The sequence below is a fragment of the Scomber scombrus genome, chromosome 4, assembly GCF_963691925.1.
Source record: "Scomber scombrus chromosome 4, fScoSco1.1, whole genome shotgun sequence".
Classification (NCBI taxonomy): domain Eukaryota; kingdom Metazoa; phylum Chordata; class Actinopteri; order Scombriformes; family Scombridae; genus Scomber; species Scomber scombrus.
In genome coordinates this window covers 12511209-12581662 of record NC_084973.1, presented here as the reverse complement: position 1 = coordinate 12581662, position 70454 = coordinate 12511209, and the positions used below count along the sequence as shown (strand labels likewise).

At 39.6% G+C, this 70454-nt stretch overlaps 6 protein-coding genes and 1 non-coding gene across 10 annotated transcripts in view; 3 read left to right on the top strand and 4 right to left on the bottom strand.

Annotated features, from left to right (window-relative positions):
• LOC133978472 (multiple C2 and transmembrane domain-containing protein 1-like) overlaps positions 1 to 15127 on the bottom strand; it is a 149126-nt gene extending 133999 nt beyond the window's left edge. For both annotated transcript variants that reach the window (XM_062416716.1, XM_062416715.1), the window contains exon 1: positions 14606 to 15127. In XM_062416716.1, the coding sequence (XP_062272700.1) occupies positions 14606 to 15127 (522 nt within the window). The remainder of the gene's footprint in view (positions 1 to 14605) is intronic.
• Positions 15128 to 19095: 3968 nt separating this feature from the next.
• On the top strand, positions 19096 to 31925 carry fam81b (family with sequence similarity 81 member B). Its single transcript, XM_062417190.1, has 9 exons — positions 19096 to 19176; positions 20271 to 20323; positions 20860 to 21067; positions 22133 to 22251; positions 25862 to 25991; positions 27160 to 27266; positions 29391 to 29526; positions 30145 to 30346; positions 31792 to 31925. The coding sequence occupies exons 1-9, from the start codon at positions 19096 to 19098 to the stop codon at positions 31923 to 31925; spliced, it is 1170 nt and encodes a 389-aa protein (XP_062273174.1).
• A 532-nt stretch (positions 31926 to 32457) lies between these two features.
• trnaf-gaa (transfer RNA phenylalanine (anticodon GAA)) lies at positions 32458 to 32530 on the bottom strand. The gene has a single exon. It is a non-coding gene; the product is annotated as a tRNA-Phe (tRNA).
• Positions 32531 to 33831: 1301 nt separating this feature from the next.
• On the top strand, positions 33832 to 38280 carry LOC133978850 (uncharacterized). Its single transcript, XM_062417189.1, has 4 exons — positions 33832 to 33870; positions 34630 to 35348; positions 36512 to 36540; positions 37570 to 38280. The coding sequence occupies exons 2-4, from the start codon at positions 34689 to 34691 to the stop codon at positions 38255 to 38257; spliced, it is 1377 nt and encodes a 458-aa protein (XP_062273173.1). The 5' UTR covers positions 33832 to 33870; positions 34630 to 34688; the 3' UTR covers positions 38258 to 38280.
• A 523-nt stretch (positions 38281 to 38803) lies between these two features.
• On the bottom strand, positions 38804 to 55408 carry skic3 (SKI3 subunit of superkiller complex). 2 transcript variants are annotated; one of them, XM_062416711.1, is made up of 41 exons: positions 55383 to 55408; positions 54872 to 54972; positions 54637 to 54780; positions 54268 to 54359; positions 54086 to 54161; positions 53850 to 53996; positions 53534 to 53632; positions 53306 to 53414; positions 52983 to 53123; positions 52721 to 52819; positions 52347 to 52471; positions 50901 to 50987; positions 50601 to 50704; positions 50364 to 50490; positions 49983 to 50162; positions 49708 to 49832; positions 49241 to 49491; positions 49014 to 49116; positions 48697 to 48879; positions 48306 to 48453; positions 48141 to 48219; positions 47324 to 47385; positions 47178 to 47234; positions 47017 to 47085; positions 46235 to 46309; positions 45845 to 45986; positions 45639 to 45732; positions 45393 to 45470; positions 45137 to 45261; positions 44928 to 45051; positions 44124 to 44348; positions 43851 to 43923; positions 43656 to 43709; positions 43132 to 43243; positions 42729 to 42857; positions 42507 to 42631; positions 42177 to 42344; positions 40921 to 41073; positions 40084 to 40214; positions 39165 to 39294; positions 38804 to 38943 (listed from the first exon to the last, which is right to left on the bottom strand). In XM_062416711.1, exons 2-41 carry the CDS (start codon positions 54962 to 54964, stop codon positions 38866 to 38868), a joined length of 4716 nt encoding a protein of 1571 aa, XP_062272695.1. In that variant the 5' UTR covers positions 54965 to 54972; positions 55383 to 55408; the 3' UTR covers positions 38804 to 38865. The 2 variants fall into 2 exon arrangements, with proteins under 2 accessions (XP_062272695.1, XP_062272697.1); XM_062416713.1 differs by lacking the exons at positions 53850 to 53996; positions 54086 to 54161; positions 54268 to 54359; ... (1 more) ...; positions 54872 to 54972; positions 55383 to 55408 and having other exon boundaries at positions 53306 to 53445; positions 53534 to 53625.
• A 525-nt stretch (positions 55409 to 55933) lies between these two features.
• On the bottom strand, positions 55934 to 59663 carry arsk (arylsulfatase family, member K). The gene is made up of 8 exons (XM_062416722.1): positions 59490 to 59663; positions 59186 to 59315; positions 58876 to 59035; positions 58322 to 58604; positions 58049 to 58220; positions 57037 to 57261; positions 56591 to 56806; positions 55934 to 56481 (listed from the first exon to the last, which is right to left on the bottom strand). Exons 1-8 carry the CDS (start codon positions 59592 to 59594, stop codon positions 56207 to 56209), a joined length of 1566 nt encoding a protein of 521 aa, XP_062272706.1. The 5' UTR covers positions 59595 to 59663; the 3' UTR covers positions 55934 to 56206.
• A 1582-nt stretch (positions 59664 to 61245) lies between these two features.
• arrdc3a (arrestin domain containing 3a) lies at positions 61246 to 67167 on the top strand. 2 transcript variants are annotated; one of them, XM_062416724.1, is made up of 8 exons: positions 61246 to 61763; positions 63749 to 63830; positions 63958 to 64105; positions 64511 to 64613; positions 64763 to 65019; positions 65588 to 65744; positions 65859 to 66001; positions 66124 to 67167. In XM_062416724.1, exons 1-8 carry the CDS (start codon positions 61484 to 61486, stop codon positions 66190 to 66192), a joined length of 1239 nt encoding a protein of 412 aa, XP_062272708.1. In that variant the 5' UTR covers positions 61246 to 61483; the 3' UTR covers positions 66193 to 67167. The 2 variants fall into 2 exon arrangements, with proteins under 2 accessions (XP_062272708.1, XP_062272710.1); XM_062416726.1 differs by having other exon boundaries at positions 61656 to 61763; positions 63678 to 63830.
• Positions 67168 to 70454: the final 3287 nt, after the last annotated feature.

Below are 70454 nucleotides of genomic sequence, written 5' to 3'. Positions count from 1 at the left end.
CTTTTTAATCCTCTTACATCTTATAAATGGCAAAGATTTGAAAATGAGGACTGATTAACTCTCAAAACATGTATCCTTTTGCCATGCTTTATAAAACACCCATGATTTCATTAAATGTCAATACTGTGTTATATTTAGTGAATAAAACACTGCATAAAAACTACTGTCTCCAGCTTTAATAGATAAAAAATATGCCATATCTCCGTCTCTGCAGTGTGTTGTTGCTGCAGTGTGCATCAGTGTGATTTATGATTTGTTCAGTGGTGGGAAATGACAGTGGCATGTCTTGGTCTATGAACTGTATAAATGTGCCTGTAGCCAAATTACCTCCCCTCCTCATCCTACTCCCACCTCCTAACACTTGTTGCATTAAGGTCTTATGTTCTTCAAAAAGAAATCTGAAGTTGTGAGATACAGTCAGTAGTTCACAGTTCAGCTGCCAAAAATGTATGGCAGAGATACAGACTGAATGTTTCCAGACGCCTACATAAACTTTCATCCATTAGGGAAAAAAAATATCTCAACACATGCATTTGAAACGATCCCAACTTCAGAAAATGTAATTTTAAGTAAATTATTCATCTCTTTGGTGTTAAAATCTTGGTTGCAAAGCAAGTAAAGAATCTTGAAGGTGTCAGACTATTAGGATTAGTCTAACAGACACAGATGCAGATCTCTCTAATCAGTTGATAGAAAAGCATTGCTAATTTAATTGACTTTTTAAAATGGATTGTTTTCTAATACATAGACTGAGGCCAAAAAGAGACAGCCACAAGCTCTTGACAGTGGAGAGGAAACACTGCAGTGAAGCTGCCAGAGCCTGGCTGCTGGCACTCAGGATACAGTCCAAGATGTGAGATTAGGCTCAGCACCACACTGAGACTGGACTCTGGTGTTATTGAGAAAACTCTAATTTTAGCACTAATCCAACAATATCACCAATAAGAGCATCTACTAATGTAAGCACAGCTACTTGTATGCATGGCAAATATTTATATGCAGTTATATGCATACATTTTGAATACAAATAAACCTGCAAAAGGTTCTTCTAATTGTGGACCTGTTTCTCACCACATTACTCGACACAATTAAACTCATAAAGCAGCTGATACTCTTTTTATTTTTTTTTTAAATAAATAAATAAAAAGATTATTATGACCAAGGTACATACTCTGAAAACATTTTACAGTTGAAAACTGTCAGTGTTCTCTGGTGGGCAAACTATGTACCGTTGACACTCTATAAATTATCTCAAACCTTTTTTGGCATTTCTATATACACAAGATATCTGTAATAAGCTTACCAGCTGAAAACAAAATCATCCTGGCCAATTTACCTGTCTAGCTTTATAACAAATCATAATATTATGTAATGTTTTTTCCTGCTTGTCTTTAAATGTATCTCACTGAAGAAGAAAGAATGAACTACCCAAAGGAAGAGTATATATGGCTGCATGTAACAGTCTGTTTGGATACAAACTGGTTAGCGAAACCAGATAAAACCAGATAACAAGACAACAACCCCATGTCATTAAAAACACAACAGTCATACTTTTAAATGTATGAGAATTAATTCATCTCACACTTTTGTAGACTAGAGTAAATATGATTTATGCATTAATAATGCCTAATAACAATAACCTTTTTAAACTATTGTACAAGTGCCTTTTAATCTCAGAGAGAGATTGCAGAGTGGGTAGAAAGAAGTGCAATGTGTGCAGAAAGTGGCCTTGGTTTGATATTAATGGAGGCTAAGCATCCCTAAGCCAAACGCCTCTAATCATATCCTGCCAGTTTCCTCACTCTCCAGAGATCCACATCACCTTTGTACCAGCAGGTGGCACCAAGTCCCTTCTATGCTGGAGTCAAATTTGGTAGTACTAAGGCCTGTAAAGGCAGGTCATGTTGATACAAACCATCATGTCATGATTTCTCTCTGAGATATGACAGACATTTATTTCATGCTGTCAGTTCCTCGACTAACAGGCTGAGCTGGCCATCAGCACCCTGCAGCAGCCTGCAGCATCTCATAACGAAGGCTGCTCTTCTTCTCTGCTGTGGTTAACACGGCACAACACTGACATTATGTGCCAAAAAGGATGTTGGTTTCACAGTCAGAAAATAAACCCACCCAAGGAAGGAAGACTTCACAGAGACACCCAAAGAAACAATATGTATGAAGTGACGAATTTGAGTTTTGGAGATTAAATAACAGCTCTGAGAATTTAATTTATGTAAGTGTGTAAATTGTTATTAATCTAATCAGTGAATTAAGAGCATGCTTTACAGACATGAAATGCACAAAATTAACATTAAAACAACAAGCGGCCATAAGCACAGCTGCGACATTGTTGTTTCCAAATAGATTTTCTAAATGTATCCATGCAAGAGTATCTGTATTCAAAAACATATAGCAAGTCAATGCCCGATTTTGGTTGGAGCACCACTTAAAAGCTTAATGATGTACTAAAGTGTCACTGACCAGTTACAAAGCACACTGTTACTGTGAAGACCCACTGATTTGGATTTGAGATTAATGACAGATTTTGCCTGCATCGTGTCTGCTGTCTGACCTGCTGTTCCTAATTTATTTCCTGTATTTATCAGACCCTTTTGATTTTTGGATTTTCGATTTGATGAAAAACCTCACAGAAAAAAAAAAGCTTATATTTCTAGGTCCAACTCAATTTAATTATTACATCATTGGGCACTGAGCCTAAATGTCCCTCAAGCACAAAAATACGCACTGCTACACTGACGCAAACGCACTCAATAGGTTTTGTGATGAGCCACTGACAAGTGAAAACCGCAGCAAGGTGAGAAACGTCTTAATTCAATCTAATCTCTCACTGTGAGTCATAAGTTGTTAACTGGTTCAAGTTGTGTCATTGTGTGCCTTATAAAAGGACAGGTGGTCGAGCTAACATGCACAATGATTTAAATAAACAAAACAGGCCTTCATGTGAAAAATGATCCATATTGAGCTCTACTCAGCCATAACGGGGTGCATCCTTCCACACCGATGTTTCAGGGCAGCAGCAGTCATGTCTGCAGATGGCAAGCCAGTGGGCAAAGTATCCAAAAGCTGCTTAAATTGAGTTAGTCTGAAACTCTTTGGTCACCTTTGAACGAAAATTGAATTTGTCACATTGTCTAATATGCTGTTTTTCACCTGCAGGTCTCATGCCAGTTACAAAAAAGGGGGGGTTAGGAGGGGTTTCATCAGGGAGTAGTTACAAACATAATCCATTTTTTCAGGTCTGACTAGTCAGAGAAAGAAATAAAGTCCACCGACTGCTAATCATCTAATCATGTCCTGTTCTGCGAATGTGTACCCAGTTTTCTTGTGCTATTCTCTTTACCATAAGCAGTCATTTATTGTGGTATTTGTTTCTGCGAGTACTGTTGATGATTTGGGAATTGCTCATTTTAAGTTGCTCTTGGCATTACTTAAGTGCTTGAAATGTAAAGGCTGAGAATCAGTACAAAGTAAAGCTCCTAAATGTAGAATTAAAAATACATTTAGTTTAACCTTGAGCAAAATAAAGCACACTTAACTGTGGAATCATACAGACTTTAACATAAAACACTTAATGAATCCAGTAGACGGTTAATGGATATTCCATAATCTAATGAGGATGCTATTTCAAACACACACACACACACACACGCATACGCATACACACACACACACACACACACACAGACACACACACACACACTGACACACACACACACACACACTGAATGAAATGAAAGGATGAAGCTATTCAGTAGCTAGATGAGTGAACAAACAAACTTTAAACACTCAGACATTACCACTATGCATATTCAGAGAAAAACAAACACAAATGACCTAATTAATTAAACAAACAAAGACATTAAGAGCAAATTGTTAAGATAATAATGTTGTTACGTCCAGGAGTTAATCCATGTTGAAGTTATAGTCTTAAAAAACAATTAGCAGCCAGATCTTAAGATGGCAATTTGTCTTGGCACATTTCTTATGACCAGTTTTTCACAGCAAATTGAGCTGCAATAAAAATTGGCAGTCAGCTATAACTCTAAATCAGTCCTAGACTGGAGCAGCTCAGGTCCACTTTCTTCTGCAACCACCACATTCACTGAATGCTGTGCAGACATTACTGAAACCATGCGGTGGGGTTTAAATAAATGGCACCTCTTTATAATGGTATCAACAAGTTTCTTCCTCTTTCCCTCTCTCTCTCTCTCTCTCTCACTGACTGTGTGGATCAATACGGTGGCTTTGCAAGTATTTACAATGACTTCCCAGGAAATCACATAGACACATAAAAATGTTCCCTTGAGTGCAAATGGCTGATGACAAAAACATTAAAGCATAAAACACTCCACTGTCCTGGTTCTGTTATTTATGTTTACAACTTCAGTAAGTGACAGTACGCAACTGTTACATCAATTTACTATTTTGCCATAAATCTATCTCAATAAATTGATTGAACAGCTTTGTGGCAAAAGAAAAACAAAGTAGCCGTTCTGACAAAAAAGAATCTAGGCAGAAATTGTATATGACATAAGGCATCATGCCACATTTTATCTGATGCAATCACTCAGCCACAGATACGCACACTTTAATACGAGACACAGTACAGGATTGTCAGGACATTTTGTGTCTGGCAGCTAAATACACTAATGTGAAACCCAAATGCAGTATCAGGGTGACAATAAATAAATCAGCTCATTTAAGTCTTGAATTGGGATGAGAGGCACACATGACCACTTAATATGCAGAACATCCAACGTACAGCCGAGCTCCTATATTGATCTTAATGGCCTACAGGAACAATTAGGCCTCAGTGACTATTGGGACAGCTTCATCTATGCTGCAGGGAAGCTCATTTGCAAATATTCAATATGCACTCACCACTAAGGAAGTGGGGTCTACATTGAGTTGCAAATGATCTATGTTTGATTAGCATGTGGAGTAGAGAAAACGTCCCATAGCCTTTGGTCACTACGTGTTGTTTTGTCCACAGAGGAAGGCCACAACCCACCTGTGCCATGTCACTGTTGTCTGTCTGCCTGGGATTTGTCCTTGCTTTCATCTTGTGCAACCAACCCACTGTTATAGCTCAGCTGCTGGGTTGTTAATTTGCAAGAGCGCTGGGGTTGCAGGTCAGAGAAGGATACAATAAGTAGCAGACACAAAGGCTTTGTTTGGGGCTCTTAAACAACACTATTACGCTGTCGCTCATCATGGCCTTTCTTTCAAATAACACAAACACTTATCTGTATCCTGATATTCAACAAATAACACATAGCAGGTTAGTGTTGGACGTCATCTGTAATTTGACCAGCCTCCCTACTCATGCACACACATACACACATCATCTTCCTACATTGAGCCACCGCTTTGTTCTGACTCGATCTAGTGATAATTGTTCTATGTGGGAGGGCGGCATTAAGAGTTAGAAAGCTAATTCCCGAGCTCCATCTATTGATTTAAAGGCTGCCTGACCCATCTGCTACCAGCTCTCTCATTACTCTGACGATCATGTCTGCCACCACTTCTGGCCTTTGTAAATATGCCGTATTTACCAGTATGCTTCATCAGTGCATGTGACTGTAATAAGTAAGAAGAGGAGGAGGAGGAGAAAGAGGAGGACAGTGTTGTGACAGTGATAACAGAACTATAAATCAGTCTCGTTTTTGCTCTGAGTGGAAATCAGGAAGGTGGGCTGGTCCTCGTGAGTCATTTAGCAGTTTCTACTGTCATGCTTAAGCTTGTTTGCAACACCGGGCACTCAGATGAGTATAAGTCTGTTCATGCATGTATATGTTAGCTGCAGCTGCTTAAAAGGAAACTGGACCCTATTTCCCTATCTTTTTGTGTCTAAGCAACTAATGGGGACAACAATTTTTGAAATTGGTCCAGTATTGAGCGAGAGCGCTGCAGCCAACAGCCACGAAATGTGCTACAATGTAATGCCCTGTCCATGTACATCTACAAAAAGTTCTTGTCTGTGCCACTGACAGGATCAGATTATTATAAGTGTCTGTCAACATTATGGAAAGGCCCCGACAGAAAAATAAACATTGTTCTTTCTACCATTTGCTTGATGCGGTCTGTTTGTTATTGTGCCTCACCGAGTCTCGCTCAAGGAAAAGTCTCATTTAGAAATCTCGGAAGAGTAGACTTTACATAAAACTAAGCTGCAAACTCCTCCCGGCACTCCTTTCTCCAACTCTGTCATGGCTGAATATTAGCTGAGAACAACAGATGAGTGCCGGGAGGAGTTTAGGTGTAGAAAGTGTTTTTCTTTTTTTCTTTGTAGGGTTCTTTCGATAATGTTGCCAGACACTTATATTAATAATGTGAGCCTGTCAGTGGCAAAAAACAAACACTTTCAGTGAACGTCCATTGACAGTGTGCTATTGCCCCAAAGGAATACACTGCAGAATATTTCATGGCCACCAGCTGCAGCGCTCTCTCTCAGTACTGGACCAATTTCCAAAATTGTTGTCCCCATTAGTCACTTCAACACAAAAAGATGGGAAAATGGGGTCCCGGTTGAAATATACTCAAGTTTCCCTTTACCAGAGTGTATGTGAATGAGAATGTGTAATGGGGCCTGCTGAGACTGGAAAAAGCAAAGCTGGTGGGTAACACAATGTCACAGTGAAGAGATCCCATCTAGCAGTACACACAAGGTTCTTCTGACAGACTGAGATATATTTTGGATTTGACCTCAGAGAGCTTTTATAAATGGAAGAGTGTTGTTATCAGAGAGACTAAGACTAGGATCAGATGAGAGATGTGAGATAGATCAGGGACACAGTGCAGGTAAGGTTATCCATCAAGGACTTACTGGGAGGTGATGGGAGGAAGGAAAAGAAGACTCACTGAGGGCAAGGACCGACAGAAACACAGTTTGTGACCTTGCTGGAGGAACACTTCAGACAACATGCTGCAAGACTGACAGAATGAGATGAGCTGAACCAAAATAGAGTAAGACGTTACTTTTGATGAAGTAAAAGTTAATCTGTAATCCACCAAAAAATTAATTTGCCATAATTTTTTTAAATGTGTCCATTCCAGCCTCTACACCGTGACAGTCTGCAACTTTTCCATGTTTCACATCATTTTAAACTAAATGTCTTGTCTTTTTTTTCCACTTTTGCTCAAAATGAGCGTTTGGAAGACAAACATTTTAACTGATTATTTTTTGTTATCATTAGTCACAGTCATAGTTGAATTTGATAGCTTTCGCAATATAATAAGCATGCTCTGTAGGAGTGTTCAGTGTATGTTTATGTGAATTTTATAAGATAATAATTTCCCACAAACATCCAGAGGTGACTGAGGTGACATCCAGAGCTCTATGACAGTGATTAATGACCATTAATCTATTCATGTATTAAAAGTCCATGAATAAAAAGTGAGCTGCTGATTATGGTTTAATGCCTTCGAAAACCTTAAAGATTATTCCAGTGAGTTCAACGCAGTGAAGGATACTTATTTTACATTTTTGGGGAAAACAGGGAACTTTTATCAGATTCTCTGAGTTGAAGTATCAGAATCCGTATCAAGGGAGGAGAAGTCGGATGAAGTATGCAGGTCACTATTTCAATGCACAGCTAAAAGGCAGATAATGCTCACATTTATGAATACAGACACTTAAGGTTTTTGATGCACCTAAGCTGCATGTTGCTGGATGCTGGCAGCTGTTGTGAAAAAGGTGAAGTAAGAGAACTGGACATCAGCTTCAGTCCTTCAGGAAACACTGCAAACAACTTAGCTACCATACTACCTCCTTCAGTTTAAATTAAATCTACATTTACTGCTGAACCTTGCACTCGTCTACAGGTAAAACCACTCGATTCCTCTATCACACGTACTTCACAGGTTCCCATGGCAGAAAAAGGGCACACTCCTCAGTGTGGGAAGCAGACACCCGCCACTAACAGACACTTAATCACTGAGTGTGAGCCAAAAATCTATCAGCATCCCCAAATGGTGCCAGTCATACTTCACATCTCCAATGTGTTTTTTCCCAAAGTTCCTGTTGCCCAGACGGCTGCGAGGTCAGCATCAATCATGTGCTTGTCAGTGTCTGTTACAACTGACAGTCTGTAATGAATCCCTAATTTCAGCTGCCATCAGGACACTTCCAGAACAAGGCCACAGGCTGTTTCAAGTGGCCATGATGCGACTCTAGCAACACAAATCAGATCTCAGTCACAAAAAAAAATACTTTTTTCCTGCAGCATAAAAACACTGCTTATTTCACAGTCATTGCCATATCAAAGTGGACAGTCTCTAAAACCACCCAAAAGTTATGTGATATGCAAAATGTATGGAGCTGCTGTATAAGTGTTTCATCAGTTGTCCCACTTCTCTGGCTATGTCAGTATGGTATTGCAGAGGTCAATTAGCAAAGGTCATTTTCTGTGAAAGAGTTAGAGGCAGGGTGTATGTGCAGAGATTCAACTAATGAGCAGGAATGTGATGTGAGAATGCAGGAGATCAAGGACAAGTTTTGGGAGCAGTGTGATAAGGTAGAATGAGGTGACGAGCAAGCTGGGGTTGTGGTATATAATGTTTACTTGGGTGTGTTTCCATAAGTCACAAGGCTGTGAATTGTCTTCTTTGGCATGAGCTAGACACAGTATAGATATAGTTTCTACAACATCAGCCAAAATCTAACTTTTCCTTTTGAGAATTTTAGGTTTTAGTCAGAAAACATCAGAAAATCAATTAAGCCCAGCAGCTGAAAGCAATCAACAAGCTACAGCAACAAAGAGTAGACTCCGAAAGTGTCTGCCTTGCTTCTTTCAACAATTTGTCAATATTATGAATAATAATTTAATTGAAGGTTTAGAGATTTAACACAAATCCTTATTCTGCCATTACAAAATATTTACCAATATGTATTATAATTGGTTTACTAACTACAAGCCTTCAGTCAGTGGTTTACATGGATTAGACTCTTGTCCTGCCCATGTACATAAAAAAACAGGTGTATTCTCTTCAGGCACTGCCATACACTTTATCTATGAGCCAGTTACATGCATGGGAATACCCTCCATGCATCTTTTACATCTGATATATTTAGCATTAGATTGTGGGTGTATAGCCTCTGTGACACAAAAACCTACTTCTCTGGTTCATAAGTGTTGAATATTTTAAAGTACTCCATATGAGCTGAGCATAAGGGAGGATGGAGGAAGGAGGGGGGAGACCTGAATTGGTACTGTAAACAGAGGGCTGAATCTCTTCTTAAAAGAAAAAAAAAGTTGCTGCCTGTTTTGTTTGTCTTTCATCTGAATAGACATAAATAGGTTACATGCCCTATACTAAAACCAGTGGAGGAATAAGTAGTATTGAGATCCTTTAGTTAAGTGAAAGCAGTAATACCACACTGTGAAAATACTCAATTACAAGACCTACATTGGAAATATTACTTAAATAAAAGTAAAGTATTATGAACTGAAAGTACTACTATGCAGAAAATGAGTGTGATACTATTATATTTTATATTATTGGCCTTTTATTAAAGATATTGTGTAAGCAGTATTTTACTGTAGTTACTATAGTTAAGATGGGGCTAATCTTAACTATTAAGCATACTGTTCAGTTCAATTTAACAATGATTCATATTACATAAGATCATCCTGTTTTGTTTGTAAAACATGAATCTAGAAAGTAACTAGTAACTCTAGCTGTGAAACAAATGAAATGAGGTAAAAAGTTCTGTAAAATGTGTTTGATGGAATATAAAGTATATTAAGTACAAAGCAGCATAAAATGGAAATACTCCAGTGAAGTACAAGTGCCCCAAATTTCTACTTGGGTCAATATAGCCTACTTGGTTACATTGCACCACTGACTAAAACTAATGTGAACACATGGGGGAAAGCACTATAACAGCGCTGATACAAAGGCGTTATTTAGTTCACGTCTGTGGTCAAGCATGGAGATAAAGTATTAGACATTGAAATTGATTGGAGCTTAGAAGAAACCGCTTGATCCCACTTGAGTCCACTTCAGCAGCCCATTAGTCTGGATGCAGCCCTGCCAGGTTAATACAGCCAAAACTCAACACCATGGACAGCGACATTTCCGTCCAGTGAAACATGGGAAAGCAGGCAGCTTAAAATGTGAGGAGTGTATAAATCATTGCACAGCTACATGTTACTCTAATGCCAAAGAGTTAACTACTCACCAATAATCAAAGTCAGCGTTGCGCTAACCGGACATACGGTGTGTGAAACATGGGTCGTCGATGTTTGGCGGAGAAGTCTGAAGAGGAACCGAAAGTAGCTGTTCCCCCTGGCCAGTAAGATAAAGAAGTAACGGTGAGGTATATAATATTCATCTGTTTTGACTTAATCTTCTCCTTCTGCCTTTGTGTAGCAGCTTTATGTGGTTGTATCTGGCTCTGTCTGTTGCCCCCAAACAGTCCAAATAGGTGTTAGCAGCAGTTGCAGAAGTTCATGAGATGCTAACAGTTCACCTGTCATTTTCCCTCGCTTTTTTGGACCCGGATGTTGTCCAGGTGCAGCTGTTTCTGGCTGTCCAACTGGTAGTGTTTTTTTCTTTTGTTAAATTCGGCTTGGTTTGTTTTTGTTTGTTTTGTTTTTTTTATTTTCCGTAATCTGGGGGGCTAACTGTCACAAATATGATCGCATGGACAAAAACTACTGCGCCACCTGACGCTCAGCTACGTTTATACGTCACCGCGTCACATTTGGCTCCAATTGATTTCTACGTGATTTTGTTTGTTTGGGGGGTGAGGGAGGGACGATTTTAGGTCCCTCTCCCTAATAAATTCAGAGTTAAAATGTAGGCTATAGTCCTTCAGTGTATAGTACACAACTAGCAAACTGAGTGATCAGAGTAAACTGGGCATGATAATGGCTTGATTGCTTTAGCCTACAGGTTGATAGAGTAACATGTTTTGTTAACAAGGCCAAACACATCTGAGTTGCAATAGTCTACAGTCATATATTAGTTACTGTGATTTTCAATAATAACATAGCCTACTGTTTATTGTGATTTTCTGGTGTGTTGTACTGTGATTTCTACAGCATGTTGATTACTGTGTTTTTAGACTTAATACACAATGTGATAGGTCCTACTGTGTAAACATATTCATAAATTATGGACTATGGATTTCACGGCCATATTTAGTGGAAGGAAAACAATCAGAGGGAATCCCCATGGGGAGGAGAAACCTGAATGACACCAAACATGGTAGACTGAGTGGCAAGAAATGAGTGCAAGTACAGGTCTAGATGGCTCACTGGACGAAAAACTAAACCACAGTCTAAAGATTTGATAAAGGTAACTCACAAGGGATACGGTAAATTGCGTCCCACTCTGTTAACACAATGCCCCACGTAGGTAACATAGATAAACACATGTATTACCTCACTGGCATTTAGGACCTGCAACTACAAACTATAAAATAAAGCTGTCTCCACTCAATGCTATTTTATAGTGATTTTTTACAGGACACAAAGCTTCAAGAAAAGGTCAGTCAGATAATGATTGAAGGGAAACTCTGCTGAAGACTGAGGGTTAGAAGGTTAACCACAGCAGAGAATGACTACTACAGAGCAGCTGTATGGAGGGAATGAAATCAAGAAGGTTTAGCTCAATGAATATGAAATATGCATTTAACAAAGAGTGTATGAGACGAGTGTGTGAAAAGCGTATTGAAATGTAAGTAAAACCAAAAGAGAACTCATTCAAATATGAAATGGAAAAAGAGACCAAAAGAGGAGAAGCAAAAAAACAGATTCAAACATAGATATTGTTACAACCACGCCTTTCTGCCCACAATGGCTCAACTGGCCACTTCCTGCAGGAGCTGGCAGGGAGGGTCACTGAGGTATTGTGGTGACACCTGGCTAGGCCTCTACCAAGGCTACAAATATCAGTTTTATTATTTCGCTCTCTCTCCAAGTTTCACATCTCTCCACGTTTTGAGTTTGTTTTTTGTTGTTTTTCTGCATTCAACAGTAGCATACATTTTTCTCACACATCCATATACTCCATTTGCTACTGGTGCAGTTACTCTCCACACTTCATGCCTATGTTGTTTGATTTCCAATAAAACATTTAATTGGATATAATGTGGACTTTGTATATTGATTCATAATGTAAGCACTGTGTATTTTAAACCTACCTATGCCTTTTTTAGATGCAACAAAACTCTTGCCATTTTACTGAGATGCATCCAGGTAAAGCCAACACCCCTTATTCATTTTACAGTGTTACAGTTATTGTACATTTGATGTGTAAAAAAGGGTTAGTAGTACAAAAGAAGCTGCAACTTAATATCAAGATGACTCTAACCATTCTCTGTTTCAGCAGGTGCTTTCCCCTGTTGCATGTTTTTAATGTGGCCTTCACACACACACACACACACACACACACACGCACACACACACACACACAACAACATACACATGCACTGATACACATAAACATATTCAAATCCAACTGCATTGCATTGTGAGCAGCTAGATTAAATTTGTTTATTATTTCCTCCAACGAATCAATAATGAAATGACTCCCAGAACTTGGCATCAATCTCCTCCGTCATTTACCTTCCAAATATTTATTCTTTGTTAATTTATAAAATTGTGGCTTGGAGCTCTATGCTCTCATTTTAGTAATGAGGAGTGATATACACTCACCTGATACTGGATTGGTGGTTGACTATAATATTTCATTATGGTGTAGTTATACAGTATGCGTATATCAGTATACAGCCACAGAAATGCACATTCACCAATAGACATTTTTTAGGTAGATTATCTGCCTGCGTGTTGTGATTTTGAACATTTTATCGACTTCCTTCCCACATATTTGAACCCTCCCACACACACACACACACACACACACACACACAGAGAGAGAGAGAGAGAGAGGAATTACTCTCCTTTCATTTTAATTGTCTCTTATCTCAATTCACATCATCTATTATCTTATTTGAACTAATCTTATCTCTCCATCACCTTTATTTCTTCTCATAGCCCAACACCTTATCTCCTCTTTCCCATTTTATTCGTCTGAACTCATTATATAATTCAGAAAGATACTACTGATCTGTGATTGTACTTGCATATAATCAAGCTAACAACAACTCTCTTATCACATTCCCACAGCCTGAGAGGATGAAGCTTTGTTACTGTAAATTAGTGGTTGCCACTGCTCTCTTCTTTCCAGGCATGCGGTAAATCCAACAAATGAGCAACACTTGGATAAACATGGCAACCACAGAAGGTATTTAATGGCTCACACTGAATGCTAAAAGTGTATTTGGCAAAGTGAGATATCAGTGTATTATGTAGCTAAATGAACTGGTGAAATTCTGTGATGAAGTTGCAAGATATATTTCAATGAAGTCGTTAATACTTGTTTTCTTTTACCTCTTCAGCTGATTGCAGTGCACTTCTCCCAGAGATCTAATGGATAAGAGATCTTTGGCACCAAGCCTACTGGCAAGAAGTATACTTGTATGCTAAATCACAGCTAGACATCATTCTGGATGATGCTCAGAGCAGTTTAAGACCACTTCAAGAGTGGTGAGGGGAAAAAAAACCTTTACAATAACTGCTGCAACTGAAAGAGAACTCATTAGGCATTCACAAATACAATATGTATTTTCAATATTATTTAATAATTGACAGTACTATCAAATATCAGGACAGTCTGTCTGAAATGGCATAACCCACTCTGAGATTAGTGGATGGGATTATCACCAGGGGACCAGTTGTGGGTCTAGACATGATCATGAAGTGAAAGCATTACCCATCATACAGCCTTTTCCATATAACTGAACCAGGGTTTTCTCCTAACCCATGGCATGTCATTACCTAGCCTGTTGTTCGTAGCTTTTTCCTGAGGCATACTGACTCAGCACGTTGGGCGGTGAGGGAATATAGATGCCATCAATCTCCAATACTGCTGGTTGTGTTCCTGTTATCCTGTTGCCAACTGGCCACTTTTAATGAAAAGGAAAGACATGACGGACCCTTGAGCATGTGCCTGTTGCAGCGTCTGTCCACAGGCAAGGGCACTGTGACAGATGGACTGTGACGCTATAGGGACAATCCCTTAACTGGAAGAAAAGGATGTGAGCAGGCAAAATGAGGCTGTTAATGAGAGTGTGTAGTCTGTGTTAAAATCCTACCAGACACACAGACATTGATTTAAAATAACCTTACAGAGCCTGGATATATGGCATGGGATGACTGTGATGGTAATATGGTGGAATGATATCAAACCAAGCAGCTTGTGCTGTAATCTTGGCACTGGTGATGATCACATAGGCATACACCGTAACTGGTTGTAGTCACCTGGCCCATTCAGCCATACAAGCGACGGGACAGAGTAAAGAACGCAGTGCATTGGCAAATCAATGTGTGTCACATGATGTGAGAAGCCAGCACGTTGCAGCAGCAGCATCACGAAACTTGTCTGTTTTATTCAATTTTCCAGAGCAATGTAGCCCAGCCCACCTCCTTATGGATTTTAATTGTTGCAATAGCTTTGCTTGGTGTTAACAGATAATCTATCAGATGAGTGTTTTACCACATGCGTCTCTACTCACAGAATCACTTGCGTTTTTACGCAGCTGCTCTTCCTCTCCCATCACCGCGGCCGGGTCCACCACCAGTTTCTCGAAGCACGCAGAGCCGAGAGAGGAGCTCTTCTGCTGGTACATTATCAGCTGGGAAACGGGGAGTTTTGGGCTTCCGTGCGCCGTCAGCTCGGGCTTGCTCCCCGTGGCCCCAGAAGCTGCGCCAAGTGTCTGCCCGTCGCTGCTGGTGCCCGCAACCGAGTCACTTCCAAGTGACTTGTCTGCATCAAAAGGCGCCGGGGGAGAGCAACACAGATTCGGCTGAGACGATGAAAACACCCGGTCCAGCTGTTTCTTTTTCCTCTTAAACATCCATAACCCCGATTCCTTTTTGCTGCCCTCCGCGCCACCGGCACCACGACGCTCCGATCCCAGTTTCGGACTGAGCCATGGCTTGGTTTTCTCCTGGAAATTCTTCCACATTCTCCGCTGATAGGACAGAGACTCTTGCCCCTTAGCAGCGCCTTCATCCTTAGGTGATTTTTGCTCCATGGTGCCGGTGCAGCAGCCAGCCAGCCTGAGCACACTCCGTATAGTGAACGGATGTCACAGTTGTGCTGCTGCAGCACGGGAGCACTTCCACTGATGATCACTTTAGGGCGCCAAGAAGGAGACGCACACTGTGATGATGAAGACTCCCAACGAACCTTGTAGAAGGTTGCCTGTGCAGGCAGTACTGTAAATTGATGTCACACACTGTGCTGCACGCTTTTTAAATGACAAGTTATAGCTTCATCTATTGGAAAACCAATTTTAAAGTTGGAGCTCAGTGTTGACTTAAGCTGGGATACCTAAAAATGTTTGCTAGACGGTAGCTGAATGTCTGTGCGTCTCTGCTCTGTCCACTGTGCTTAACCAGGGTTTGGTCAAACTTCCCCATATGTTCAAATGAAGGACGAACGAAGCACCGCGCCTCCCTCTGGCCAACCATGTAATTTGACTGGATAATCTCTATGCAAGTGATTGCATAATGCAACCCCACAATGCCTCATGGAGAGGTTTATAGTACAATTGTGGAACCCCTGCCACCCCCTTTTGAATGTATCCCTTTATAGTGTGATATATGTGTGCATGGTGAACAACAGCCTCCAGACTCACTTTTCTAGAGCAGTGACCTTGGTCAATCTAAAGATGACTGGCAATAAATATAACATTTTAAAAATCCTTTAGAGATTTTTAAATGTGTTCTGTTTTGTGTAATGTGGATGATCCTGCTCTGTTGGCATATTTGGATGAGTTGTTCCTGTCAAATAGGTCCAGCTTCAGTGAATGTTATCAGCCACATGCAGCAGCATACAGGCCTTTTCTCTTTTTGGAAGCTGCGCTGCTGCGATTTGTATAACTCATTACATCTTCCCTTCTGGCCCTTGCTTCAGTACTGGCCTGTTCCATCCCCCCTGGTTAACACTGTACCCACATTTATATAAACAAACAAACAGAGACAATTATTAAAATAATGAATACCTCTCTCCATTTAACTCTTAGTTGCACACATGTACACACACACATGGTCGTAGTCTGACCTTTACACTGCAGACAATGTCAGTGAAATTTGAGCAGGTAAAATATAAAAAGGGATGTTATAAACTTATTAATTTCTGCCGACTAAACAGGGGAAATTTTAATCTAAGGCATTTTAGTAGGCCTTATATCTTGCCTGCATGGGCATTTATTATTATTTAACACATTAATCTGACCTCTGCATCACTTGTAGAAGTGATGATGAAGGTGTGAGTGGCCTTCTGTTGGGGGCTCTTAGCTTTGACCTCTAATAATGAGAAAATGATAATCAGCCTTTAGTGGCTGAGAGTTGTTGATATCAACATTGACTTACAGTTTTGTATATGGAAGAGGACATAATATAACAACTGTAACATTGTTAGTGACGTGTAGACAAAGCAATGAGTAATCTTTATCAATCTATCTATATTAAGAACTGATGAGAAGCCAGTGAGGAGTCTGAATTTTGTTGTAGCTTGGGATCACTTGATCTCATCCATCTGACAAAATAAATCACTTAAATTACAACTGAGAGGGCACTGGCAGCAACACAGTGAACTGCCCTGAACCCATCCTTCAGTTAAGTAGATGGAGATTCAAGCATGTGAGCCAAACCATCCCTCTCAGCTGCCATTGGCTTTTCTATTGGGCCAGCATAGATAACTGATGAGTCTGCACTGTGCAGACCTTTCCTATTAAAGATCCTGCTCCTGGTGATAACCCACAGTGTGTGCGGTTGAGAACACACACACCTGCAATCGGATACATAGAAACTCAATAATGTGGGGTCCACTGCAATTTCACATAAAAAGTGTGACTACTTGAACATCTTGACTCACACTGCATGGTGTAGGCTGAGCCTTGGTTAAATGAAACGCGATAAGGCCATTTTCACTCCAGGGGATGGATCATGCCCTTTATAATTCATTCAGTTAGAGGAAATCTGAATGTGAAATGAATAGCCACAGTACAACACAATGAAGAATATTTTGTGTTGTGTTAAGTGGGACAGCAGAGGGAGGATGCAAGCTGACACATTTAATGGGTTGGTTAATATCACCTTACTCTCCTTGCCCAGTTCAAGTCATTACATATTCTGTTTTCTAGCCACAGCCTGCATACAAATCAGACCAACCTGATACAACCACAGTTCATTTTAGTGCTGGTCAAGGGGACAGGTACACTGAAGAAACTAAGCTTTAGTGCTTTACTCAAACAGCTTGAGAACATATTTTGAAAAGTCAGTTTCACGGGCAAATGCTTACTGATAAATTAATGGTTCAAAATGTTTCCACAAAACTCAGTAAGAATTGTTATCAAATGATGATAGTATGTGTTGGTAATCTGTACAGTAATTAGTCACATTTAGCTGCATTTAAAGCTGATCTGCTAATATTTTCTCACAAGAGGAAGCAGATGAATGCAGTAGATCTTTAATGAAATACCAGTAATCATCTGTGTCATGATTAGGTGTACTCCAGTGTAATGGGATGCCGATTATAATGTTTCATGACACCAAATAAAAACAAGTGTTAGATTGAAAAATTACTTAACATCTGATTTTTTAATCAGAGAAAAGTTATGGGGGGAAACAAATATATAATGAAATTATACACTCTGTTGAAGGCTCTGTGCCACAACACAAGCGTTTTTCTGCTGTTTAACTTATCATGTTCAAATATCTTTTGAGAACTATTACTTTGCTGTTTTGTGGACTAATCAGTTGGTTACCCACATTTCTTGAACTTCAAGCTAAACTAATGTTCACAATCCAATGTTGGCTGATATTCTGCTGAGTTGAGCTTCTTCACTACACATCATTCTTGCATTACTGTGTTGACAAATTCACACTGGCCAGAAGACACACCCCTCTCAAGGAGACCGCAGTTACCCAGTGACAGCACAAACACATGAACTCAAGAGTTAGAGGAAGAAAAGCAAAGGTCTGTGAGTATTCTGAATTTGAAAAAAAACTAAACAATAATTACTGCTTATTATATTGTTGTTAATAAAAATGGAACATATTATCTATTGTTATGCCTGTAGATAGTCTATGAAATATTTGTTTTATTGATTTTAACATAAGAATCTGACAGAGCAGTAAGGCTGCCACCAGAACCACACTGAATAATAACTACTTTATGTCTCACCTATATTTAATAGAGGAGAGTGGGGTAAATTGAGCATTTTTTTACTTATGCTATCCTCTAAGCAAGGAACAATGATCCAGAAATAAAACATATGTTGTAATTTCAGGATGTCTCCCATCAATGGAAATGATAAGAATGCATCTGTGACAAAGGGCAATGGAAATATGACTTCTCAAAAAAGTGGTCTTATGGCTCAACTTGCCCCAGTTTAGGGGTAAGTTGATCCAAATTAGAGGCCACCTGAGGGTAAATTGACCCATTTACTTTTTCCAGTTTAAACCTGAGCATATCTAAAAATTAAAAAAAATGTTTAAAGGTATCTTTAAACAATATATAACAACCCAAATACAAGTTTATTATTCAGAATATTTTAATACAAATGGTGACAATTTTCATACATCATCTTTTCAGTATTTCAATGATTCAACATTCTACCCATCAAACAGAGAGGGTAAATAACTAGCCTACAATAAAAAAGAGGGAAAAAAGGTCAAGTTTAAAGTTATTGAACCAATCTTGACCGAAAATAATAGTACTCATTCTTTCAAGATAGGCCTACTGTATTTACCTGCACGATAAGATCACTTAGCCTTAGTTGACCTACTGAATCATCTGATCTTTTGCACACCCTACCTACAAAACAGGGGACAGGGATCTTGTTTCTGTCTGTTAATACAAATGGCAGTTCACAGTATTTCTTTGGGGTAAAAGTACTCTTAAACTACAAGTCACATTCACCCATTCACACACCGTTGGCACAGCCATTGGGGGCAATTTGGGGTCAAGTATCTTGCCCAAGGATACATCAACATGTGGACTGGAGAAGCCGAGAATCAAACCACCGATCTTCCAATTATTGGTCAACCGCTCTACCTCCTGAGGCAACAGCCAGTACTTTTATAATAATCAGGCCCACACAGAATCTGTTCCCGCAGATTTCCATAGGCTTTTCCCCAATAAAGATACTACTTGTGAAACTCAAAATGTTAAGACCTGGTGGAATGAAAATTACCTTTTCTCACTTTTAATCCATTGTCCCTGTATTAATTACTTATTTATCTCTTATTATATGCCAAATATGCCATAAAATCAGTATTTTTACATTATTACATCTTTTTCTGCAAACTAGTCTCAAATGTTTGCTCATAATGTGCTCAGAGGAATTTACAAAAGTTCACCCAATTGAATATGACTTTGTGTAAGTAGCCAGCCACAGTGGACTTATAAAACCACACGTCACTATTTGTGAGTCATAGTAGCTAACAGCAATATGAACAAAGACAGGAAAAGATATGTATTTTATATCAGTGGGCAAAAGCTTGTTTTCATTCCCAGAACAATATGGTTGAGCTCTAATTCACTGGAAACTATATTTCTTATCTTCAGTAAATATGATCTATCACATTACAAGCAAAAAAAAACATTCGACAGAATTCTGCAGATTTTCATTCTGGATCACCGCCAATGTCCGTTTGGGTCTGGGCATTGAAATACCATTTTACACTTTTTAGACTTAAATTAACTTTTGCCTCATGGTGAGGAAGTTGAACCACTGGCTCAATTTACCCCAAGGCATTTGGCTCACTTTGATCCACAGCTCCCATTTTGGAAACAGCCTAGTTTAGCAATTCAGGCTAATCTTTAGCTAAACGAGTTACATGGTTTAATATACTGGGGCATCATCAACATGTATGATATGTTTTTAGACCTGGATACATTTGCTTTGACATAACAGTCATTATAGCTGAAATGTAGAAAATTTACTTTGACAAGCAAAAAAATGCTTTTTTGTGGGGAAAAACATATTTACCACAGCACAATGAACTTCTCTCCATCACAGCCAAAGAGAAATAAAGGGTGCTTGCAGAATTTATGGTCACATAATAACAAATGTGTACAGTTGCCTAGATACAGGGGGTGGATCAATTTACCCTCTGGCTCAACTTATTCCACTCTCCCCTACATGATTTTTCTTTTCTTTTTAGACAAGCAGCATGTCACATGAGTCCAAGTTAAAGGCCCACCAGTATCACAGCAGGTAACTTTTCATTCTGATTTACTGTTTTGTATTGTGTTTTATATTTTTTATATACCATCAAAACTTGCCTTCACATTGTTCATCTTTCTTGGTTCCTGTGGCTCACCAATTCAATTCTAAAATCAATCTGTGAAGAGTAATACGTTTTATCTCCCCCTCTGATGGGATGGAAATAAGGTTGGGAACCACCAGCGACCTTTCTAACACTGCTGTGAATCACACTGATCAAATTAATCCTTAATCCACAAAAGCATCAGGCAGGGTGACACAGCACGCAGAGGGCCGTGAAGTCAGTGAGAGATCTGGTTTGAGAATGACCTGCGGGTAATGCATACCATCTCATTCTGTCTTCATTATTCTTCTGGGTAGTTGACTGCTTCATTATATTATGGATTCTTTCCCTCTAAATGTGTTCCTCCCCTAGTGCCAGAAAAGATACTCACATGACTTTGCATGATTTGCAAAACAAAATGGATAATAAAGAGCTTCTAGAACTCCAGACTTGTTTTTCTGTTTCTGTTTGTTTCACAATTAAGGCCTGATGTCTTCGAGGGTGGTCTCAGTAGTCAGGAAAAGACGCTGGATGTGCTGCTTGAGCAGGCTTTCAGGATCAAAGAAGAGGCGGCTGCTAGCCTGTGGTCCACCCAAGGCTCCTTCCAGGCTGAGGTCCTTTTCCATAAGCTGCTGGAGAACCACATACTCACTATTACACGAATTGTCAAACAGCTCAGCATGGATATACAGGTTCACAAGTTGATAGACAGTAGAGATTAATAGATAAGGTGTTGTATTGTCATGTGCTGTACAGTCATGCATCCTTGCAGCCTTTGTGTTTGTTTTGTGGTGAATATCTGAAATCTCTCACTATGCAGATAAAGTAATTGTTCATCTCTGTGGTCTTCTTTTCCTCCCCATTCTTTTATCTGCTCTCTTCTCCACATCTCTTTTGATGTGCTGCACACATCTAGACATACACTCATGCTGACAAACTCACAGCTGATTTGATTATGTCTGATAGAACGGTCTTCAGCAAAGCCTCTCTGACTCCTTCCCTCATCATCACCACCTCTAAGACATTTTGACTATATAAGCAGAAACACTAATGATGTTCCCAGTACGTTGTTAAATAATAATCATCACGCTATGCAATTGCTTCTAAAAAATGTCAGTCAGAAGAATTACTGGAAAAGGGTGGACTGAGAGAGTTTGACGTGTGTGTGTTTGGAGTCATCTTTGACCAAGCAGAACATCAAGTGACACTTTGCTAACATGCCTTACAGAAACAGAGCGTGCACATGTAATGCAATGCTTCATTAGTGCATACCAAATGGACCATTAACATGATTAGAGGTTGACATTATGTGAAATATTACATTAATCTCTAAGATCTAATTAATTCGGCACAGAAGAAATAATAAGATAAGCCATGAAGTGAATACTCTGCTAAATCAGATGAAAGCAACATCACACGGTCACTATTAGTTAAAGCAAAGAGACATCTCTTTGGTGCTGGGTTATCAGAGACACGTTGCATAAATGTGAACGGGCCTATACTATGCTATGATTATTCATGTAGATGCAGCATAGACAAGCATGATGACATTTCTGGTAATTTGGAATTTCTCTCTCAGCAAAAGACATCAAGTTCACCATCCTTCAGTAACAGTTGAGGTGACAGCATTAAAATGCCATAATCAGTTACCATCATTAGTTTTCTGCCAGGTCATTTTCATTTTCGTAACATATCTCTATATTATTTCAATCAATAAACTGATCACTTATGAAGGTTGCTCTCTTTGTTCTGAGCAGGCACTGGAGAAACAGACCGCCCAGCGAGACTTTGTCACCTCTGCAACCACACTGGCTGTTCAAAACCTCGACCAGAAGAATATAGTTGGCATCGGAGACCTACGAGGAAGAGTAGCCAGGTATGCACACCAGGTTTATTGTTTGCAGACAGCTTGTTGTTTGCAGACAGCAAACAAAAAGGAACAAACAACAAAGTCTGTAAAATGCTACAATTATTTTGTCCTAGGTCTAATGCACTGCTGATCTCACTAATTAACTTTCTTTGCAGATATCTTACTTGTTTATCTCCTTCTCTAATGAAATAGCCTGCATCCTGTCTGGCAGCTCTTCACAGTCTCATGCTCTCTTCCAACCCACTGTGGCACTTGAGCACACGCACACACACACACACACACACACACACACACACACACACACACACACACACACACACACACACACACACACACACACACACATACATACATCAGATTATGATTACTTTTGGGGACATGACATAGACTTACATTAATTTCCTGGAGACTTACCCTAACCCTAACCATCACCACTACTTGCCTTACTCTAAACTTAACCACTGACCCAAAAATTTGTTTTTTCCAAATTGGTTACATGACTTTTGTCCCCAATTGGACAAGTTGACCCCAATTAACTGGTCCTAAGTCTGAAATGTATCCCCAAAAGTAGCTTGGGGATACACACACGCACACAATCGTTATTACGTTCCTACCAGAGTGAAGTTTCTAGGTTTGAACACGTTCTAGATGCTGATTAGCTCTTGCTCATTATTTAGTGTCTGTGCAGTTTGCTCTTATTAGACTGGAAAGCTGAAGAGAGGAAGTCATCCTAACACTCTATTTAACAGGACTTGCATTAGATTTGGCATTTTTGCAGCATAACTATGAAGGTTGGATTATTTGAATGAAAAATACAGCATTCCAAGCAATCATTGGTCAAAACATCTGAAATAATCTAATTTCTTATCAGGCAATAAGATCACAGTGTAATGTTTTCAACATGTTGTTTCACAAAAGGCCTGCTTCCATCATGGTGTTCAGCAGCTCAATGGTGAGGAGAGAAATTGCCTATTACTCAACAAACAGCTGATATATGGTCCAATATGGGCTGTAGAAAAGCCTCACATACTCAGTCTAATGACCTCTGGTGTTGGTCATAAATAATCAAGCAAGCTTAGCGCCTGTGGTTTTTGATGAACTGTTTTGTTCAGTGGAGTTCTTTATGAAAGAGATGTAGTGGTCTGCTGGGAAATACCCCAAACCTCACACTGGTCATCTCAATAATTAGCTGCAGGATTTTGTTATTGAGCTTTCACTGTATGTTATCAGAAGTATTGTATCAACATATGCAGGCACTAACACTGATAGAGATTGGCAGAGAAAAACTTTGCATGCAGAGTGATTGCATCTTAAGCATAGAAAGGAAGAGAGCTAAATTGTTGTACTGATAATAAGCATAAGCATAGTTTATGCATTTCACACAAACATGATGGAGAATATGTCAGAAGCAAGAGGTTGTATGTGGTCATCTGCTTCATGTTCTGATTGTGTTCAGTGATAAATCTGTTGAATTAATTTGCCTCTGTGATTGGCTGTCATGTTTTGCCTGTGTTCTCATCAGTAGATAGAAACGTTTATCCACTAGAAAATGCAAATGTGTTTGTTCAGCATCCAAAGGGCAAAGTTTCACTGCTGAGGATTCAGCACAGCTTTTTGGCCTCCTTGACCTTACCTTTGAAAGTACTGATAAGGTCACCTGTCTTCTTTTATCTGTATACTCGTCTGGCTGTCTGACATCCGAACTGTGCGTGCTTCAGTACAGATCCTCCTCCCCTGTTTTCTCTCACCTTTTGCTCAATTCCATTTCTTTTTGACAATGTTGCTATACAGGGTGATTTTAACATTCATATTGATAATGCCATAGATGACAGAGCTAAAGAACTTCTGTACATCCTGGACAACGTTGGACTTTCCCAGCATGAGACAAACTCAACACCTAACAAGGGACATATTCTGGATCTAGTTATTTCCAAGGGTCTACACATGTAGTGTGGTGACTGATGCTGTCCTTTCTGATCATTACTGTGTTTTATTTAAAATAGCCATCGCTGCTAACAACAGAATAATTATAACAGAGGTAATGAGAAAACACTATATCAATGAAAACATGTACTTTATTCAGAAAGGCTTTTAAACCCAAACTATTTATGCCTTCAGTTCCTGTCAATGACCTTTAGCTCAAAAATTATAAATATTACTGACACCATTGCTCCCATGAGGATCAAAGTTGTCTATGGAAAGGAAAAAGCACCATGGAGGAATGCCACACTGGCAAAAACTCAAAACAGAGGGCGTAGACAGGCAGAACGCAGTTGGTGAAAAACCAAACTCTCATGCACGCACCTTATTTAGTGTTGTCAGCAACGTCACCTCAGCATCAGCCCTTCCTGAACTGCTATCCATCAAGTCATGCAATTACTTTGCATCGTTTTTTATAGGTAAGATTCTGAGAATAAGGCAAAGTCTGTAAAGCCATATCAGATAAAATGACTATGTTGCCTGTGCTCACAATAGTTAAGGTGGCACATTTTCACAGCCTAAATTATGCAAACCTGTCCGAAATTGTCCAACACCATAGACCTACTACCTGCAGCCTACAAGCTTTTTTAAAATGTTTTTAAGAAGTACTACTAATAGTCAATAGTTCTCTTCAGTCAGGCCTAATTAAATAAATAACTACAGGCCCATATCAAATCTACCTTTTATAGAAAAGATAATTGAGAACATGGGTGGAATTTTTAGATTATGCCCAAAGGGCACTTAAACACTTAAAAAAATATATATATATTGTCAATGTAGGAACCCCCGCATTGTATAGATTAATGGACAACTGCTTCACTGGAAGAACTGCTGCAACCCCTGCACACAACTTGACTCATATGTTGATAGAGATGTAGAAACCTATCCAGGTAATGTGCTATTCAACTTTACACCAAACAGTGAATTGTACAGAATTGTAACAGAGAGCTTTTCAAAGCAATCATTGTAAAAAGTGTTGCTCCCCCTAAAACAACTACAATTTCCAGTCGCATCAACTCAATTGTTAGATGATAGGAGAACTGATCTTTCCTTTTCAATGCCAAACGCTCATGAAAACTGTAAAACAATGACGTGAGAGTGTCAATTATTAGCCTGTTAGAAAACAAAATTGCTTTCAGAACAGAGGGAAAGAGAAAAACAATGTGCAGAAACATGCTGCTCCAAGTGATGGAAGAGGTATTCAGATGCATAAAGTCACAATACTGCAATATATAAATACTCCATTACAAGCCCTGCATTTAAAGTTTTACTTCTGTTATTCGAAGTTTTACTGTTCCATTTTACTTGTATGATTACAGACCTATTGCCTTAAAAGAAACATTTAAATGTTAATTTAACATAATTTTAATGTTTGTAGCTACTGCTGGGTAGTTTAATCTATAATGATCTATAGTTTATCACCTCATCTATTTTGTATCAAAACTCTCTGTTAATGGAGTGGAGTACTTCTTACTTTCAAATGCAATGTTAATGTGTTCTTTTCAATGTAATATATGCCCTCGTAAAACACTTTGAATTGAATTCTGAATGGTGCTACCTTTACTCGCTGCCATCCAGCTGTTCTGATTAAGTAGTCTCTCACCATCCCTATCTGCTTCCCTGTGTATCATCTCAGGTGTGATGCCAGCATTTCCAAGCTGAGCGCTGATGTGAGCTTTTGGGAGCGGCAGGTGATTAGACTGCAGCAGGAGGTGACGGAGCTCCGGTCAGCAATGGATGCACGGCTTCAAGAGCTTGAAGTCAAAGTGAGAGACCAAGAGTCAGTGCTGACAAAGGCAGTAGAGACATAAGACAGTGGTTTAACTTAAGTCTATACTCTATACGGCTGTGTACATGGTGTGGACTTTACTAGATGCCTAAAAGTAAATCAGTCAGTATGAAAAATTAATCTATTGTCTACAATAGGTATACAGCAGCTGAGTGTAGCATTACTGCTGTTGAGTTCTGTTGTGATCATTATTATGTGGCAAATGTATAATGTCCATCACCCGTCAACACAAAGATAACTTCAAAAAACAAATTATTCTTCATTGTGACATTCAAGACATTAAAACTTGGATGTGACTGAATTATCCTCAAAAGTAGAAACGTCATGAAATGTGTAGCATAAAGTGTGGAAGGTTTGTTGAATATTGTTTTGATAGTTCTTAAATGGTGCTAACCTAATCCTTAGCCCACCTTATTTGAGACTGGATGTAAACAATACAGTCTCAAATAAGGAATAATCCTTTGTGACTATATCAGTACAAAAGGATGATTATGTTCATTTAAATGCAGCTTGCATGTATGAAAAAGTATCTAAAGTGGATATCAGATGTTTTGGAGCTTAAAGCTGCTGAGTGAAACCAGTCTTATCAAGTCAACTCGGAGGCTTCACCACAACCACAGACTCTGAAAGGAGGAAATGAGATGTGAATAGAATCTGCATGCGGTCTCTCCATAAACAGCCTTCACTGCCGCATTTGTATTCAGTTGTTTTGTTTTGCTTTTTCTTCTTTTATTAATATCTGAAAAAATACTAAAACCAATATAAGACCATGTATGTCTGATGTTATAATGCTCTCTATCACTTAACTAAATCTAAACCTGACTACAGTATATCTATACACATACTGTGCGCATACAGTGAATCTGCCTGCACTCAGTTCTGTTGGTAGCGCAGGGTGGTAAATCATTGTGATGGAAGCACATTAGCTTTGGAGCAGTGGTCAAGCATGTGCCATAAAGATAATTGAAAAAGCAGAGAAAGTGGGTCACTACTGTTAGTCCCAGTCTTCCTGAAAGACTACAGGAGTGGTGCAAATGGCTCAACCAGCTTGACTGAGCAGAAAATGCAAAGGGTGCAAGGTCAATCATGGAGCCGGTGCCACAAAACACTCTATCGTTACTTGTTTTTTGTTTTCCTTTTTCCAGTTTTATCATGACCTGGGCAGACTGGAGGCGTCACTGACAGAGCATTCCCAGGGCCAAAGGAGCTCCATGTCTGATCTGCATAGACAAGTTCACCTCCTAGAAGCAAGGTGAGGCCATTAATTAAAACAAGCTGACCTACTTTTTTTTAAATTACTGAGGCGTGTGTGTGTGTGTTTATATATGCAGATTTCTTCTTCCTTCACTTTTCATGGAGTGGTTTTTGTGTAGAGTGTCTGCTGTATGGGGGTACACTACTACAGCATCATGGTTGAGCAGGTAATATTTAGCAGGTTCATTGTTTTCAAGCATGTTAGCATCCTGACATTTGCTAATTAGCATTTAACATAAAGTAAAGCTGAAACTGATAGGGATGGGTGTAATTGCAGATATCAAATGTTTCTTTAAAATTAAAATTTACAATAAAATGTTATGGCAATCCTTCCAGTAGTTTTTGAGATGTTTGCATCTGTACAAAAGTGGCGAGCTGACAGGCCGACATTACCATCCAAAGAGCCAAGCCATTAGCCTGGTTAAAAAACCTTTGAAGCCAGCAAAAACGTTTTAATATAGGTCATGTAAGGTGTGTTTTGTAAGCCCATGTGAGCTGGGCCCTTTTTGGTGTATAATACTTGAAATAAAAATATTAATTAAACTGGCACTATAGGTAACACAACCTTTATGATTTAAGTGCTCTGAACAACATGAGCTTATGTTTTGTGGGGAAATTGGGTTGCTGAAAACCATGCAAACACCATAATCAGAGTTTTACCTTGATATCAATAAAGTTAAATACATTTTTTAAACAATTTTGTATTCAGTGTGCTGACTGGTAAGTGTGGCCATTGTCTTGTTCATACCTTTTGATTCTGTCCAGATTTACAATACTCTGCCCTCCACCTGTCCAGGTTTGACTGTTGCTGTATTTATCTTGAAATAGATTTATTTAAAGTTTATTTACTCTTTCAACTTCATGTGTGGCCAAGTCATTTTGAAGCAGACACAGCTGATTTCAAAGGGTCCTACAATGACATTTGGAACTCTGTAGATCAGCTGTTATGTTGTCTGGTGAACGTCCGGCCTACCAACTATCAACATTAGCCAGATTAGGCAGACAGCGTGGTGTAATAAATGAGGTGGTTCTCCAGCAGTAGATCTATAATTTGTAGCAGGAGACTGTTTTGTAGTGCAGACAAACACACACACACACACACACACACACACACACACACACACACACACCTGGCATTTGCCTCATCGATCGTCCATTTTAAAGGGTTCAGGAAAAAAGAGTTAGGAGAAAGAAGATCAACTGAATGGAAGGGCCAGATATCTGTTATAACAGAAAAGTAGACCCAAGAGAGAATTCCCAATGAGACACTGTGTGTCATGTCCTGCAGTACAACACAGCCCACACTATTTCATTGAGCATGTCTAAGGTTGCAGCATTCCTCTGAGATGTTTTAACATCACTTAACCCATAAGATTATGTGAGCGATGTGAACTGCAAATAGCCATATTAATATCAACTTCTTCCAGTATTGCAGGGAGAAGGAAATGTGTTCTGCTTTCACAAACACACTGCTCAGAGCAATACAAAGGTCATAAGATAAACAACATGCATGCACTCTTTCTCAATTTCCTGTGCATAGGTGTGCATGCGTGTAGATGTGCATTCTGGTATTTGATTGTGTAAGTGTGCATGCAAATGTGAGAATATGTGCCTCCATATAGTAGCACTGCCTGCTGAGTTTAGCATCAAGCCAAATAATTTTTTAAAAAATGCTAAAAAAGGGCTCACCTCTAATTACCAAAGAAACGCTGACGAAACACTTTCAAGCAGCTTCAAAGAGCAGAACAAAAGCATTTTGCTTTTAATATAATTTAACTATATAATAGTGACAGAATATTTTAGTCCAGAATGTTAAACAAGGGGTGTCAATAAAGCATGGGTTTTGGAAACTGACAAACTATTTATCAAATGCTAGGCAGCTGGAAGTGCCAAGTATGAGTTTGTATATAATGGTTTCAAATTTACTGCGAGCATGCTGGCTCAGTCCTCCGGTTGCCAGGTATTTACCAGTCTGTGCACCACAAAATATACTTGTCTACTGTACTTCAACTAAAGTTTTTTGTGTTTAGACCAATAACTGAAACCTGCAAGTTTGCAGTTTTAATCTGTTACTACATTTTCCCGGTGCTCTTGAAATCATACATTCTGATGTTTTTTTCAGGATATCAAGTGACCTAAAGGAAGCCAAGGAGCGAACAGACACGCTGAAGAAGCAGACAGAGCAACAGCTCCACAGCTCTGTCCAGACACATGCACAGAGCAGCCAGCAGCTCCGCACCCAACTGCACGACACAATGGTACTGTAGCTGTTTGAACTACACTGCTGCAACAATTTTCACAATGAGAAAATCCAAGTCACATTTATACATTCTCTTTTTCAACTATTAGCTTTTCTATTTCTGAAAAAACAACAACTTATTTCTGTGTGGTTTCCAAATGAGCAGGATGAATCATGCTTTCTGCTATTATGACTCAGCAGAAAAAAAACACTTATAAGAATAAACGCTAATTAATTAGTAGAGGGTTAAAGAGAGGCTTTTGCCTAGGAACTTACTAAAGAGGCAGTTGTGTCTTATTATGCTTCTATGCATTTATTCAAATGCAGTTTCACTAAGCTGGATAAGCATGTTGCACTTTGTTTTCCCATTGACCTTTTTGTCCTCTGCCATTGCACAAATCTCTGAAAGTTCTTGTTTTGTGCCATGGAGAAAAAGTAAAATTAAGTATGGAGGCAGCCAGTCCTCTCACTGGTATTTCTACATTGTGTTACTTGTCAGTTACAGTAATATTTCAAAAATAATGTGGTTGTAAACTTGTTACGTTCAAATGTTATAAAGAGCTACATTCAGATAAAAATTTATGTTTACGACTATTCACATATGCTAAATAAAAAGTGTGTGATGTTTTATGTTCAGTTACAGGCAGAGTCTAGATTAGTTGAGCGACTGCATGCTCTGGAGGCCCGTGTGGAGCAGTTTGAGACCCAGTGGGATAAAACCGACCACCGTCAGGCAGATCAGCTGAAACGCTCCGAAACCAAACTCGGTAAAAGAATGTCCTCAGTAGAGAACAGCCTCCATCGAGAGCTGCAGCTGCTCAAACAGGAATACCACAAAGGTGGGTGGGTGACAACTGTTGGTAACTTCCTGTCATCAGTGAGTAAATATGCACATACTACACATATTTTATTGTTTATTGAAAAAAATTAAAAACACCTCACAAAAGAGACAGACAGACAGAGAGAGGGTCATGTATATAATTAGTCATAAACTGAAGTGTCCTGACTTGACTAATATGCTCCATTTCTTTTGCCTGAAAATGAGATGCTTAATATTTCATATAGTGACAATAGCATCTTAAATTAAGCATAAGAAGAGAGATATCTTCGTCCAGTGGTACCACTACCATAAAACTAACACAGGCTCCTGATCTTAAATAAAAATACATCAGGAATTTCAAACAAGAGGGAATTAGCTGAATATGAGCTACAGCTGCTTTATATAGTTACCTCGAATCAAATAAGTCATAGGACAAGCCATGTAAATACACAGCCAGCTAGCCTGCTCAGCTCTCTATCAAACTGCTGGTGACGTCCAACCACATCTCATTGCTCTACCTATTGGATGCACATTTCCCAGGAGCCCTGGCACTAGATCTCAAGCCTTCTCCACTTTTTGTCAGTCCCTTCTGAGTCTCCAGCTATTATTAAAGAGTAAACAAATAGAAGAGACAAAGTAAATAAGGGGTAAACTGCTCTATGAATCACAGCTGAGCCACAGATCTCAGTGCTAGAGAGCCATCCATCCATTAATCTATTTAAAGTGTAGGATGAATATATGGAAGGCGATGGTAGGAGAAGAGAGAAAAGCAATGCATAATTGATGCTGGTCGTAAATAATCGGCACAAGACAGGCGAGGAGTCAGAAAAAGAAGGAGAAAGAGATTATCCTCTGCACATCACAGTTCACAATCATTTCCTTAAGTTACGTGATATTGAAAAATATATCTATTTTAGGCAGTATGTTATGAACTATCCAGTGAAATTATGATAAGTGATGAGTTGAATCACAGAAAATTATATCCAGATATTAAAAACTGAGAATATAAGGATGTGAGTGCGATATCAAACTAACAGCAAGTATCACTGCCTGTTAAAAAGGTTGGTTAAGATGGTTTCTTTAGCCTTCAGATTAGAACCAACACATTTGCAACAAGATAAGCTAGCACAAAGTTAATGTTGTCATGGTTGTCATAGTTATGAATACTGTGCAAGCACACCACAAGCTAATCTCAGTACCATTATAAGACCTCAATCACTAGCAGCACTCAAATACAGAATGGTCTCTCCTGCCATCTCTGCCAGCGGTATTACCAAGCTTGATCTATTGCAGAAAGGTATTGCAAATCATTGGGCCATAGCTAGGTTAGGTTAGCTAGGTTTCAGTGCTTTTTCTACAGTATTAGATGCATCACATTCATTGCACCTCCATTAAAATACACATAATTCATACAAACAATAATGTCTGATGATCATCTGTACACTTTGTCTCTCTTTTGGACAGGTTTCCTGTCTGTGCATGATGCCATTGAGTCCCTGAGGCAGATAGGCGACATCAAATCCTGCCTTGACAAGGAGAAGCTTCAGAAGGATATCAGGCTCATCTGCAGCAAGGTGGCAGAGCTTAATGAGTCGTGACATTATCAGCTGAAGAGGAGCTCTGTTTTACTCTCACACTTGTCCTGAGAAATGGTTTGAGTCACACACCAAAAAGGCGTCCTATGGGTGACAATGTGGTGTGTTTCCTCACCGAGTCTATTCCCAGCTTCTATGAGTTCACTGTGTACATAACTTCGGTCTGCTGACGGATGAAACTGAGTTTTGGCATGTGATTACAGACATTAAATCATCATTCATAACTGACAATATCAATTGCGATTAATTGTGTGCAATTTAAAAAGTCAACAAGATTATCTACCATTTCACCTGAACTTAATCAATATTTTTTTTAACATGAAAGCACCAAATACAGCAATGATTAAAACTGTATTATATTATATATATATATCCTGAAGTCACATTTGGAGGACAAAGGCAAATCATTGTGATATGATTGTGTTAAACGATCCTACCGGTATGGGGCGCTATAAATCAAAACCGAGTTAGTTTGTTTCGACCTGTAACTGGCTCGTGGTTTGAATAGACTGCTGGGGGCAAAAAAAAAGCACTTTGCCGAAACCCGGGATCGAACCAGGGACCTTTAGATCTTCAGTCTAACGCTCTCCCAACTGAGCTATTTCGGCTTGGATGAGCTTCTTCCGCTATCGTCACAATCATATTACTAGCAATGTATAATTGTGTCTCATGTTCTGTTATTTATGGTAACAAAAGGTACTGTACATTTTATTTACCCCTAACGTCTGTTGAATCTTATTCCAGCCCCAACCTATCCTATCTGCGCTATGCCTTCCCATAACCACAAGTGAGCCCTAAACAGAACCGAGGATACAGCGCTCCATTCTACATCATTTTACCCTTTACATTCGGGTTATAAAAGGCGATGTTTCTACACAAATTACTTAATATTTCATTAACGAGATCGCCGCTGTCAGGTCGAATTCTCGCCCTCCTATCGCTTGCTACAAGTTGGATTCTCGTTTGATTGGCTGTATGGGATGTAATGACGGGAACACAGCAGTGGACGGCCGAAGGTCAATTGTTGAGACCGGTGACGCAGAAAAACGGGCTTACACGTAAAGACAGTCTATCACAGTAGTAAATGCAACCAGAAAAGCTTATATTGGCCCGTACGGGGATCGAACCCGCGACCTTGGCGTTATTAGCACCACGCTCTAACCAACTGAGCTAACCGGCCATGGTTACTTGAAAAAGGTGACGTAATAAAAACGCTTCAGACTACACACTGAACAGAGTAAAACAGAGTTGGCAAAAGATAATATCCATAATTGCCTCAGCTGCTGTCAGTTAACTGATGTATATGTACTTAACTATCTATGAAATTTACTTATTTTTATGAATTTGTCCAGACATCTCTGCCGGCGGTATTGCCAAGCTTGAGCAGCTGCAAAAGGTTAGGTAAAGTCATGAGGCCATAGCTAGTTTAGCCTCCGCAACGTCCCTGAGGCAGATAGGTGACATCAAATCCTGCCTTGACAAGGAGAAGCTTCAGAAGGATATCAGGCTCATCTGCAGCAAGGTGGCAGAGCTTAATGAATCGAGACATTATCAACTGAAGAAGAGCTCTGTTTTACTCTCACACCTGTCATGAAGCAATGGTTTGAGTCACACACCAAAACTGCATCCTACGGGTGACAATGTGGAGTGTTTTCTCGCTGGCTCTATTCCCAGCTTCTATGAATCCACAGCTATCTATGCTATACGCATTTCAAGTTTAATAACGTGATGAAATACAGACAATCGTAGTAAATAAATGCAACCAGAAAATATACTGTTGGCCCGTACGGGGATCGAACCCGCGACCTTGGCGTTATTAGCACCACGCTCTAACCAACTGAGCTAACCGGCCATGCCCACAATGAAACGTGACGTAATAAAAACTTCAGCCAAAATGCTAAACAGAAAGTAAAACTTAACAGAATTAACGAAGAGAAGTCTACTGACGGTAAGGTTAACCAGTGAATATTAAACTTTGAACAGCGTTAGAATTGTAGAAGTTGCAGATAAAGTCATCAAAATGACAGGAAGATACAAAAGCAAAAAATACTGTATTAGGTTATGTTAAAAGTTATGAAGGAGGTTGTTTTTTTCACCTGATCAGACTTGACACCGCCCATAGCCTTCTTGTAACTAAGTTAGAAAGTTGGATTTGATTCATGATAGGATATTTTTTCCGAGGCACAGCCTGTAAACCACAAATATGGTTATAGATGTTGTCAGTGATTCTCAAACTGAGGGAAGGGCTCCCCTGGATGGACCTAAGGGGGGAAATGTGTATTGAGACAGCAAACATGAACGGACATCAGAGAGGGACGCAAACAGATAATCCGCCACGCATAAGAGACATACAAACACATATAGATGATCAGAGTGAAATAAAAATGATCTGAAATTGAATAAAACAGATTGAAAAGGGGAATGAAAATTATAGTTCAGTGCAATATATGAATGATCCCAAGTTTAACGGAATGAAAAGTAGTGGTTAACTCACTGGATAAACGTTTAACTTGCATTTTCATTTGCTCAACACAACCTAATGTGATACATGCATGAACATGCCATGTAGTTCATCCTGGCACCTATTTACTTTCTTTAGTCAGGGAGTGAAGAATTAAAGCTAATCAGTCATTTCTAAACTCTGCAAGTCTCACCCTGATTGTGCTCTGTTACATGATTCCTAATTTCTGTTGGTTTTTTTTCACAGAGCTGCTGGTGTCTGTCGGGCTCAACAACATCTGTTATCTATCACGTCTCTGAAGCACAATGTCAGTGAAGTTCTCTGGCTGGGAGGTGGTTGATGATGGTGCTTCTTTTGCTGGTGTGGAGCTGGGGGCGTCGCAGACACCCCAAAACAGGGGTGTCTACAGTATGTACCATGGTACTAGTATTGCCAGTGCACGTATCATCATTGCCAATGGTTTTAAACCGTCAACAGGCGGCATGCTGGGAAAGGGCGTGTATGTCAGTCGTGATAAAAAAAAGGCGGCACATTATCCATTAAGAAGTAACCCTTCAGACCGTGTGGTCTTTGAGGTACGTGTGCGTGTTGGTCGCGTTAAGCGTATCGACAAGGACAACCATCCTATGCAGTTAAACTGGAGCACGAAGGGCTACAACACTGCCTGGGTGCCCCCCAACTGTGGCATGAGATCTGTGCCCAGCGGCCTAGAAGAGGATTGTGTGTTTGACCCCAAAAGAGTGAAAGTGATAGGCATCGCAAACGCACCAAACGCCACCATCAAGGCAGAGCTTCAACAACTCCTTGCAAAAAGTTCCAAAAAACACAGGAGAGGAAGCGGTGCTGCTGTGGATGTGTGTTCTCTGTGTAAGAGAAAGACCCAGCAGGGCTCTACACACATCAAGCAACAGTGCTGGAGCTGTGGGCAAAACATCTGCATTCTCATGTCCAAGCATTTCTGTTCCGCCAAACCATGACAGGGGTTTACAGAAGAAGATTGAAAAACAAAGGAGTTGTTGAAAATGGACTTTGTCTGAGCTGGAGGCTGAGTGAGGGGGGAACTAAACCTGAAATCAACTATAGCAAAAATTTAAAAACCCAGGGTGTCAAACTTTATAAACAGGACTCATATCTTTCTTTTCCTCCCCTAAAGTGATAAGTGTAATAGGTATGACATGTTCAAATATTTACTGCTGAACATGTTTTGGGGATCTCTTTTGGTGGAATCTGTTAATGCATTGATGTTAATGGAACTGACAGTTCTATGTTTACTTCTTATTTCTATTGGACCATAATTTTATACAGTCTGATCAGCATGCGTTATATTTATGTGCAATCAAGTCGTGATATGTTAAGCACATTGAATTCATTCCAGCTTAACTGTGGCAATTTCTTATTTTATGTGATGTAAAATTTTAAATGTGATGTTATAACACTCATAATTTTGATTTACTGGGATGATAGAAAGGATTTAGTGAACACTAAATCATGTAACATGTCTTAAGCCAATAAATGTCATTATTATGATATCAGACCCTTTGTCCAGTTTGATATGATTCCATATTTAGTAACGAAGACTCAGAAATGCAATAAGTGATGGCTTCATGATTTCTTACAGATGCAGTTACAAACTTCAATGAATTAAACACACATTTTGGCAGGTTACAAAGCACCTGAAAAAAGGTGTGTCTACTGTCAAAGCTGTAGTGAAAAATAAACAGCAAGTACAGACATATTTTGAGAACTAAAGTATGGTTAGTTTCAGTTACCTGTTCATGTGGTACCATGGGACACATCTGCTGGTTGTGGTCTTAACTGTAAACTGCGTAAGGAATGCTTGGATTATTAAATGATAAATTATGTTTAATTTCTAGAGGTAGATTAATAGGAGTAACAAAGTATAACAGCCTTGTTATTGGAAACCAGAACTGTAGACTTCATGAAGCCAGTACAAGAATACAGCTTGCAACAGCACACTGCAGGCAAAACCACATATATATAACCCCTGGGCAAAAATGAGTCCATCATAACCCCTTTTTCTGCCTTTGTGCATGGTGCACAATATTTCTTTGCTGAAATACTGCTTTGCCCTAAGTTTGCTGTGTGGTACAATAATATTTCTGAGCAGATTATTAGCAACAGCGTCTGGAACCCAAGGTAGTGTCAAAGGCAGGTTGACAAAAAGCATTGTTGGCCCGTACGGGGATCGAACCCGCGACCTTGGCGTTATTAGCACCACGCTCTAACCAACTGAGCTAACCGGCCATAACGCTTCAATGTGAAATCATGTGTATATATAGGTTTTCGTACAGTTTTCCATTTATTGTTACTGTGAGGTTGCTAGTGAGATCCAACCATACCAATATCACCTGAACAGAAACTGAAAGTTATCGAAGAGAACGATTCCTCACTGACGGTAAGTTCTGTTAACTTTCCAATCTGAAACAAGAATAAAAAGCTCGTTTGCAACGTTAATAGATACGTTGTACGTAAATACTACTCATGAATAGTTAAAATGCTTAAAGTTGGTGACTGAGTTAAAATCTACTCACTGCTTTAGCTGACAAAATATGAAGCGTAACAATCCGAGCTGTGTGAACTAGCTAAACTCGCAATTACCATTTCTCCGACCCGTCGAGATTTTGTGACCGTGTGAAGAATTTCAGCTTTCACAGCTATCATCAGTCTCTATTAAATACATCTAATTTAGATGTGTTTTTTTGTTGTTTTTTTCCTACTAAATATGGTGTCATATATTAACTGTAGGCAGGGTTACGAACTACCGACGTATTTTCTGCTACGCTAAAAGGATCAACATGACATTAACTTACAGGCCAAAGGGAAGATCAGATATTGTAAATGTCAACGTGTGTGATCTTATTCGTACAAATATTTTTTTAAATAGATATCGAAATGTGTACTCCTATATCTAAAAATCTCGGTAACATCCTGTCAAAATATTGTATGTGATAACATTGTTTACAATGGCTGAATTTCCTGACAAATTTCCTGACTGGGGCATGGTGCAACACAATCTCTGTGACACTATGAAGGATTAAAGCTACATCCAGTTAAACCGAAATACTAATGTCAAGAACCTGTTCTAACATGATGCTGTTTTTGTGTTCATTTCTCATAGATCTGCTGGTCTTTGCTGGGCTTCAACAGCACCCTTTATTAAAGCAGGATGTCAGTGCAGTTCTATGGCTGGGAGGTGACCTATGACGATGACTCTCCTCTTGTGGAGCTGGGAGCCTCTCAGGAGCCCAAAGACCGGGGTGTCTACACTATGTACCATGGCACCAGCGTGGCCAACGCACAGATCATAATTGCCAACGGCTTTCAACAGTCATCAGGAGGCATGCTGGGGAAGGGCGTGTATGTCAGTCGTGATAAGAAAAAGGCAGACCGTTATCCTTTAAAAAATCTCCCTTCTGACCGTGTGAGCCTTGAGTTGCATGTGTGTGTTGGCCGTGTCAAGCGTATTGACAAGGACAACCATCCAATGCAGTACACCTGGAGCTCGCAGGGCTATGACACTGCTTGGGTACCCCCCAACTGTGGCATGAAAGCTGTGCCCAGCGGTCTAGAAGAGGATTGTGTGTTTGACCCTAAAAGAGTGAAAGTGGTAGGCATTGCAAGGGCACCAGACAATGTACTGAAAGACCTTCAACAGCTTGTAGCTAATAGTCTCAAAAATCCCACTGGAGGAGATGGGGGTGCAGCATCACATGGTGGCGGTGCTGTGGATGTGTGCTCACTGTGCAACAGAAAGACCCAGCAGGGTTCCCCACACATCAAGCAATCGTGCTGGGGCTGTGGGCAAAACATTTGCACTCTCATGACCAGGCATGTCTGTCGAGTTAGCAACTGAGACGGGGTGAGGACAAAAAGGAAAAAAGATGTTGAGTTGAGATGCACCGATGGGACCAGGATCCAAGTGAAGGGAGAAGAAAAAGCTCAGGATGAAATCAATCTTTGGAATCAGGACTCACAGTTTCAATCTTTTGTACAACACGTTACAGCTGAACATGTGTTAAGGATCTGTGAGGTTAAGACTTTATCAGGAATTTAAGTACTGTAGATAAGGCATTTAAGTTTAACTATAATGTTCACATTTTTGCTGTATTAGCTTTATATTCTCTGAACAGTATGTGCCGTATTAGGATTATGTGCAATGAAGATGAGAATCTTGGTGTATTGAGCAAAATTTGACTTTATTCCAGCCTGCACATGCATTTTGAAATATTACAATCATGATTTTGATTTACTGAATGTATTTGATTTCCTTACGCCTGAATCATGTAATGCCAAGGAATTATGTAAAGCCAATAAAGTTAATCTATTTTATATAATAATGTCCAGTTAATTTGTTCATTTTATATGAATGAAGAGCTAATTTAGCATTAGGTTGAGCCAGTGGGATAAATACATAGCTACAGTACATGATTTTAGAAAGATTTCATTGTAGACTTTCAGCATTCAGGATGAAGAGACAAGCTGTGCATGAAACTTCAGCAATCTTTGATCTCCATACATTTTGGCATGCTCCACAAGGACCTGCAAAAAAGAGGACAGAATACATTTATCTTTAAGTTTTGATCAAAGCAAACAACCAGCACAGAGATAATTTAAGAGTGATGAATTGCAATTTCTGTATTTGTGCGCTAATGGTGTTTCCAGAGAAGTCATGGTTTGAAACGCATTTTAAATGAATATATATCTCCACACAAAGGTTTCTATCTGGTTCTGGTGTAGGTATGAGACAGCTGTGTGCTCACATTCAGTAGCTCTTCATCATGTTTTGCATGCAAGTGTCTGAGGAGGTACCAGCTGGCCACCTGCACCACAGTCACTGGGAAGTCTTGAGAGGAGACATATACCAGCTTCTCCAACAATCGCCTGGTGTCCCTGCAGAGGACACATACAGAAAAGGGCAAAGGTATAAAATGAGACCTGTCTTTTGCTAATAAAAACATTTTCTAGATTTATGAGTGGAAACTGTATGAGATAACAGGACACGATCAAGTAACAAATCACATTTATTCCTTTTTGTGCTGCCTGTGTTAATGTCAATGACAGCTACACAGATTTGCTCTTAAAAAAATACAGCATGGGACTGCTGCAGATCTGGTTTGTTGTCCAGCTGAACTTAGCTGGCATAAATGTGCCATTTGGGAAATGTATAGTATACCTGTTGGTCTGGATTGAATCCCTGTCCCTAACTCTTCTCTCTTTAATCCCATAAATAAAGAAAAACCATGTCTCTGAAATTGCCTCTTGATACAGTGATTAAGCTTGGCACAGGGGGAAATCCTGCAGCATCTCTCAAGGACTTTAGCCAGTTGATGATTGACGTATTTGTTCTCATCAGCTCTCTAATGAATGTTACACTCTAATTAAACCTCTTGGCAGGCTGGTGAGGCACTGACAGAAGGCTAATATGCCAGAACAGGGTAACTTTGCTTTGTAAATTGCTCAGCAGTTCCAAAAGTACTAACATCTTGAAAAGACAGATGGATGCATAAATCTGAAGTTTCAAGAATCCTGTGATTCATTTGATCATTTTAGATGCTTAACTGCACTTAGCCAGTGGGAAAAAATCATTTTCATATCAATGGAAATCAACATACACACTTGCAGCCTGCATTTGCCTACTAGCTGCAGCAGTGGGAACAGAGCACAGGGAGAAGCACCTACCTCGCGGTCATCTTGGTAACATACTGGAGCAGGGCCTGGAAGAGGAGGGCCATAGGGCACGAACCCAGCTTCAAGACCTCTGTAGTGGCTTCTAAAACAAGGTCCTTCCAGTCATTTCCTGGGACACCTGCCTGAGAGGTCAGAGCCACACTGGGTTCAGCATAAAACTAGCTGGGAGAACCTTACAGCAAACATTTATTCATCTCCTAAATATACAATAACAGAGATGGTGCAGGTCTTCAAAAAAAATCACCTCCAGTTTTCTAAAAAAGATACATAAACATCTGATGGCTCTGTGTTAACTTTTTACCTGCTTTTAAGTGACAACAGTAACTCTAACCAAGGTATGTTACTATGGGATTTTCTGGTCTTTGAGCACAAAACATATCTGCTTGAATCAGTTGAATTACTCAGGCAGTTTCTAATCTTGTTTATTTCCACATGGCCTTGACTGCTTCACATTCACCGATCTCTCATCTCTTCTATCGTGTTTTCTGCCCATGTGAAGGTGATGTAGACAGAGGCAGCCTCTGGCTATGCAGTTTCAAATCACTGCTGTAGTGACTATGTGTTCTTAGTAATATGTAGGTCTACCCCACATGTTCCTATAGAGAGCCTGTCATCAGTTTAAATAGCTAATAATCATCATTACTCGTAGGACAAAATAAAAGCTGTGTTTCCATCATTACACAGCACTAATTTAAACCTCCATCCAGCAACACCATTACATTCGTAATGTCTAAAATGTGCTTATTTGTGGCCACAGTATTGTAGCATAGAGATCTGTGATGATGTGCTGTAAATTCTATACTTAATTAACCTAATATAGAAACTTACCATACACGGTCCTAGAGCTAGCAGAGCTAGTCGAAGCAGGCTCGTTACTTGGCAGCTGTGCAGGCCAAGCTGTGAGGCAATTTGCAGACTCTGTCTGTAAACCATGACTGCCTGAACAAGCAGGCCCTGGCTACGATACACATCTGCCAGCCACTGAGAAGGAGAGTAAGAGAGTGATAGGATGAGAAAATTACAACGGGATGGGAGGGAGAGGAAATAAAAAAGGTGAAGCATAGAGGAGCACAGAGGAGATTGTTGGAGCCAATAAGAGATAAGGAAAGGTTGGGAGGCGTAAATAATATAAGAACACATTAAATCATTCATGAGCTTAGATCTAATAATCCCTGGAAAATAATCCACTGCCACTATCGAGCTAAAGCATATATAAAGCTATTGGTACAAAATTACAAAAACTGAATACATAATACAATGACTTCTCAATACAATATCTCATGATAACAAAAACAAAACAAAATGTTGACTTTATTTCTGGCAGCAACAACAAATTCCACATTTTATTCATGATATAACGACCTATAAAGATGGCATGGATAAGGATTTGCTGTCACTACATGAAACTGTTGACTGTATGATAATTCAGTAATAATATAATCTACGTTTATATAGAACTGACTATATTTTATTTATTGTGATATTACTACGAATTTATATCTCCACACTTGATATTATAGCATTTGTTGTCATTAACCAAATTAAGCTACAATCTGACAATATGTTCAAAGCTTAATAGAGATAATGTGGCTTCTCTGCTGCTTGCAGCTATCTGATGTTAAGTGCAGCTGTCTGAGACGGCAGGGGACAGAAATGGTCTTCTTTAGGCTAATGTCTCAGTGGAAGTAGGAGGACATGTCTATTTGTGGTTAGGAAAAGAAGCCATTTTATCATTACAACACAACACAACATGATCTAAGCATTTAAATGACTAGCCAAGACTGAGACAATCATGATCCATGATTAACTTTACTGTCATTCAGAGTATAGACAGGACAAGTGCACAGCAGAACAAAATTATGTTGCATCTGGCTCAAGAATGTAATAAAAAGTGCTAAAAAAAACCTGACAAGTAGAAGAAAATAATACATTAATTATAATATATTTTCATGCCGCACAGTGTAGCAGTTTGTTTTGGTTGGTTGTTTTTTTATTTCCATTTACAATTTTGTACCATTAAACAACTGGAGCTTGAAATTAAGGAGCTACTGTCCATCGTTTCTTATGATGGACTATCCACTTACATGCCATGCCCCAAGGTTGGTGGGGTTCATCATCACAGTTTTGCTGAGCTGCTCCAGCACAGAATCTGGGAGGACAGTACCACCATCATTTCCCACAAGGAGACGCTGACACTGTACTTGTCTCAGTGACAACATCACTGCTGGGTGTTCTGGAGAAACATTTAGCACCTGGGGCAAAGTTAAAGAGCATAAGAAAAACAACACTGAAAGTGGGGAGGGGGCTCAGATGGATAACTTAAATTATGTTATTTTATTACTAAGTGCGTTGTTGATGCATTGTTTATGTACTCTCTATAAAGTACATAAATTGTGCATGTGATCATATCTCACCTGTGAGCAGAGAGCTTCCGCCTGTTCTAGCTGTCCTCCAAGCATGAGACCAGTCACTGCTTGTTGTAGTACCCAGCCCTCCAAAGACTGGGCTAGAGGGCGCTCTATCTCCTCTACAGTGTGTACTGGGATGCAGAAAAGCATGTCAGCTGTGTACTCAAACATATACATCATATAGTAAATGCGGTGAAAACCATCATAAAAACAACTGCACACACACACCTTTTTCAGAAACCACGGACATTAGGGTTTGCTCCAGGCCTTTTCTGCAAGGAGCAGAGCCAGAGAGGTAACAGGAAGTGTTTTCTGTGTGACAGGCAGCAATTAATCCTGCCCATGTTGCTGGATCATCTGAAAGGAAAAGAGAGGTGAGACTCAGATCACACCGACTAGCTTTAGGATCATCTGACAAAGCTGCAAAAATTAATTTTCAAACCTTCATCAATATGTGGAAGAATGATTCTCACAGAGAAATCAAATCAACCCAGAAACAATATTTCATGACACACTATCTCACCTGAATTAGAGAATGATAGAAATGACTTCTTCAAGATTGAATTGTAAAGATGTGGTGGTGTAAAAAAGTATATATGTGACGTAGTTCAGCATGTTTGTGTATATCTACCAGGACAGAGCATCACAGCTTTCTGCATAGTCTTCAGTGCATTCCTGTGCTTGTGTTCTCCAGAGTGTCTACCACTAGCCAGCTGGTTCACTCCACTGTACAACAACGCCCTCTGCAGGCACACAAATCAGATCTGTTTATTTTACAAACACAAGCAATAAAACATATATATATATATATACACATATACATATATATATATATATACATACACATATATATATATATACATATATATATACACATACATATATACATATATATACATATATATATATATATATATATATATATATATACATACATATATACATATATATACATATATATATATATATATACATATATATACATACATATATACATATATATACATATATATATATATAATCTCAAATTTAGCCAAAAGACCAGAAAATTTGATTAATAAGGTGAAATAAAGTGTAAAAAAAAGTGAGAGAGAGAAATTAAGAGGACACACTAAGTTATTTCAACATATTATTTATATACAGCCATTATTTTACCTTTCCTTGGGTCATACTGGAAAGACAGGAAACATGGCCAGCCATCGCTCCACCCTGAAATACACAGCGTACTAAACCATGAAAACTTCCACTGGAAATATACAGTAGCACTACAGCACAATAAGGCTGTTCAGTTAAAAGTGTGTGTCAGTATAATACATTTTCTGGGGTGCGCGTGTGTGTGTGCAGGCTTACATTTGCCTTCCTGGGGTAGTACTGTGGTACCACTCTGGACAGCAGGGCCCACAAAGATGCATTACCTGGATTGCTATAAATAAGAGACAATTAATACATTAATTAGACCAATGTATTAAAAACATAGATACTTGTGTGGTTATTTGTCAGCTGTCAATAGATGCTGATAAAATAATGCCGATCAATAATGTTCTCTGCCTAAGCATTTATCATGACAATCGATGAACATAATGTCAGTTAAGTGTCAGGTGAGTACTGATTTGGACATCTTACCTGTGTACCGCTCTCGAAGCCTCTCTTTGCACCGCACTGTAGTTGCCCTGCAGGGCCAGCAAGGTGCAGGTGAGTAGACATCGCTGTTCTACAACACTCCCAGAGGATGAGCCTTGCTTTAGCAGCTCAGACAGGGCAGCAGTAGCTAGTGTAGTATCATTGTTGACTAATCCAAGGGCACATAAACACAGCAGAGACTCCGAGATTGGCTCCTTTAACATTGAACTGTGGAAACAGAAGTCAAAACAGACAAAATACATTTAGCTTTCAAGCAAGTACAATAGAAGCATTATCATCACATTATCATTATGTGGCAATGCAGTTGAGAACTACAGCTCTTTTGAAAGATTTTCTTTGGCAAATTTGTGATTTTGGGAAAATTCCTACATCTAAGACATGACAGTTTGCTGTTAAACAGCATTAGCAAACTCTCAAGCTTTTTGATGGAAGAAACTACCATAGTCACAGGATTGGTTTCAGGAAATATCTTTTCTTGCGGCTTTGATATTCTGCCATGACTGCTTGTGACACAATTTCACACTTTTCAAAACAGTCCCAAGAATAACAACTTTAACAAATAAAAAGTAATAAAATAAACATGGTTTATCTATCTCTAGTAAGTGTCAAGTCTTTGCAGGTTGAGAAAGGACTGATAAGGAAAAACACACTAATCAATTTTACTTGAGTTCAATCTAAAATTGTACAATATGCTTTGAACAAAGGTTAGCAGTAATGTAAAGAATACTTTTTTTTTGTTAATGCAAAAAGACAAAATCATACAAAACTGCCAGCATAAGGACTCACCATTTAAACAGCAGAGTCTTGGCTGAGTCTATGTTACCCTGCCGGTGCTGCAGTAATGCCAGAGCTGTCAAGATATAAGCCTTCTCCTTTTCACTGGTAGCCATAGCCAGGGCACGCTCATAGGCTAAAGAACACACAAAACAGTTTATTCTCTGCCACCAGGGCATGTACATGCATATACTATCTCTGATTTAAGTGCGGCTCCTCACCATTTACGCTTTCTGGGATGAGTCCTGCCCTGCAGTAGGCCAGAGCCAGCCCAGTCAGATCACTGAGCTCCTGCAGTGGTGTGGAATTATAAATATTCACAGCCTCTTCACACTGGCATGAGAAGCTGGGAGGAAGAGATTTTGAGGCATGCTGATTATGTGTTCCATGGTGAAATAATATGTAATTAATCAGTTTGGTTGAACTTCTTAGCCAAAAATGTTGAAGGAAAATGATAATGAGACAGATATGTGTTACCAGAGAGCACGACCATAGCTGCCCTGAGCAAAAGCTAGCTGTTCTGTGGAGGACATCGACTGAAGCAGCTCAACAGCTCTGAAGAAAGAGAGTTCAGATTAAATACAAAATTAAACAGTAAAAAAAAACAACATTAGTTTAGTTTGTATTATCATTCTTCTACCACTACTCCTTCTTCTTTTAAAAAAATGTTTTTCTTTAAATCTGTGAGCATACAGGGTCAATCAGTATAATTTAGACAGACACCTTTGGTAAGCCTGTAAGGCCTGTCTCTTCAGCTGTAGATGCTCATTCAGGTAACCAAGCATAATGAAGGCATCTGGATCAGACTGGATCCTCTCTGAAAAAGATGCAAAGGAAACTACATGTAACACAAGATCAGTCTCTAACACATGATCCAAATACCACCATGGATATATGCATGTACATAAACATAAGCACAGATTCTGTACCTGTATACTTGCTGAGTGCCACCTGAGCAGCAGAGATGGCGTTCATCTGGACTATGTTGTAGCGGTACAGTTCAGAGTCGCGATTGCTCTTATCCAGCAGGGTGGAACACACCCAGTAGGCATAACCTTTCACTCCCTCCATCTACCGGGGGAAGGTGAATGATAGAGAGATGTAGATGAAGAGAGAGTGAAAGGCAAGGAATGAAGTCTGACAAAATGAAAGAAAGCCATTTTCTTCATAGTAGTATGTCAATTCCTTACTAGTAGCAAAAGGCCTTGAACTGATCGTTCAACAGAGTAGGAAAGGTGATGCAGAGATTAAACTGTAATTAGCCATCTAATGAGTGGGTATTACAAAAGAAACTTTTGTGGCTATGGGAGGTCACGTACATGTGTGCTGAGTTCAGTGGTGTGCCTGAAAAGATCCATGGTGTCATAGCTTCCCACTCTCTCTGCTATCAGTGCCTGGTGAGAAGACAAAGATACAAAACCATAATTTAGAAAGACAAAGATGAAGAGATCAAAAAAACTTGTACTCTGTATTTATATGCATGTTAATCAACTGAATGAAATCCAGTTCTGGCCTCGAACAAAGTATTTCTTAACTAAAAATCCTTGCATTCCAAAATTCTCAAAAATTCTTTAACACTGTGGAACAATTGTATCGCACCAAGTCAATCAAACTATCTTGGTTTTCTTACCAAATTATCCTTCTTGTTGGTCATACTGTCAGATCAATCGTGTTATGTGTATACATATATGGGATATAAATGTGTATGTTATAAAAGATGGGTTGAATACTGTAGAGGAGAAATAATATTCATTATATACAACCTGTGTTAGGCCTTGTTAGCATGTCCTTGTGTATCTCTCTCATAGTATGTGTGAAAGTGCTGTGGACTGGGCTCCCACTAAGGCACTGATAAGACACCACCTGTGAGGCCTTGTTATGTCTTAGAAGAATGGGCTGATTCTCAGAGAAGTGTGGGATGAGCCCGAAAGACCCCTCTTTATAGAGGCAGTTCTGTTCTCTGTACAATACCATACATGTGTTGTGTGCTGAACTCATCTTGTACAAGATATATTAAAATACTAGTTTGTGATTTAAATTAGTTTACTGGACTCATGATTTTCTCTCTCACCCTTAATTAAGGAAATCTCCATAACAATACCTGTCCGATCCAGCAGTTGACATACAGTGGCTCCAGGGACTGGGCAATCTTAAAGGCCTCATGTGCAAGCTATGAAAATAAAAGCAGATTTTAACAAAGAAAGTAGTCCACCAACTATGATAGAAACAAAAAGAATATGTATAAAAACGTATCACACACACCTCTATATTATCCTTCTTCAGATACAGGGTACCAAGGTTGGTCCAGGCAACAACATTCTATAAAGAAATATTACAAAGTCTAATAAAAACGTCTGAATATGTTCTGGGAATAACATTAATCACCTGATTAAATGTGCAGTACATACACTTGATTCAACTTGTATGGACTTGATGAAGCAATGTTGAGCTAGAGCAAAGTTTTCAAGACCTGATGTGACAGAAAGAAAGTGACAAGACAAAAAAGTATTAGTTCCTCTGTCACTGACACACAATAGTTTACTACAATTATTGACAGTAGTAACAGTATGGATCTTCCAGAAGTTCTGTTGCTGCATGGGCCTGATAACCAAACACCAAGAAACAAGGATGCCCACCTGATGACCCCACTGAAGCATTTACCCCCACTCAAAGAATGATTGCCAATCACAACACAGGATTGTAAAACCAAGTCCTATGAACAGTAATAACTTGAAAATGCTGGTTTAATGAATGATGATTATATATCCAAACAATTGATTAGTTTGACAAAAAAAATCAGATCTGAAAAGATAATTAGGCTATGCATTATCTGTCTGTCTAATAAATGAATGTGTATTGCATTTCACCAAGAGTAATCACTTGAGTATTTCATGCAGCAAGGTGAAAGTAATTTATTGTTGAGAGGCCATCATTCTCACTGAGCACTATAATGAGTATTGCAGCAGTCTGACTAGAAAGCAATCGCTACAGTGGATGGCTCTCATGGCTTTCATTCTAACTGAAGATATAAAAAAGGAAGGAATGACATAACTGAAATCATTTTTTTAAAGCTGATAAAATAATATAACTTTCTAAAAATATTTGTGGAACATTTTTATTTCACTATGAAATGTTTACAAAAAAAAAAGAATAAATTAATTCAGGTCAGCATGTGCTTTTTTTTCAATTAAATATTGGTGGGACAAGTGCAATCTGGTAGCATACCTTTGCTCATGGAAATGACTCCCAGGGAATTCCAGTAGTAATGATTCCCACTGTCCATCATGATAGCCTTTTTCAAACACTGAAAAGAGGGGAAAAACCTCTTAAAAGAACTTTTCTGGGATCAAACCATGCAAAATTACTGTTGTGTTAGATTATGTGAGTTACCTGCTGGGCTTTCTCTAGGAGCAGCGATGGAGAGTTCTGGTCTACCTCTGTAGGGCAGCAAAGGCTAGCCTGGTGATAATAGTTGAGTCCAAGGTCATACCAAAGACTGGGGACCTCAGGCATTAGCTTCAAGGCACGAGCATAGCACCTGTAGACAAAAAAAACACACTTAATGTTCAGTATTTGGATTCTAATGACAGACAGTAAGGGGAGGCTTTGTACTCAAGGTCAACAATCAGACAAGTATACCATTAAAACTATTCTGTGTAAACTTTTTAATAACAGTGTCAAGTCAAATAATGTTCTCTCACTGATGTTAAAGATGGAGGATTAAACTGAGTAGCAATGCTACACACAGCTCTAAAATGTCTCTGCCTGTTTGAGATCATACCTCTCACCAACTTTGACTGTTTGGGCCTGATTCATCATGTGGCTCTGGGTCAGGGGGTCTACACCAGCTAGTGGGGCTGGCACTTGAACCTGGGCTCTGTTTGGAGACACTGTGCTGGCTGCGGTGCAGGCATCTCCCAAAAGCTTCCACAAACAGGAGAGATCTGGACGCAGCTCTGCAGCTCTGGGGAGCACAGAATTATAAAAGGATAGATAATGAAATGGGAAAAATCATCTGTCTGATTGTGTAGTAAAATAAATCCAAACAAAGCTTCAAGATTTCCACATTTACAAGTTAAATAAACTTCAACTCATTACTTGAAGAGGTTCTGTATTGCTTGCTGAATGAGGTCAATGGCTCCACCATCTCTGGAGTCCTCCATTAAACTTTTTGCCAGAGAGAGTTGGCACTCCCCAAGACCTAAACAACAAATCATGCAAATCTAATTAAATGTACAGGTTCAGTGAAAAGACAGATATGCAATAAAGTAAATAAAGTTATGCTATATGAAATGCAAGCATCAGATATAATGACAAACACATACCTTTAAGAGCAGGAACATAATCCTGCTGTGCTGTGATCTGCAAGTACTCTGCAACCGCCTCTTTGAACTTGCCCAAGGTCTGTTTGATTGCAGCAGCCTGGTAGACACTGTAGATGGAGGAGGGTTGAAGCTGATGGGCCTTACCAAAGGCCTTCAGAGCTGCTGTGAAACTACGGCGGTTTAGGTAGGCCTCACCTAAACACTCCCAACACACCCAGTCCTCAGGGTCTGCTCTCAGAGCTGCCTGCAGACTATAAACATAAAATACATGATCAAAAATGCTTATTATGATATGTATGATCATTTTTAGTACCTATTTATTCAATTTTTTAATGCACTGACAGGAGCTGGTGACTATGCAAATACTCAGTATAATGACAATAAAATGAATCTTGAATTTTGAATGATGTTAAAAATGACAAAGACTAGGCTAATATATTTTACTGTCTCAGATTTGAAATTCTTACTCAGCAATAGCCTGTTGATGGTTCCCAACCTTCAGGTAGTAAAGTCCTCGTCTCATCCAGGCCCATTTAGCCGAGCCTGGAGTGGCCTTCTCTATCACTGACTGAAGTATTGCTAAGGCAGTGTCCTATAGAATTTAGAGGAGAAGAAGAGGAGGATACAAAGGGAGGACAAGGAGGGAAAGAGCATCGAAGGTTACGAACTGTTAGGAAACACCATAAAGTGTCAACATTGCAGTTGACAACTTTCTACATTTTGGATTTTTCCCCGCACTTACCATATCCTCATTTGCCATACTAAGATCCACTGAGGCAGCTCCAGACTCAGCATCATCATTGTCTAAGTCAAAGGCCTTCTTATAACAACCTCTTGCCCGGCCATGGTCATTTGCCAACTCCCGATAATAATGTCCAAGGTAGCGGAATACACAACCAAGGTGTGGGTCCAACTTTGCAGCCTGAAATGGACAAATTAGGTTTTTAGCCCAAGATACGCTTTAACATTACACTTAACTACTGGCAATAACTGTAATCTTTCATAGAATGGACCATAAATATTTTGGAGATTAAATTTTTTAAAATAATGGTTACATGGTGTTTTGAAATACAATTCCACTAACCTATCAAAAAAATTCTATCAAATCAATATTTGTACTAACCTTGAGCAAGTGTGTGTGTACTTTTCCACGGTCTTTACGGGTCTCTTCTCCCATGTCCCAGTAGAGTTGTCCCAGCAAGAAATAATACTCTCCACAGTCTGGGCTTTGGCCTGCCGCCTTTAGGAAACTACATCAAAAAAACAGCAAGAAAGAAAAGTTCAATGTGGAACCCAAACCATGGCCTCTTTTGCCAAGATGGATGAAAAAATTTGCAAAAAGAGAAACACAGTTTGTTACCTCTGTTCTGCCTGCTGCTGCTGGCCTTCAGCTAAGTGTCCCAGTCCTCTTAGTGCTAACCCCTGGGCCAGATTTGGATCAGAGGCCAACAGCTCCGATGACACCTATGGAACATAATTTAGTTTTCAACTATCTATCATTGATCTAATACAAGACAGATATTCATCACACCCAGGAATCAGAAGTTGTATATGTTTTAAATTATTTATTTGTTACAATATTGTCTTTCCTATGGTATCATATCAGAAATGTGACATTTTTTAGACTTTTACAGAATTGAAAAGGTAAAAATGACTTCACCTTAAGTGCTTGATCAACCTGTCCTTTGTTAAGGTATGCACGTCCTTTAAGAGCGACTAGAACTGGGTCTTTGGCAGCATTAGGGATCTAAAAAAAAGAGAAAAACATACACATGACATTTCCTTTGACATTCCGTAGAACTACAAATATATGTTCATGATTATGACTACATCTCCATACTAAAGAATAACAAAAAAACAAACAACTTTGAACTGCCGAATTTCTTGGTGCCTAACAAACTCAACAGAACATTTAAATATAATGTACATACAACATGCTAGATATGCTGGATTTGTGATATGGACCCCCCATGAGCAGTGTCCTTAATAAAGTTTGAATTGAATTGATAAACAGATATTGGTCCATCTCAGCATTGTAAACAATCACTATACACACTTTTAGACAAAACCATCAAACTGAATTAAGAGCAACACTCTGGAAGCAAAGAATCCGATATCTCAAAGACTTTGTTTCCAAATGCAGCTGTAGGCGGAAAAGATCAAGGAAAAGACAGCATTTGTTGAAATGCTGAAGAAGATGATGTGTGTTCATCCTGAAAAGAGAATATCGCCAAGTGAAGCTCCAAGTCACCGCTTCATAAACATGAGCTCTGAGTGAGAGGCCATGTGGTTGAATTAATACAGTTTGTAGATTAAATGTCAGATAAAGTCCAGAAAAAGACAAAGGAAACCACTGAAAAGGATGAAGAGGTTCTTCAGCAGGCTGTTTAGGACCATCAGGAGCTGCAGTTGCTCTGCACCTGCTGATGAATAATTCCATGCTTTCATTCTCTGTGCAATGTGTAAATAAAAAGAAATGCATACAAAGTCGGTGAGCAACTACAAGAGCTGTCATAGTAGCCACAGAAGTGGTCTTAATGGCAGCAAGAGCAGCGTTTTTAATAACTAGAAGTAACAGTAGTATAGTAGTTTTATTAGTGAAATCAAAAAACAAGTAGAGGAGATTGTCCCCCTCCCCAGACAGCATGTTTGTTTTCTCAATTTGATCTTTTCCTTCACACGTTAACACCCCCCAGCACTGACATTTAAATCTTCAAGAACCTACAAAAGCATCACTCCCTGCCTGCAAATGTAAAATGTCAACATGCTGGAAAACCTTCATCTCTTGTTTAGTAGTCTGCCCTAGTAATTCTAAGCTGCTACTCTGACCCCCCCTCCTGCTTGTGTGAGTGTGTGTCACCACAGTAGAACTACAGTTGAAGGAAAAGGCTTGAAAGAACGAAGCAACGATTGTTCTTCGTTTGCCGTAGTCTGGTGATTGCTCTCGTCACGAACACGCATTTCATTTTGAACCAAAATGTATCAATAGAGCGCTATACGATCTAAAATCTTTGCTGTAGGCTACGCAATTTAAATGCGTTGAAAAGTATCAGTATCAGTATCAGTAAATTTGTATGGATCTATGAGTAGACATGTCACTGATTACCTGTGAAAATGACTCCAAAGCCTGGTCTGCAGCCTTCTCCCCTCCACTCCTGACTAAAGCCTCAAGCCTCAGCTTTAGCAGTCCAACCCTTTGCTCCACATCTCCAGAAACACACACTGTCAAACCTAATGAGGCACAAGCAGACACACACTGAAGTTCAGTATCTGCTTCAGAGGGAAAAAAACACAACTGCCATTTAAAGATGGTGGTTATCATTCTTGTTTCAATCACAAATTTGTTGTTTTTTTAAAATTCATTCTTGATGAAGTCTGAAATGTCATATTCTTTGGATTAGCTCATTTTGGGACAGTAATTAGACGCTGGTGTCAGATCTTTGTACGTCTACAGTGATTTACAACAGACAAAAAAAATACCTTGGGAGCATGATGTAGCACTGTCTGAGTATCTGTGCATTTTGAGCTGAGCCTGAGCCAAATTGTACCATCCTGTACTGGAGCTCATTTTCTTCAACCCTAGTAAATAAAAAAAGACAGATCAACAGCAGTTAGTATCAATTCCAACTTCAAAATCAAATTACAGTGATTGTCATTAATTGTCTCAATGTCTCAATATAAAGTATTATGGTGCCTTTTATACTAAGAGCAGAATGCATTACTTGTTCATAAGCAAACTAACCTTGTGCAAGATCCTTAATGGCATCTTTATACCTGCCCTCTTCGAGTGCTTTGGTGCCAAGACCCAAGTGACCTAACCCACTGTTAGGGGCCAGATCAAGGAGCCGGGAAAAACAGCTGAATGCGTCCTCATCCTGGATACCTTCAAATGAAAACACAACATGTACTAAGATTACCTCTGCCATTTTCTGACACGCCTTATGTAAAGGCAAAATACTTCCCTCAATGTCTGAGAGTGGCACTTCATGAAAAACTCTTGAATATCTGTAAATCAACCACTTTGAACTTAAATGTACTTACTAAGCAAGACAACTTAACTCTTACCTGTTTTGAGGTAGTGAGAACAAAGGATTTCAAGAGGATAACTCTGGCTGGGGTAGAGAGACAGCATGGACTCACATGCCTCTTTCATTTTCGCTTCTTCGTGTGGAAGCTACAGCAAAAGCAGATTCAGAATAATCAGCCTATTTAAGGAGAAACAGCCTATTGTTATACTGTATGAGCATGATCTATGGTGAAAAGGCATACAAACATCAGAGAAGATGAGCTTACTTTAGAAAGACATTTGACATAGTCAGCTGAGGTCCTCCTATGCTCTTCTCCTGGCACGGGATCCATGAGTACCATGGCCTTCTCAAATGCTGTGATTAACTGATAAACAAGAATACAAACAGAGACCAACAGTCAGACAGTATAGAGAACAAGTATTATTAGGTGTTTTAGTCATGCAGGAAAAACTGAAGCTTATGACTACCACAACATAAGGCAAACCAACTGTAGGTTTTTGAACAAGTGGATTAATAAAGGACTCTTATGTGTAGAAGAGTGTCCGAGAATGAGTATAAGTAGATACCAGGTAAAGTCTTACATGGTTTTGAGTTTCATTGTCTTGCTCCTCCTCATTAAGGCACTCTGACAGGAGATGGGTCATCTGTTGCCATAGCTGCAGTAACTCTTTCTTTTCCACACCCTCTTCCTCCTTCAGTTGAATGAGCTGCTGCCAAACCTTCGCCAACTATGTGCACACATACAAATGCCTTAAAATGTGTGGGAAAAAGTACATTGAACTTAATGTACACTTTTACACATGTTAAACTTACATACCTCTGAATATTCTTTGTCAGACTGGTAGATATCTGACAGCTTTGTGATCATCTCATAACATTTGTTTTTGTCAGAGCTGTGGATGGAGAACATAATGAGAATCAGTAACATCACAAAACCTGTCTAAACTACAACACTTTGTTCAAATGATAGGAGGTGGAAATAACTCATGTGTATCTTACCTTGCATACAGCTCAACCAGCTTCTGATAGACGTTAGAAAGCTCAGCTTTGAAATCCCACTGATCAGTCTTCTCATAAAGATTTGCCAAGCCCTAAAACACCAATGCATTACTGACCTGTTACATAATTACTGGGCCTGGCCTGGGGTGAAATTTAGTTTAATGTGTGATATCCTCGCTAAAGATGGAGACATTTTTTAAGGATTGTGCTCTCCAATGGCACCATTTATAATTTAACTGCTTTCATTTCAGCTCAACACATATCACATATCACATACACATTATCAGTAAATCAATTGCTTATGGTAACATAACACAGTGAATGCCTTGAAATGTCAGCAAGCACGGACCACTACATCTCCCATATTACCTGCCATGCCAGTAGCTGCTCAGGCTCGAGCTCCACCGCCTTCTTATAGGCTGTCTGTGCCTGATCTGGTTGTTCGAGTTCACTGGCTGCCAGGCCAATGAACACCCATGCATTATAATTGTTCTTCTCAATTTTCAAAACGGCCTGAAAACCACATTAAAAAGTCAGCTGCACAACATCCCTGTAGAAGTAATGGTCCTCACTTTCATCAGCATCTGAATATGAGATGGCTTACCTTGCAGTGTTTCAAGGCCTCTTTGAACTCTTTGTTTTTTATAGCCTCTCTGGCACTCTTCAGAGCGGTTTTCACCTCTTTAGTAGACATCATGAGATTATCTGAGTGATCAAAAGACCAAAAGACATTGACAAATCATAACTGTTGCCCATATTGACAAAATCAAATCGTAAACTACTGTGCATCTGAATGAAGTTTGAGCGTACCAACGCTAACTTATGTATGTATGTATGTATGTATGTATGTAATCTGCAACGGTTTTGCTGGTCTTACTGAGAAGCGGTGATATAACTTGATGATGACAGATGACTTGACAGCAAACTGTCTAACATTTTTAGCATTAGCTAAGTGTTAGCTTGTTGGAGCCTGTAAATCAGGTCATTTTAAAATGACAATTCGTTTCAAACCTTTAGAAATAGATAACAAACTTTTTATAAAGATAGTTGAGCACGTTTGCCTTGCATTTAGCTACGTGGGCTGAGTATATGTGTAGAAAAATTGGGCCACTCACTGTTTACGTTGACAAGTTGCTCTGCTGCTGCGGTCCATGACCCGGAAGTGCAAGAGAGGCAGCTACGCCTTTTCAAAATAAGACTACCTTACAGTTCGAGTGAGTTCAGACAGAAGAAACCGATAAAGAAGTGACTTCTGCTTCTTCTTCCTTAAGCTGCGTTCAGACCAAAAGCGTCTGACGCAAAAAAATCGCTTGAATCGCTTCTATCGCGCCGCTTGATCATAAATATACATTTTTGGATCATCGCTTCATTCGCGCTTGTGACGTCGGGAGAAACTCGCCGCTGATTGGATGTCGCAGACGCTTCATTGGCGCCGCCTGATATCAAATCGCGTGTGATCGCGCCATTTACATTCATTGTCTATGTAGACTTGCTGCTCAATTCGCGTCAGACGCTTTTGGTCTGAACGCAGCTTTAGGGTTTAAGCTTGCATCGACGGTGTTGCATTACTGAAATCCTCACGTTTAAACGTTTGCAGTCACGAACAGTGAAAATAACGTGTAAAAATCAAAATATATGTTATGCGATATTAATCAAAATATTTATTGACTTCGTCTATTTTTATTTTGAACATGTATTAATACAAAACTGATTAAACAAAACAAGAATAACACTATGATGAAATTAACAATACATCTACACAATAGTCTCAATAAACAAAGCAGTACAAGGGAAGAAAATGTAACAAAATGATTCAATGTAGGAATCAAAATACTACATAAGATGGTCATATTTAAGTCCAACTGGAAGTGCAGATGTGTCAAAGATTTGAAAGTAAGAGTTCAGCAAATAAAAAGTTATTATTATTACAGTAAAAACATCACAAAGAGCTATTGAGCCATTTGTCAACAGCTCTCTCATTAGCTAACACATCTTTTTGCCAATCCACATGCCATCTGAGGTTAGCAATGACCTGGCTGTAGTTTCTCCCTAAACTTTGGTGCCAGGCACCAAAAGCTTTTTTATTATAGAGATGGACAGTTGTAGAGACTTTTGGATAGTCTACAATGCTTCGCAATAGCTTGTCCAGCTGCGCCTGCACATCTGGGAATTTGTGAACCACATTGTGAAGTTCGTCCTTGTCCAGCATGAGGTCTGCCAAAGAGCGAAAAACGAAAGTGAGCCAGAGCTTTATGATTTCTTTTTTCCTTCATGAACGTATAGGAGCAGTTGGTCTGAGCGATTTCTGAAGCCATGAACTCACCAAAAAGCTGTGGTGGGACACTTTGACCATCTGCATAGGTGATGTATTTCCACTGTCCACTTCTCAGCATGTATGTTGAGGCATTGACATTACAACCATGATATTCACTCAGAGCCCAGTCTGGATGTTGCCTCTTGGAAAAACAGCTGGACTTGGATAACAGGGGAAGGAGCGAGTAGCCACTGAGATTACCTACTGCTGAAATACTAGCAATGTCTGCAAAATAAGAGAAGATTCAGACTACATAATTGTCTTGCATGAAACTGAAATACAACACACAAAATTTACCAGATATGTCTTTATATGTTATATCTATGATATGCTGCTTTCAAAGTGTAAATAAAAACAGTCTAAAGCTCTAAATGCCAATTTGAAGTACATATCTATACTTTATGATTATACTCATCAACAGACATTGCAATACTGTTTTCTGTCCACTTCCTCACCCAGTATAGTGGGATACAGATCAACCAAAGACACAAGCTGGTTGACCTGCAGGCCAGATACCAGCCCAGGCCCCATGATGAGCAGGGGAACATGGGAACTGCCCTCAAACATGGACATCTTGTAGAACTGCCGGTGCTCCATGGCCAGCTCCCCGTGGTCAGCCGTAAAGATCACAACAGTGTTGTGAAGCAGGCTGGTTTCTCTCAGTGCTGCAATTACCTGGCCTAGTGTGAGAGAGAGAGCGGGAGACATAGAGTAAGCACAGGCCCACCGCTGTGAAAAATGTGTTATCATTTACGACACCAATAAAATGATAACATGATAGTAAACATAACAGGATCCCATTGCTGGTCCTAATCTTGGCTTCATCTCACAAAGTTAAACTGTAACAACATTATCAACTAGATAATTTCTAGACTGTAAAACTTGGAGTATGATATATGTTACTGAGAGATTCTGGGAATTTTTAAAGTCAAAAGCTGATCAGTAAATGCGATTACAGCACTTCTTGTGATACTTCTGCCTTATTATCTCTAAGACTGTAAAAGCAGAACAAGCACTGAACCAACTGCTGCACATTCAGTAGAATTGGCTTTGTAAACTGTATTTATTACTGATACTACTCATGTCTAACTATGTGCCATTACCTGCAATGCTAACCCTTGCTTTATATGCTAACCCTTGCTTTATATGCAGAGTGGGACATTGGTTAAACTGCAAACATTTAATGTACTTCTATGCCAGACATGATAATCTGTCACTATGTGCTCCTCAGTGCTTCAATGTGAATGTGAATTTCTTTCCCAGATCCTATAGGAATGATGAGTCATTTTTTTTCCACAGCTGATTGGTTTCTTCATACATTACATATTTTGGTCTGAAAACCTGAAATTTAAACTGCTTATTGCAGGTTTTGCCTGTGTTATTATTTATCATGGAAACATTATTTGTTCAGAACTAACGCCTGCTTAGTGCAACCAATCCTTGGTGCATTTACTGCTGTGAACTAACCCAGCATGGCATCTGTCTCGGCACACATGGCATAATAGAAGGCCCGAATTTCTTTTACTTCCTCCTCAGTAAAATCCCCACTGCAGTTTTTGGTGAAGGTGGAGTAGTAGTCAACAGGGTGCATGGCAGCCATGGGGAGCCATTTAGGAACCGAGATGAGATCAGAAGAAACCTACAAGTGTAAAATAGAGTTTCTATCAAGACATAAAATGTAGTTTTGCAACAACTGAGAGAGAGAAAGCATTCAAGAAGCAGAGAAAGGAAAAAGCATGCCTTTTTCAGCCAATATGGTGAGGTACGGAAGGTGGATCCTCCTGCGGTGGGCCCAAGGGATTCAGTTTTGTAGGTGTGAGGTAAATTGAGGCCGAGGTAAAGAGCAAAGGGCTGATGTGGGGACGCAGCTTTCTGATGGATCCACTGTGTGGCCATATCTGTGTTTTTCCAGTCTACTTTCTGGATCCTTTCTGTTGACATGTTCCCAACAAGTTGCGTCACAGGCCGACCCTCTTGGCGCAGGAGGAACTGAACATCTCGTGTCCATGCCTCAACTCGATTACTGCAGTAATTGCACAAACACACACAAATGCCAAGAAAATGCAGGCAATAAAAGGGGGAAGTGGAAAGAAACCTGTGAGAACAAGCACCCAAAAAGATGATTCACATTGTTCTGGAAAATAGCTGAACACATAAAAAGTCTGTTATTGCTCACTAGTCCTCATGCAGTGGGTCCCTAAAATATCTTTTGTGTGTATTGTGTGCAAGTGTTAGTTTGGTTATTAAGATCAAGTAAAGGCGTTTTCTTGTCTAGACTATTTTCATCCACCTACCTGACAGAGTGACTCCCTGAGGTGTAGTCCCTCTTGCCCATCATCTTTGTTTGATATCCATTCTTCTCTAGTAAATCCATCCATGTTGTCGCATTTGCATCAAGGCACTTGTAGTTGTTCCATGACTGAGTGAGGTGAACAAACTGACCGCTCCACATTGCTGGGATTAAAGATTAAAAAGTCACACTTTATTATTCCATTTTTTTTTTTTTTATATTCTCAAATACCTTTAAAGTCAGTTAGTCGCAGTTGAAGAATAATGGTTTAGAGTAAGAGTAAAAACATTAACTTTAGTTTAACTGTAATTTACCTGCTCTTGATGGGCAGCAGATGGGAGAGTTGGTGTACGCGCTGAGGAAGGTGGTCCCAAGCTCTCTGAGGTAGTTTATGTATGGCAACTGCACAACTTTGCTACCAGGATCAAAAGTCAAACGCCCATCCTACAGAGACAAGAAAACTGACATTTTCACCAACACATAATCAAGCAAGAAATAAATCATCTCTGTATGCAGTTTAATCAGTAAGCCTGTTCTCTGATGCTGCTTTACCCTAAGAAACAAGATACTGTGATGGTTACTCTACAGCAGAAGAGCACTAACTTCATTCATACTTACAAATGCATCACTCATCACTATCACAATGTTTGGTCTTGTTCCATTCTGGCACAAACTTTCACCATAAAGTTGAAACAGAAAAATCAAAGCCAACGCCTTCAGCATGGCAGTCAACAAAACTAAAAAACAAACTGTAGAGGGGTGGTGAAAAACAAGTGCTTAATTTTACTTTTGCTGGTTACTTCCGACTCTGAGGGACTATAAACATCCGGGTGACGTTTTCACCCGTTTTCAAATTAAAAGACTTCAAATCTACTGAGTGAAATGTAAATTACTTCTTTATGAAATTGAAAACGTTAATCATCTCACATTGACAAATCCTTTTAAAAGTAATTAAAATGAAAAGGTCGTTCATCAAAACAGACAAGCTCACAAAATAACTTTTCCACATGTAATGACAAGTTTTAAACTCTAGAGGGAAGCATTGATCTTAAGAAAACAACAAAAACATCTGCATTGAACAATTTTGTTGAGCTGTCACGATCAGCTGCTTACAGTTGTAAGGTATAGTTGTAGTAAACAAACATATGTCAATACGTCTATGAGAAAACTAAATATTGAGTAATAGACTAATAAATAGTGAAAGCTAATAGTTTGTAGGCAGTTTATTCAGTCTTGTAATTATATATAATAAGTATGATAAGAGGTTATTTGAAATAGGATTCATATTTTTTTGGTTTGAAATGTTTATTTCAGTGTTAAATCTTTATCAAACTCACAATGGCACTGATGTTTACAGCAGATCTTGCAGCAATGTTCAGCACACATCTTAAACACTCCTGCAAAATGAAATGTCCATTATTTACAAATAAAATGAATTCACTGATGGGTACCTTGAATTGAAAGGGTGGCTTAAAATGGGTGCGTTTGCAGTGGTTCATTGCTTGTCGAAAGCAGTGTAAATGAGCTACAGAGCTGTTCAACAGGTGTCACTGCAGCTCAGCTGAGAGGCTTCAGTGGCCGCGAGGTGGCGTTTTGAGCCTCAGAGTTGTTTTTCTGTATACTGCCAGTTCAACACAATGAGAAAATCCCTGCCCCCCGTATTTGTGCATGGATCCTTTCAGTCTTGACAGAAAACAAAAGCATGTGTGATTGATGATTATATTGCAGGGCTCTCTGAAAGTCTGCACATCCTCGGCCTTGGCCTTAAATTGTAGGCCAGCATCTCTCCATGGACTGCTGCAGGTATAATGAAGAAGACAAATAATTCAGCTCTGTTGTGCTGTTGTTGTAAATGCGGATGGATGTAGAGATTGTGGTGAGCCTGGATATTTGTGCAAGAACATATGTGTGGATTATATAGAGATAATTAATGTGCAGACGCATAAACCATATGCCCACACACATTACTGAAAGCTTTAGGTCTATAAACAGATTCTGAGCTGATGCACTATTTACAATGGTTATTGTCATTTATAAATTGGAGATGTGAATTTGCAGGTCAATCAGTGGATGATTTCTTCATTTCAGAGTTGAATAAATATGTTAAAATGAACTGAGAGGAGACTTATTGGAAAGATGTGTTCATCATGTATTTTATAGATGAAAAATTACAAACTGCCTCGGGTAACACGGCTTTCTTGCAGTCTTTCAGCTGTTTGACCAAACTTGTCATCTGGCTCAGTGCCACACTGCTCCCTCTGCCTTGTTCCAAGAGGCGGAAGGAGGGGGCAGTGAAGCCCCGCGCATGCGCACGAAGTTGTTTTTCACACAGCCCGTCGCTTAAAGTGAGCTGAGCTCGAGGGTTTCCTTGTCTTTGACTGGAGACCAACTCGCAGAGAGGCGGACGATAACAGCATCCATTGCTGTTATTCAGCCTTCACACATCTCAATGAACTGCTCGCATAGAAGCCACTGATCGTGCCTACTGCTTTTTGCAGGGCAGAGATACTGATCAGTGTCTAAAAACTGCATCAATTTTTCTTATGAAATTATTTTTTCAAAGACTCTTTTTTTTTTATTTCTAGGTCTCCGTAGCCTAACTCCTTTCCACCATGGTGCTAGGAAAGGTAAAGAGCTTCACAGTAAGCTACGACTGTCTCAATGACAGCAATGTTCCCGTGTTTTCCAGCGGGGACTGCGTCTCAGGGAGGGTGATCATCGAAGTCACCGGAGAAATCCGTGTGAAATCTCTCAAAATCCACGCAAAAGGATTTGCAAAAGTTCGTTGGACTGAATCGAGAAATGCTGGATCCAACACTGCCTACACGCAAAACTACACTGAAGAAGTGGAATATCTAAATCACAAAGACGTTTTGATTGGACATGAGAGAGGTAAGAGTTTGTGATTTTTTGTGTTTTTTAAGCGAAAGTTTTAGAGAAGCTGAGTGATGCTGTGTGTTTGTGTGTGCTGGTGGAGGATCACTGGAGGATGCTGTTGTCCTGAATGACAAAAAACTGGGGAAATAACAATTATAGACATTATTAAGAATATGTAAAGTTAGATATACTATTTTTTTTAAAAGGCGGAGTTAAATGTGGTGTGTGGCAGTGGCAGGTTACAGCTGCATCGTGTTTGTGTCAAGGTGTCAGAATGAATGACAGCCATAGCACAGCTGTGTTTTTCACTGTATTTCAAGTGCAAAAAACGACTTTTAGTCATTTTTGATACACGGATGACAAAGTAATAACTTGCAATGATGTGTCTGCAGCTTTGTTATAATTTTTTAGCGCATTACCGCATCGTTTAGGGTGTTTCTTTGTGGCTTTTTCTTAAGTTTCCACCCATTGTTCAAAGCGGTTCAATCCTGTTCAGAAAACTGGACCGGGAGTGGGCGGAGTAAAGCGCACACCCCGCCCCTCGCCTCTCCCTAATTGGCTGAGGTGCTCATGTGTGGCCAATGACATCACTGTCTTGCAGAAGAGAGGCAGAAAATTCTGCAACTTTTTTAATTAAGGAAACACCTGCACCATATAGTATTACGTTGTCTCCAGTTTGATTATATGAAGTTAGAAAGCTGACACTTTGTTTCCATTTCACTTGCCTTGAACTTATTCTTCCTCTGCAATATGCAGTATGCTTTTCTGCAGGAAAATATGTTGCATTGACTACCTATATATCTCCTGCAGCAAAAAAATAAGAAAGGGTATTCATTTTATCCAGATAATATTTAATGTGTTAAAAGCATATTGTGTGAGCTTTGTTTTAACAAAATTATGTTCATTATACTTTGGGTTAACTTGGTGTTTTCCATCATCTAAACAATGAATGGGCAGTAGTGTCTGGTCCACTATTGAGTGCAGCAGGTGAACTAACTGGGCTGTGCCAGCTGTAATTCCGGTTCTTGGATATTTTGCAACCTTAAAGCAAATACAGAAGATCACTGTTTACTTTTAATTATCAGTAACAATGAAATGGATAAAGTGTTGCTAATAGCGCCGCGAGCTACGTCATACGTCGGTAATAACGATTCAATAAAAGATATATAATTTTGTTACGAGCGCTTAATAATAAAAGCTTTTGTGTGGTATGGTAGCGGTGTAGAAAGGGTGTAAGACGTGCTGTAGCTGGTGGTCGGAGTAGGGTTGAGGAGACTGCGGTGCTGCACAGTGAATGCGTAATGAGAGCTGAGCGGCTGTGGGAAGCTGCTCGCACCGGTTTAGGCTGGTCTCCTCCTGCTGGAGTCTGCCGTTTGACTGACAGCTCCGCACTTGTTTACCACACGACTGCCTGGCTGTTAGGGGGAGGGAGTGCTGAGCTGGCAGACCCGGCCTGTCGACCCAGCTCTTTAAAATGTACTCTGAATGTTGTAAATGAAAAATTATATGTAATCATTTTCAACATTTAACCGAGTGTCCACGCCTGGAAAAATAAATGCGTTTTATTCCGGAGGAAAATAGTAAAACATCTTGGTCCTTGGTAGTGAAACAGATGAATCTGCAGATAAGCATTTTTTGTTGTTGTCCCATATAGTCTAGTTCCCGTTCTAGTCTGTGGTTTCTATGTCGCATATGACATAATGGGCTTTCTAGGATGTGGTCTTTGTTCCTCAAATAGCTAAATTTTGCACGTTTAGTTTCTGGCACTACCCCCCTACCCCCCAAAGAATCAACTTCTGTAGTGTGCTCTAAATAGTGGACTGCTACTTATCTCTCAATATATAAATTATTTACAGACAGACGTGATTGTAAAATCGACTTTATTCTTTTCTGTCTCCCCCCCCCTGTGTTTTTTGGTATGACTTTCAGATGCCTTCGTAGAACATTTTATCCAGGTATGGTATACACATGTTTGGAATATTGTCCTCCTTGTTTTTCAGACGATGACAACTCTGAGGAAGGACTCACCACTATCCTTTCAGGAAGACATGAGTATGCATTCAGCCTCGAGCTTCCACAGACGTGAGTGTCTTCATACCACATTTGAGATTAAATATCGTCTGTGTAATAATTCATCTGATTCTATGTGTGGGGGTTTTATGGTTAAGTGTAACCTGTTTCTTTTTTCTCTTCCTCTTCTGTTCTGCAGACCTCTGGCTACCTCTTTCGAAGGGAAGCATGGCAGTGTGCGCTATTGGGTAAAGGCAGAACTCCACAGGCCATGGCTCCTGCCCATGAAGACCAAGAAGGAATTTACAGTCTTTGAGCACATTGACATCAACACTCCATTATTGCTGGTGAGCTCTTTTTTTTTTTTTTTGAAACAGCCTTAAGTTTTGAATATGCCTTTTTAGCTGACCGAGGCATTGCATGAAGGAATATGACTTAAATTGTGACTCAGTCTAGACATCTTTTTCCTAATTGTGGGGCAATGTTGGAAAGAACTGGCCTGTTTAATCATTCAGAAATATGTCAGCAGTTTTGGTTGTCCACCCTGAATTGTGGAAAAATAAATATCGAATGAGCATGGAAATGAAAAAGTTATCTAGTTTTGACTGATTAGCCAATGAATAGCTGGTACAGAGCCTGCCCGTTAGTAACAACCCAGAGCGGCTCCTTAACCTTACTTTCTATATGAAGGTGGGGAGGAATATTAAGGAACCTTCTCCAGTTTTATACTAATGCATCTTTTTTTTCTTCAGTCACCACAGGCCGGCACAAAAGACAAGACGCTTTGCTGTTGGTTCTGCACCTCAGGTCCTATTTCCCTAAGTGCCAAAATTGAAAGAAAGGGATACACCCCAGGTAAGAGTGAGTTAATGATTAGTTATGCAGCTGATAATGTTGTTAGTCAATTATTCACCAGATACCTATCACCTCCTACAGATTCAGGATACATAATGAAACTTCATTTAATTTATTTTATTCCCCTTCCCCTCACTCCAACTCTGTAGGAGAGTCGATCCAGATCTTTGCTGAAATTGAGAACTGCTCATCCCGCATGGTTGTGCCAAAGGCAGCCATCTACCAGACTCAAACTTTCTATGCCAAAGGGAAGATGAAGGAGGTCAAGCAGCTGGTGGCCAACCTGAGGGGAGAGTCCCTCTCTTCAGGCAAAACGGAGACCTGGAGCGGCAAGATGCTGAAGATCCCACCTGTCTCACCTTCCATCCTGGACTGCAGCATCATCAGAGTGGAGTACTCACTCATGGTAAGCACAGTATTATTTTTTTTAACTTGGGCTACATTCAACTTAATCTGTAAACCTGTGACCGTAAATACTGCAATTCACACAGATGTTTCTGCTTTCGTTAGTTCCCTCATGTCCTCATTATCGCTATTACTGACCACCATAATCAGTACAGAATCAATATTCCCTAGTATGTCAGCATGTTTCCTGGTAAAGGACCTGGCTGACTCAGCTAGCATTGCCAAATCTGGGTCCTGGATTGCACCAGGTGTTATCTCCACATGCTAAGAGCATTAGCCCAGAATATCTGTGGTAACACCTGCCTTGAGGGTGCTTATAACCTCTTTACCCTGTGAACAGACAGTCACCAGGCTCGGACTCTACCTTGCATAAGCAACTGACCTCAAGACATTGACCCACATATTGTTGAACTGCTGCACATAGCCCTGACTAGCATGGTTTTGGCTTACAAAGAATAAATAAGTTATTTCACTTCATCCTAAATTGTCAGCTCCAGAGCCCTGAACTACTCCCCTCATACCACAGAATGACTTGCATTATTCTAACCTGCTCTGGTGTCTGTGCTCAGGTATATGTGGACATACCTGGGGCAATAAACCTGTCCCTGAACCTGCCCCTGGTCATCGGAACCATCCCTCTCCACCCCTTCGGCTCACGTACCTCCAGCGTCAGCAGCCAGTGCAGCATGAGCTGGCTGGGCATGGGTCTACCTGAGAGGCCTGAAGGTAGGTTGGATCTCTTGCTTGTTTTGTATACAAATGTGTAAGTACAAGTGTATAATTGTAGTTTAAGTATAACTCCTTCAATATGTTAACATATGGCTTGGTCTTTTTCTGTAGCTCCTCCAAGCTATGCAGAAATTGTGACAGATGAGCAGAGGCAGAGTAGTCTGGATGTCCCAGCAGCCCGCGAGGAGCTGGACGGTCCTCTCTTCGCCTACATTCATGAGTTCCGCTTCCAGCCCCCTCCTCTGTACTCTGAGGTAAGCAACAGTTGGCACAGGATAGAGCATCTGTCCACTTATCTTTCTATGACAGAATATACTAAATCAGCTTGGAGTTGCTATAAATGAACCCTCCTTTCCTATTCTCCTCTCCACTCCAGATCGATCCTAACCCAGATCATGCCAGCCGTACAGAGGAGCGCAGGCTCGACACCTGTCCATCACGCTGAGGGTATCCCTTAAACTCCCCTGATTGATTTGGGGATCCCAAAGGAACCTGCCTGCAAGGCTCAGCTTTGTTTATTTTTCTCTAACAACAGCGTTTGCACAGCACTGTTGACAACAAGAGAAAAACAAAGTATCCAACCAACAAAGACTTGGACAAATATGGACCGTTGAGTTGGCTTGGACAAATCTGTTCCTGCCTTCCCTCAGTGAGAGAAACAGGAGTCACTAGTTTGGGGTCTCACCTCCTTCCTGTGTCAGCCTGCTGAGGGTGGGATATGTACAGATGAACATGTATTCAGTCCGTATAAAAAGAACCCCACTAGTAGCAAGAGCCCTGGTGATAATATTGATGTCGTCGAGGAAGAATCACCAAGGCTCTGCCTGCCAAGCTCCTCTTTAACCATTGATTCTTCTGTACCCATGGCACATATGGACATGTCTCCTCACACAAAGAGCAGGACTAATCATGTCTACAGACTTCAGCAGAATCACCTTCAGAAAATGGGATGAAGAGAGAAAAATATCAACAACAACAACTACAACAACAACAACAAAGTTCTTACCACAATAGTCTGTATGAATGAAAGTGGCAGCAGTCAACAACAGAGCAAAGACTAGGTCCTCCTGCCTCATTTGGGATTTTGTTTTGCACATTTTATTCTTTACTTGAGTTGTGTGGCTCCATTTAATGAGAAATGAAAAAAAAATTCACTAATAGTTTGGTGTCAGTCTTGTAATGCGCCAGACTAAGAAAACGAGACTGCAAGCTTAACTTTGAAGACTTTCATTTGCAACTTTGAGTATCGCAGAGAACAGGATTTGTTTTTTGGGAAAAAGACTGAAAAGGACAAGAACAATGCACTGAATTTCTTTAAGCTGTATAAGAAATTTCTTTTTCTCCTTATGACATTTCCTCAGTGACTTAGAAACAACTAGACTGGACTTTTACAAAAAAAAACAAAAAAAAAACAAACAAACTGCAGCACACTAACTCCATCTGGAAGCTCTTTAAGATGTTGCCTCCTCAGCTTGGATCCGAGTGTGGCTTCCCTCCTCTTGAGTTTAGTTCTGTTCTGTTCTGTTCTTGTATTTAGCTCCAATCGTAGAATAGCTTTTAGCCTCGTATTGTGTTGAGGTTGCTCTGGATTTGGACTAGGGGGGTTGCAGACCTGCATTTGCCACTCAAATTGTAGCTGAAAACAGAAGTGTGTGTGTGTGTGTGTGTGTGTGTGTGTGTGTGTGTGTGTGTGTGTGTGTGTGTGTGTGTGTGTGTGTGTGTGTGTGTGTGTGTGTGTGTGTGTGTGTGTGTGTGTGTGTGTGTGTGTGTGTGTAAGAGAGAAAGAGAGAAAGAGAGAGTCTGAAGGTGGTGCATTGTGGAGGGACTTGCCTCACCCTAATTGCCTGCAGCCCCTCTACTCTTAATCTCAGGGCAAGCCAGGCTTGCATAACTGCCCAAAAAGCACTGTCTCAGGTGGTCTTCTCACTTGCCAAACGGTTGGAGAAAAAAATGTTGTTTTTTAATTGCACTGCTGAAAATAATGAAGTTTTTATTTTAAACTACCAAAACGAGAGAAAAGACCTGCAGAGAAGCAAGGCAGCTTTCTGAGATGAATCACATTCCCTTTTTGTCCTGCTGCACTTGCCCAGTTCATCCAACCAAACAGTTAGATTTGACCAGACCAGTGAAGCCAGAATGCTACTTATAATAAAAAATAAAAAAGTAATAGAGGAATGACACTGCTTCTGAATTAAAGGAGCAAATCCAGCACAAACAAAAAGCTGGGGACGTTGCTAAACTTCTGCTCAGGCTGGTCAGAACAAGTAGTAGTAGGTTGACATGAGTAATACATTGGTTTTCTAACTCATTCAACATAATAGACCAGCTGTAACAGAAGTTTGACATAGTCGGGAAAAAAAGATAAGCAGCACTTTTTTATAAGAAAAAAAAAAGCATTCAGTGGTGAAGGTCTGGGGGTAAAAAATCATGTGGTACTAACATGTTATTACTAGAGATTTTTTTTCAGTAAAGCAGTGACGTGTAGGACATTTATGCATTATTTAATCTTTTGAGGTTAGTGACTTTTTAAAAAAGTTTACATTTTAAACGTAGCTGACACAAATTTGTATGTGTTGTGTGCGTGCGTGTGCGTGCGTGTGTGCGTGTGTGCGTGTGTGTGTGTGTGTGTGTGTTTGTGTGTGTGTGTGTGTGTGTGTGTGTGTGTGTGTGTGTGTGTGTGCACGCTCTTATCGAGATCCAGCTGGCAACTAAATATATACAGCTTCTGACAGTAATCAATGAACTTCAGATCATTAAAGTGATCTTATCTTAGTGGCCTTGACACAGAAAAGACCTGATCATGATTCTTCATTTTTCAGCGTCTATGTTGACTCTTGTTCTCCTTTTTATTTTTGTTTGTACACATCTGTATGTTTTAAATCTTTCCATGTTTATTCAACGAGGACAAAAAGGGAAGAAGGGGGGGGGGGGGGGGGGAGTGTTTTAAGTAATGACATCCTGGAAAGGCCTCTCGATTGTGTTATTTTTCTGAAGCTGATGAGGTTGACTCTAATTTTTTTTCATGTATTACTGGGCATTGATGTAGTTCGCTTCCTTTAGTTTTAACAAGCAACTTCACTGAGTTCGTAGTCTCCCTGACCTCTCTGATCCCCCTCAGGCCTGGGGGGTGGCAGCTGTTGATCAGCACCCTTCCCCCCCACCTGAGAAACACTTAGTTAACATGAGATAGCAGACTCCTCCACGGTAAACTCCCGTTCTATCCTGTTATATTTGTTTGCAGTTCTTTTGTTTGGATTTTATCTTAGGGAAACCGAATCCAGCTATGCGGTAATGAATAAGCTTACATATTTGTTTCAGGTTGGTCAATTCCATAGTCCATTTGCTTGGGTCTCTAAGTAGTCCAGTGTCAAAACTAAGCTAAACTCCTGACTTGATAAAAGCAGGAACTGAAATGTTCAGAGAAAAAGTACCGGGAGATGGGATCTGAAACATTTTAGAAACAAAGTGCAATATCACTCACTGAATTTTCTTCATTCTCCATTTGTATGTCTTGTTTTTATCTTTTTTTTTGTCTGTCACTCATGACGATGTATAGATATTCTATGAATATACTATGTTCTGAATGATTTACCCTTTTGTCTAGTTCTTCCTTTTGATTTGAATAAACATTTTGTTCTAAATTACAACATGCTGTGTGTGTTTTTCTGGGTATGATTGAACAGTTATATAAGAACACCACACTGTGAGCTTTCCTGTATAAATACACATCATTGGACTACATTAGATCAAGTGTATAGTAATAAAATTCACCTTTGTTTTGTCATCATACACATTTAGCAAATATTTAACAAAAAAAAGGGCCCCATTGACTGAAAGACAAATAGAGTTAAAATTACTTGAAAATGATTAATCATTACTCACTGCTTTACCTAAATCTAGTATATTTGGGTCATGACAGCACAAGATTAGAAGCACTCAGGTTGACACTGCTGGACCCATATTATCTTCCAAAAACTAGTACAATGGTGCCCCTAGAGGTGGTTTAAAAAACTGCATCTGGCCTTGCTGGTAGTAAATGTGAGGCCTTTCAAACTGAACGATAACTCTGAGAGTCCTGCTTTTGTTCTAAATCAATTCTTTTAAACAACTGTGTAACATAAATGCAATCATATATACATATTTTTTTGTCCTGTGTTAGTTTTCGGTTTCACAGATGGGATCCTCTCGAGCAGACACACAGGCACAGAGCACTCAAGAGACATTCCTCTCTTCACTCTGTTTACACATGTTCACATTGGTCTTTTGCTCCCCAAAGTTTCCAGCGGTTAACTGTGGAGTTTCCTCAGGTCAGAGGAGGAGAGGGAAAGCCAGAGAGAAAAGCAGTACCAATACTAGTGCAGTACCAGTTTTCAAGTACCACTTGTATGATTTAGGTCTAACTGATTCAGAGAGCCAGATCTTCTCACCTTATATTATATGCTCAGTTGTTTTTATTAGCGGATCAAAATATTCTTGATAAGTTATTGGCCATTTCTCTATTTGACATATGAACGATAACAGATCATGTCTTCGACTGTCTTGAAAAGAAACATGGTAAGCTCACAGGACCCCTTTCTAAGAAAACTCTCAGTGAAACCTGATATGAGTTGTTGATGGCTACAGGCCAAGTGACCCACAGTGACAGGTGAACATATAGCAAAACACATGATTTATTGATCCCAGCTGAATGTGCTGCATGCACACGAA

Coding starts and splice junctions, on each gene's coding strand:
- fam81b (XM_062417190.1), top strand. CDS start 19,096: ATGTGGACTGGAGAAGCCGAGAATCAAACCACCGATCTTCCAATTATT. Junction 21,068..22,132: donor AGCTCAGCATGGATATACAG/GTTCACAAGTTG, acceptor TGTTCTGAGCAG/GCACTGGAGAAACAGACCGC. Junction 25,992..27,159: donor TTCAAGAGCTTGAAGTCAAA/GTGAGAGACCAA, acceptor TCCTTTTTCCAG/TTTTATCATGACCTGGGCAG.
- arrdc3a (XM_062416724.1), top strand. CDS start 61,484: ATGGTGCTAGGAAAGGTAAAGAGCTTCACAGTAAGCTACGACTGTCTC. Junction 64,106..64,510: donor TCAACACTCCATTATTGCTG/GTGAGCTCTTTT, acceptor TTTTTTCTTCAG/TCACCACAGGCCGGCACAAA. Junction 64,614..64,762: donor AAGAAAGGGATACACCCCAG/GTAAGAGTGAGT, acceptor CCAACTCTGTAG/GAGAGTCGATCCAGATCTTT.
- skic3 (XM_062416711.1), bottom strand. CDS start 54,964: ATGATGTCTACTAAAGAGGTGAAAACCGCTCTGAAGAGTGCCAGAGAG. Junction 54,781..54,871: donor AGGCCTTGAAACACTGCAAG/GTAAGCCATCTC, acceptor TGTGGTTTTCAG/GCCGTTTTGAAAATTGAGAA. Junction 48,220..48,305: donor TCCTAGAGAAAGCCCAGCAG/GTAACTCACATA, acceptor CCCTCTTTTCAG/TGTTTGAAAAAGGCTATCAT.
- LOC133978850 (XM_062417189.1), top strand. CDS start 34,689: ATGTCAGTGAAGTTCTCTGGCTGGGAGGTGGTTGATGATGGTGCTTCT. Junction 35,349..36,511: donor TGTCCAAGCATTTCTGTTCC/GCCAAACCATGA, acceptor ATTTCTGAGCAG/ATTATTAGCAACAGCGTCTG. Junction 36,541..37,569: donor AACAGCGTCTGGAACCCAAG/GTAGTGTCAAAG, acceptor TTATTAAAGCAG/GATGTCAGTGCAGTTCTATG.
- arsk (XM_062416722.1), bottom strand. CDS start 59,594: ATGCTGAAGGCGTTGGCTTTGATTTTTCTGTTTCAACTTTATGGTGAA. Junction 59,316..59,489: donor TAGTGATGAGTGATGCATTT/GTAAGTATGAAT, acceptor TTGTCTCTGTAG/GATGGGCGTTTGACTTTTGA. Junction 56,482..56,590: donor TGTCCCACCACAGCTTTTTG/GTGAGTTCATGG, acceptor GCTCTTTGGCAG/ACCTCATGCTGGACAAGGAC.